General features: G+C 43.4%; 1 protein-coding gene and 3 pseudogenes across 1 annotated transcript; 3 read left to right on the top strand and 1 right to left on the bottom strand.

Annotated features, from left to right (window-relative positions):
• LOC127030849 (olfactory receptor 10A2-like) overlaps nt 1–1,586 on the top strand; it is a 2,794-nt pseudogene extending 1,208 nt beyond the window's left edge.
• Nucleotides 1,587–5,182: 3,596 nt separating this feature from the next.
• On the bottom strand, nt 5,183–7,199 carry LOC127030847 (olfactory receptor 1020-like; annotated as a pseudogene).
• Nucleotides 7,200–24,335: 17,136 nt separating this feature from the next.
• LOC127031334 (olfactory receptor 6N1-like) lies at nt 24,336–25,283 on the top strand. The gene has a single exon (XM_050918081.1). It carries the CDS (start codon nt 24,339–24,341, stop codon nt 25,281–25,283), a length of 945 nt encoding a protein of 314 aa, XP_050774038.1. The 5' UTR covers nt 24,336–24,338.
• Nucleotides 25,284–37,046: 11,763 nt separating this feature from the next.
• Nucleotides 37,047–38,034, top strand: LOC127030846 (olfactory receptor 11A1-like; annotated as a pseudogene).
• The last annotated feature ends 34,055 nt before the right edge of the window (nt 38,035–72,089 follow it).

Here is a 72,089-nt window from a genome sequence, read left to right as displayed (position 1 = left end):
ATTTCAAGTCTAAACTTCCTAATATCCAGTTTATACCCATTCGTCCTCGTGGTTACATTAGTACTAAACTTAAATAATTCCTCTCCCTCCCTAACGTTAACCCCCTTGATATATTTATATAGGGCGAGCATATCCCCCCTCAGCCTTCTTTTGGCCAGGCTAAACAAGCCAAGCTCTTTGAGTCTCCTTTCATAAGGCAGTTTTTCCATTCCTCGGATCATCCTCGTAGCCCGTCTCTGAACCTGTTCCAGTTTGAATTCATCCTTCTTGAACATGGGACACCAGAACTGCACACAGTATTCCAGATGGGGTCTCAAATAGTTTTCTGGTCATTGGCACACTAAATTATTCCTTGTTCAAATTAACATTCTGTGGTTCCAAAGAAATTGACCATTTCTTTTGTGATTTTTCACCCATGATAAAGCTGTCTTGTGTTGACACCCAGACTCTGCAACTGGCGACATTTACTGTCTCTACCATTGGGACACTTGTGCATTTGCTACTGACACTGACATCCTACATTTATATCATCACTGCCATTCTGAGAATCCCTTCCACCACAGGGAGGCAAAAGGCCTTTTCCACCTGCTCCTCTCACCTCATTGTGGTGACAATTTTATACATGAGCGTGATTACTGTCTATGTGTTTCCAGGGCCGGTGCAACAATTTAGGCGGACTAGGCGGTTGCCTAGGGCGCCAAGATTTGGGGGCGCCAAAAAGCAGCGCCCTTCATTTTTTTTTAAGTGGTTAAGCGGCCGCTGCTGCTGGGATGGATAGGAGTCTGAGCTGCCAGCAGCAGCTGCAGCGAGCAGCCCAGGGTGTCCCCTGGGTCAGCACTCCACTGCCGGCAGCCCAGGGTGTCCCCTGGGTCAGTGTGCCACTGCAGCAGCCAGCAGCCCAGGGGGTCCCCTGGGTCAGTGTGCCGCTGCTGGCAGCCCAGGGGGTCCCCTGAGTCAGTGTGCCGCTGCTGGCAGCCCAGGGAATCCCCTGGGTCAGTGCACCCCCATGGCAGCCGACAGCCCCGGGTGTCCCATGGGTCAGCACACCGCCGACAGCCCAAGGGTTCCACTGCGCAGTCGCTGCTTCACTTCTCTCGCCTCCCAGGCTTGCGGCGCCAATCAGCTATGAGGCGCCGCAAGCCTGGGAGGAGAATTACAGCAGGACAGAGTGCTCAGGGAGGATGCGGAGCAGAGGTGAGCTGGAGTGGGGAGGTACCGCAGGGCTCCTTGGGCCAGGTGGTGGGGAGCTGCTGCAGAGTGCGGGGAGCTGCCATGGGGGCGGGGGCACACTTCAGGGCAGTGAGGGCGGGGAGCTGCTGCAGGGCTAGGGGGGAGCAAGGTGAAAATTTCACCTAGGACGCGAAACTTCCTTTCACCGGCCCTGTGTGTTTCCACCAAGCAACAGTCCCAAGGTCCTAAACAAAATATTTTCTCTTTTCTACACAGTTCAGACTCCCATGATCAACCCTGTTATCTACAGCCTGAGAAACAAAGAGGTCAAACAGTCCCTGAGAAAAACTATTCTGAATCGAGTTGCTTTCAGAAACAGGCATAGAATCTTAAAGGGAAAATTTCAGCCTGTATAAAATACAGATGCACTGATATAGTTCCTTAGACATGGCCATTTCATTCCTTCAGAAAAGGGTTACCCATTATTGAGCTTACTCTTTCTTTCTTTCTTTCTTTCTTTCTGTTACTCTGTTACTTTTTGAGCATTCATCTTTCATCACACTGGTCAGGCATGACTTGCCCTTGGTGAATCCATGTTTACTGTTCCTGATCACCTTCCTCTCTTCCAAGTGCTTCAAAATGCATTCCTTGAGGACCTGCTTCACAATTTTTCCAGGGACTGAGGTGAGGCTGACCGGTCTGTAGTTCCCCGGATTCTCCTTCTTCCCTTTTTCAAAGATGTGAACTATATTTGCCTTTTTCCAGTCATCACCGTGAGCTTTCAAAGATAATGGTTAATGGATCAGCAATCACATCAGCCAATTCCTTCAGCACCCTCGGATGCATTAGATCCGGTCCCATGGACCTGTGCATGTCCAGCTGTTCTCAACAGCCCTTAACCTGTTCTTTCACCACTGAGGGCTGCTCACCTCATCCCCTTACTGTGCCACCCAGTGCAGCAATCTGGGAGCTGACCTTGTCTAGCTGTTGTGAGTCATTCTGCAGCCAGCCAGCCTAGACTTGTGCCTCTCTGTTTTAGGGAGCAGCCTGCTTTGTCTCTCAGTTTTTGTGTTCTTGCATCTTGTGGGTCTGAATTCAAAGAAATAAAGTAATGGTACATTGCAACATTTGCCTGCATTTTCACTCTGCCTCCTTTCCTCTTAATTTTAATATCCTATATCTGCATCATCTCTCTCCATCCTATGAATACCTTCCACCACTGGCAGGAAAAAGGCCTTTCCCCCCTGCTTCTCTCACCTCATCTTTGTTACACTATTCTATGAGACTTTGATTATCCAAAACACTGAGAGACTTGAACAAAGGGTTCTGTCCCTTCTACACAGTCCTGACTCCCCTAGTCAATCCCCTCATTTATAGCCTGCGAAATACCAATGTTAAGGAGGCCCTGAGAAATTCTGTGGCTAAACTGCACATGAATTCAGAGAATCCAAGTAATGTTTTTTTTTTCAATTTATAGGAATGTAGGATAAATTCTGCTGGTTTAATGAGTCAGAGGGGTATAGATTAGTGGCTTCTGACTTTTTGTTTTCCTCTTTTTAATCAGGCTGTGGTGATAGAAAATTAGTATGATAGGAGCGGTTTGCTTCATGAAGATCTGTCAATACATAATAAACTACAGCATGCATATCTCCACATCTGGAACTGTCTGAGTTAGCTGAGAAAATCACTGTGTAGCAATGAAAAACAGCCTCATTATTTTGGGTAGATTGTTTTTGAATATGGGTTTCTAAGCTAATTTCCACAGCCAAATAAAAATATAGGAACCTAAATATCATGAATCAAGGATTGAAAATTTTGGCCCAAGTTATTCTTTCATTCCTTCTTTCTTCTAGAACACTTGTATCTATCACTTCAGCATAGATTCAGTATACTCATATTTTCAATTAAGGATAGGCAAAAATTCCCCTTTTCCCTCCTCCAACAGAGGGGCAACTCGAACCAGGGATCTCTGACATCCCAGCTGTGTACCCTAAGCACTAGGCTAAAAGTGACAAGGGAGTCCTTACTTCTACATCAGCCTTTTTCTGTGAGCTCACCTACCAGATTGGACCCCTCAGGTGAGTTAGGTGGAGAGACTCTGGGATGTATGTGTCCAGCCGGCTGGTCTCAGGCTGCAGTGCACCTGCCCAGAGACAGAACTCTAAGCCCACTAAGGAATTTGACTGCAAAAAGTAGGCTACAAGTTGAGTTCAGATGCCTTTAGACTTCAGAAGCAGCTGCGTGGATGTTTAGAGAATCCCACTGAGGCAGGACTCTGGGACTTAGGCACCTATAGTGGTTAGGAGTCAAAGTCTTTTTTTTTGTATCTCACCCCCGGCTGCTTTTGAATATCTCACTAGGTTCCTGTCTGCATTTTTAGGCAAATAAATATCATTAAAACTCTGGCTCGGAGTGTTTGGAAATAAAGGATCAAGACTCTCCAGCTATGTTTGAGTCTTTTTACAGTCTCCGCCATATCTGTTATTAGAACCAAGCTCAGTATTTCAGTGATAAAAACTCACTGTTTCAGATGAACCCCTGGTGTAACCAGTGAAAACAGAGGAGTTACACCAGGGAACAATTTGGACTTTGCTGTTGAAAACTCATTGCAACTTACCGGCAATATTTCAGAGGACATGACACAATCAATGCTGCTGTTAATTAATATCTAAATGTCCTAACTGCAAACCCTCCATTACCAATGGGATATATTAGTGAAGACACAGTTTAAAGTCCATCAAGGTGTGTTGTGTTTATATGTCAGTTATTTAAATCCCCAATTCCCCAGTTGTTGCAAACAGGCTAGCTCATCGGGAGCAGTCAGCTGGGCTTTCCACTGATATGAATACAGGTGCTTCTGCTACTTTCTAAATGCTGGTAAAACATGATGACAATCTGATATCTTTGGCCCATTTCCTGGTGAACACACGTCAAAACCATGTCTCAGCTGATCAATTCCCTGCAATTGGGTCACCTTGGTCTGTCCTGTTCTCTGCCTTTGGCTCACCATAGTGCAGTCTCCTGAGGACTTAAATTTTTAGTTTAGCTAAAGTAGTTGGGCTCAGCATAGGGGTATCTGGGTGAACTTTCATTGCCTGAGAGATACAGGAGATCAGACGGTTGAGATCATGTCTCTTCTGGCCTTAAACGTGATGAAACTGTGTAAACCATGAAACTTTTCAATTGTCAGATGTTGGCTGCACGTGTGTTCTCTCTGCATGCTTCACTGACTGTACAGCAGGATCCAGTCGAACTGCCCAGTGACCAGAGACCTGTTAGTAGTGAAGGCACCTGGTCAGGCTTATTACTGACAAACAAACTCCTAAAGTTAGGCCAGCTGAAGGCTTAAAGTGATGTATCCCGACATTTATAGACTGAGACAAACAATTGGGAGTAACCAACTTATATATAACCTTATATATTTCATGATGTGTTTGTTACCGCCCTCTTTTTCCTCCATTCACCACCTATCTTTGTACATTTCTTCTGGTGTTTCACAAAAAAAAATGGCACTCTTCATTGCTATTGTCAAACTATGCCATTATGTGTTAGATTGGGGTGTTGCTGCGTTGGACTGCTGGAATGTGTTTACGCATTAAGTGTGTTTTAGGAATGCTAGCAATACTGGTGCCGCATTTCAGGCAAGCATCTGTTCTTGATAGGGCTTGATTGTTGCTCATAAATTTTTCTGCCTTTGGTTCAGGCCTCAGGCTCTACACCAGACCCATTCTTCAGGCTATCTTTCTACTACAATCATGTAATTAAATTGTATTAAAAAACCTGTCTTAAACAAACAGACAAAGGCAATATTTGACTTGCAAAGACAAGGACTTGAATGTTGGAAAATGCCTGATGTGTAGCTGCCTGCACCTCCTTAATTTCACCCCCTGTGCATCCATACTGTGCCCCGAGTAAGGCAGGGGTCCCAGTGAATCATCCTGCCAGGGAATCAGCACATTATGAACTACCTTCATTGCTCAAGTGCAATTGAACTTTAAATTCAAAACTGGCTTTAGATTGTGGTTGGCACAACTGTAGTTGACTCTTTACGGCTGTGCTGTTTCTGCAGAAGTAAGGGAAGAAAAGTTCAATAGATCTGAATGACACTGAGTATATATTTGGGCCAGATTTTATCACCTTTACTCATGTTTTTTTAGAGCCTTACGTTAAGGAGTTCCATGGGTTTCAAAGGGACTGCTCACAAGAGAAAGAAATACTCAACATGAATAAGGAAATCGAACTCTGTCACTGAGTATATCAGCCTAACGGGGAATGGAAAGTCCAGACATTCACTGAGCTGACTCCACTGTCATCGGCATATGTGTGCTAGTGTAACTACAGACATTGATCCAGGGAGCTAGAACCATGCTTCATCTGCAATAAACCTGGCCAAAGTTTATATAAGATCAGAACGGACCATGATGATCATCTAGTCTGACATCCTGCACAACGCAGGCCACAGAATATCACCCTGGTAGGCAGGATACTGAGCTGGATGGACCTTTGGTCTGACCCAGTACAGCAGAATTTCTCAAACATGGGTCGCCGCTTGTGTCGGGAAAGCCCTTAGCGGGCCAGGCCGGTGTGTTTACCTGCCCTGTCCACGGGTCTGGCCGATCGTGGCTCCCACTGGCCACTGATTGCTGCTTCGGGCCAATGGGGGCTATGGGAAGCGGTGCAGCCCAAGAGACTTACTGCTGCCACTTCCAGCAGCCCCCATTGGCCTGGAGCAGTGATTCACAGCCAGTGGAAGCCATGATCGGCCAGACCTGCAGACGGGGCAGGTAAACACACTGGCCTGGCCTGCCAGGGGCTTTTCCTACACAGGTGGCGACCTCTGTTTGAGAAACCCTGCAGTACAGCCATTCTTACGTTCTTAGCAACATTTTTCATACTTTGCTTATCTATACGTATGAGCTATTATGGAAATAATATTTTGGTCACTTTGTGCATGTACGGTGAAATCAGCATTTCCCAACACAAATCTAACCCTTCCCAACACAGTAGCTGAGTGTGGGACTCAATAAACTTATCCCCATTTCATTTGAACCTAAAAGTTAATCTAGTAATTTTTTTGCCGCCTCATAAAGGTAAAAAATTTCCTGACAGATTTCCTCTGGGAAATGTTTACCTCTTTGTTTCTGAAACTATATATGAGGGGATTGATCAATGGGGTTAGAACAGTGTAGAAGACAGAGAAAATTTTCTTTAAATCTATTAGAGTGTTGACAGGTGGCACCATGTAGACAATTATCAGGGTGCCAAAGAAAGTGGTAACCACAATGAGGTGGGAGGAGCAGGTGGAAAAGGCCTTTTGCTGCCTGGTGGTGGAAGGGATTCTCAGGATGGTGGTGATGATACAAACATAGGATGCCAGTGTTAATAGAAATGGGGGTAGGGCACATATGGTAGAGAATGAGAAATCAGCTAGGGTGAGTAAGTCGGTATCACTGCAGGACAGTTTGATCAGTGGGGTGAAATCACAAAAGAAATGGTCAATTTCCTTAGGACCACAGAACACTAACTGGAAAATGAAATAGACAATGATGCTGTTGAGGGCAAAGCTGCTTATCCAGCACCCTGCAGCCATCTGGATACAAGCCCTGGTATTCATTATAGTTGCATAGCGCAGTGGATTACATATGGCTAAATACCGATCATAAGACATTATGGATAAGAGGAAACACTCGGTACCAGCCAAGCAACCAAAGAAGTAAAACTGCATGATGCAGCTACTAACAGAAATGGTTCTGTCCTCAGCCCCAGAGACTGGCCAGCAGCCTGGGCAGGATGGTGGAGCTGTAGCAGGTCTCCAAGCAGGACAAGTTCCCCAGGAAGAAGTACATGGGGGTGTGAAGGTGCCAATCAGTCACAACTAGCACAACAATGGTGAGGTTCCCAACCATGGTCACAATGTAGATCACTAGAAACAGCAAGAAGAGAGGAAACTGCAGTTTCTGGAGATCCCCGAATTCCAGAAGGATGAATTCTGTGATGAGTGTTTGATTTCGCCATTCTGTATTTGTCATGGGATGTGTCTAATCAGAAATTTAAAGAAAGAAACAACAAAAAATCTAAGCATGCAGTCATATATATATACACACGGCACAAAACACCATTATTACAAGAATGTAACTGAGTTTGCCAAGTCAAGGTAGGAAATGTTCAAGGTCCAACTAAGGTTCGGCCCTCTGTATGTATCATGATACGGGGACTTTAATCCTGATCACTCACCGTTTTTCCAAAGAACTCTTTGTGAAATTTAGTTGTGGAGCTCTAGCAGGTTTCTAATAAGCATGTGAGAACTGCAATTTGTCAAAGGCTTATAGCTTTGCCAAATTTGGGCAGATTTTCATAAGGAAGACAAAAGTCACATTCCTCAATCAAAGCCACACCTTGCCAAATTTCAAATCCTTGAGCCACAGCCTGTGGGCACCAGAGCATCTCAACAAAAAGGTCATCAAAATATTTTAACATGGGCAAAGCAATATGCCTTTCTCTACCCTCGTTACTGAAAATGCATAAATCATTTTGGCTGAAAATTAAAAAACAAAAATTAAACACAGTTTGAGGTTAGACACTTGGCATTTAAAGTTTAGCAAAGTTATAAGCAAATGAAAATATGGTCTTAATGATGGGAAGTGTTAAGTCAGAGTTAATGCTAGCGTCCTCATCTATAGGGTCATGTACATTGATGTACATTAGAGGTAACTCAGCAATAGATAGCTCTGGATTCACACTGGTTTTAAAAAGCTCACAACATAAAATAATTTAATAATTATGAATATGCCCCTGTATGAGGGGATGACTATCTATCTATCTATCCTTTGAGAATCCCAGCCTTCCTGTGCTTAATATAGCCTTACATTAATTTACTTTGGTCCTGGTGCATCTCCATTGAAATCAACAGAGTTTAACTTCTGTAAATGAACACAGTAGTTGATCACACCCACACTTCCTTCATGTCCCGGTATCCTCACGGAGTTGATCACATCCCTGTGCTGAGCTGTGCAATAGAAATGAAGTCTGTATACTATGAGGTGAAGGGAAATCACTGATTTTCTTACAGGGCTGGAGCCCAAAGAATTCTCACCTGGTACAATCTGAGGTAGGGCACAAAGACTTCAGTGGAGCTATGGAGACTCATCAAAGCAGAAAAGGTAGCCCTTTCTCTAAACACAAAGCAACAGTCTGTTTGCTTTTCAGAAAACTTTCTTTCTTTCTTTCTTTCTTTCTTTCTTTCTTTCTTTCACTATTCCTATACAGAGAACTTCAAAACTAGATTCCCCCCAGGTTACAGTAAATATACAGCAAGGATACTGCACCTTGCTCTCTAGTCTTTCCCACAAACATTGATGCAAGTTATGTTCCTTGTGATTATCATCAGGATAGCCCCATTCTTCACAATTAATCCTCAGTGCTTTTCTACTTGTTCTGTAGCTACATCTGTGGTGCTTCCCATTCCTTCAAACTTCCTCAGTGCAATTTTCTTTGTTCCCCTTGCTTTTATCCATAATGGCTGTGCACTGAAACCACTCTTCCTTGGCTGTTGGAATTGATCTGCAAAGGGATTTATTAAATGCAGCTTTTGTCAGAACTGTTTTTTTTAAAGAAGATATTTAGTCCACTTGCTTTACTCAAAGGGAATATTTGTCTTTAACTTGTGCATCCAGTGTGTCCTCTGGTGGCTAGTAAGAGGTAACAAACGGCAATTATTCCTTTGAGGTCATGGATTAGTCCAGGAAAAGAGAGACAAATGAGGTGGCCCATGCTACGATATTCCTTATGCATCTACCAGAGGGAAAGAGAAATGATGGGGCAGGGAAGAAGTGGGTTCACCCTGCTCATGGAGCTACAGCAATAACTGCAGTTGTGTATCAATACCCCACACTCTATCACTGAATTGTCTTCTTCCTAACCAGGAGTCACATTCTATTCTATTCTATTCATGTTCTTAAAATGATGCCCATCCCTGATTTATGTGAGCATGGGGCCTTGACAATTTGTCCCTTATGGACTAAACTCATTCCTTGGCTTTAGCCAGAGGAGGCTGGTGGCACATGGCACTGAAGCTGCCACCACTGTCAGGTCAAGCTGTGGTCTGAGCCATTTTCCCAGTGTAAAATGGACAGACCCACAATGAATATTTCCTCCTATAAATCCTAAATGAGCTAAGAACAAAGTTCAGTGGCGACGCTTTATGAAAAAGAGTGAATAGAAGTTCATGGCTGATCTATTCGATACCATCCCTTATTTTACTTACCTTTTCTTGTCCCTTCTTTGTCATTTTGGAAGGGATTGTCAGAGGAGCCTAAGGCAGCTATACAACCAAATTCCACTGAATTTCAAAGGAATTGGTTTGTCTAACTCCCCTAGATTCCTTAGAACCATTCTTCTCAAAATAAGAGTAAAATTTCTGGAGAAAACTATTTGAGTTGGGACCCTGAATCCTATTTTCCAAAGTGCCTAAGACTCTTGTCAAACTGATTTCTATTGAATTTTAATAGCACTTAGTATTTAAGAGCCTAAGTCCCATTTTCAAATATATCTTAGGGCCAGATTTTCAAAGGCATCTGGGTGCCAAACACTCAATTAAATCAATGAGTTTTAGGTGCCTTGATGCCTTTGAAAATCTCACTAGACACCTAAATACCTTTAAAAAATTGTCCCTAAGGCACTTTTGAAAATGGGACTTTGACTCCTAAATCCTTTCAAAAATTTTATGAGGTTCCTAAGTCAATTAGGCACCTAAATCTTCCTAATCTTTTCAATCTTTTTTGTTCTAAAGCCAAGATGTATTCTCTCTTCTTAACCCATGTCTAATTGCTTTATTGACTCACTTAGTGAATTCCTATTGGTGATGTACCTTCTTCAAAACACACAAACTTTCCAAAAGCACAGATTTTCAACAGAGTTCAGTAGCAAAACAGGAAAAGGAAAAACAAGACTGAATTGGGGGAAAAGGAGGGAGAAAGAAAAACTGAAAAAACAAAGAAAAAATGAACATTGTCTTGAATAATAAGGACTTGCCTGCATGAGAAAGTTTTACCAATTACACTGGGATAATTATACTGATATAGTTAAACCAACAGACTTATACTGATAGCACTCCTTGTGTGGATACTCTTAAAGCAAAAAAAAAAAAATTATTATTCTGGAATAACTCAAACTAACCCCTTCCCAAGTGGCATCAACTAAACACTTATACTAGAATAAGCGCATCTCCACCGGGAAGTAAACTGGCATAACTATACTGCTTTAAATGCACACTTTAGCTTAGCGCAGTCTAATTTTCCTATGGAGACAACCCTTAAATATATGTGGATGCCAATATCAAATAAACCATTGATTTATCTCTGAAATAGGTGGAAATAAAATGATTGGACATTTCCAGATTTGTTCCCCCTCACAAAAACACACATTGTTTTTTGGCCAGCATGTGTTTTGCTCCCCCAGTCTGCACGGGTGCCACCCCTTGTTCTGCCCTCATGCTCTTCACAGGATACGTTCCCCTACATGTGTCCTGTGGTGAAGGGGTATAGGATGGGGAAGAAAGGGGGCAGGGGAAGCAGGAGTGGAGGGAAGTAGAGGCTGGAGGAAAGAGACAGTGGGGATAAGGCGGTGGGATGGGGAGGAGATGGAAGGGAACATGGAATGGGGAAGAGAAGTGGATGGGGGAAGCAGTGGCAGGGGGGAAGGAAAGGGGTGGGATGGAGAGGAGATAGAACAGTAGGGAAGGGACATGGGATGGGGAAAAGAAGGGGATGAAGGAAGCAGAGACAGGGGGGAAGCTGGAGCCCAGCATGTGGCATCCCCTTGGCAGAAGCTGGGGCTCCCTTGTTAAGCAGGACCATCCATCCCTCACCCTGACAAGTCTCACTTCCCTTGCATCTGTACCACCCTGTTGAGCCCCCCAGATACCCTCCCCACTGAGATCCAACCACCTGCACCTGGACCCCAACCCAAATGAACCTCACCTCCCCTGAACCTCGACCCTATCCCCCGCCCCCCCGCTGAGCCCCAAACACCTTCACCTGGGTCCCCTCCAGAATCCCATTGCCCCTGCACCTGGAACTCCACAACGAGCTACTGTGCATCCAGATATCCCACTGAGCCTCCCACACCCATATTGCCCCACAGAGAACTCTCTTACCCTCATCTGGATCCCCCACACTATGTCCGTCTGCTCTGAGATCCTGCTTCCGGGCTGAGCCTGCTAACCCACACCTGGTGCACCTGGCACAGGAGACAGGGCCCCAGGGTGTTTCTGGGACAAGCCTGGCCCTTGCACCATGTCAGAGTCAGGGGCAGCCTTACTGCCAAGTCCCTGTCCAGGGGTAGGGTGGAGGGAGGCTCCAGGGTCATCTCCCACCTCCATGCAGCCAGTGTCCTGTGCTCCCCATTGTCACATTGCAGCTTCCACATTTATTTATTGACAAATAAAAATTTGCAGAATTTTAAAATATTGTTCACAGAATTTTTATTATTTTGGTGCAGAATCCCCTCAGCAATATGGGGTGCTGTACAGCTGTGATGGTGGGACTGTGAGGAGAGTGGTGGGACGTGGGGAGGTCTATGGGGGGGAGGTGCTGGGCAAGCAGTGTGGTGTTCAGGGTGCTGTGCAGCTGTGATGGTGGGACTGTGAGGAGGGTGGTGGGATGTGATAAGGTCTATGGGTGGGGGGCGAGCGGTGTGGTGTGCAAGGTGCTCTGCAGTTGTAGTGGGAGGCCAGTGGGGGAGGTCTCTGGGAGGGGTGGGGGCTGAGCATAGAGATTTGTGGTGGAGGTCTCTGGGTGAGGGGGCGCTGGGTATAAGGGTGAGGCACTGGGCAGGGGGGCGGTGTGGTGTGGGCCCGCCCTCAAGGGAGACGACACACTGGCAGCACAGGACTCGGCAGGCCAGTATGCATCTGGCAGCTGCAGGTTCATAAACCCTCCTGCTGGGCCGCACAGAGCGGGGCTGCTCCTGTCACACTGTGCCTCATTGCCCCCAGTCCACCCTTCACTCTGGAGACTGACCAACCCGTCCTCGCACCTTCCCCAATGGGGGCCCACAAATATGTTTAGCACCAAGCCCACAAAAAGTTAATCCGGCCTTGGCCCCAACACGTAAAGGAATCAGCCCGATTGGACACAATCCCATTTCCCCAGGTTCTGCCCCCAGTTGCACCCTGTACACCATCCGATCTGGGTGAGTCTCAGGGCATGAGCCGGCTGATAGATTCTGTTGCGGTGGAGCAGCCGTAAATGAGTTCTCCCAGCCATGCTTTGCAATGTCTCAATTCAGCCATATTGGGAGCAGCACTGACACATCCAGGGGAGAGCAGAGAAGCAAGGGAGAGCCAGAAATGCACAAACAACCCCTGTGCCTGGTGAGACAGATGAGGCTGCTCTTTCTGAATCAGTGTGAATTTCCCATCAACTCAGGATGCCTCCCAAGCAGCACTGCGGTCCCTCAACCTCACTGATTGGGGGGATGGGTGAGTGGATGGGGACATGGATGGGTGAATGGACATCTTCTTTGGTAAACAAGATTTTCTGCAGGAAAAGACACGAATCCTGAAATCCAAATGCAGGGAAAATGCCCACTGGTCCCGCTTGGTGATGGGAGTTTTAGCAGCTGGAAATTGAGCAACAAGTGAGTCAGGGCCTCAGGGTTTGCCGCAAGGGTGGTAAGATTTACCTTCGATCCTGAGCGTGAAGCAGCGACCTCTCTGCTGAAGATGACTGGGTCTGGGGAGCGGGATCTAACTACTTCTCTTAGTCTCTGCACGCTCTCAGTCACTCTGCAGGATGTCTCCAGGCTCCCAGTGGAGCTTGACTCTGTGCATTAAGTGAAATGCCTCCGGCTCTGGGTTCTTGTAGGATTAATAAGAGAAAGCAACCTCCCTCCAAGTCTTTCTGCTTCAGGGCTCTCCCTGGAGACTTAATTGCAGGGATTTGGGGAGTTAATTATACACGTCCTGTTAAATCAATGTAAACAGCAGGGATGAAGTCACTGGCATGCTGATTTCCAGGGGAATTTCCTTTCGGCATCGGTGTGTATGGAGGAACGAGGAGTAAGTAGGAGGTCACCAGTGGAGTAGGAGGTCACCAGTGGAGTCCCTCAAGGATCGGTTTTGGGACCGATCTTATTTAACCTTTTTATTACTGACCTTGGCACAAAGAGCGGGAATGTGCTAATAAAGTTCGCGGATGACACAAAGCTGGGGGGTATTGCTAACACGGAGAAGGACAGGGATGCTATTCAAGAAGATCTGAACCACCTTGTAAACTGGAGTAATAGAAATAGGATGAAATACAATAGTGAGAAGTGCAAGGTCATGCATTTAGGAACTAATAATAAGAATTTTGGATATACGTTGGGGGCGCATCAGTTGGAAGCGACGGAAGAAGAGAAGGACCTTGGGGTACTGGTTGATAGCAGGATGACTATGAGTCGCCAATGTGATACGGCTGTTAAAAAAGCAAATGCGATTTTGGGATGCATCAGGCGGGGTATTTCCTGCAAGGATAAGGAGGTGTTAGTACCGTTGTATACGGCGTTGGTGAGACCCCATCTGGAATACTGTGTGCAGTTCTGGTGTCCCATGTTCAAGAAGGATGAATTCAAACTGGAACAGGTTCAGAGACGGGCTACGAGGATGATCCGAGGAATGGAAAAACTGCCTTATGAAAGGAGACTCAAAGAGCTTGGCTTGTTTAGCCTGGCCAAAAGAAGGCTGAGGGGGGATATGCTCGCCCTATATAAATATATCAAGGGGGTTAACGTTAGGGAGGGAGAGGAATTATTTAAGTTTAGTACTAATGTAACCACGAGGACGAATGGGTATAAACTGGATATTAGGAAGTTTAGGCTTGAAATTAGACGAAGGTTTCTGACCATTAGGGGAGTGAAGTTCTGGAATAGCCTTCCGAGGGAAGTAGTAGGGGCAAAAGACTTTCCTGGCTTTAAGACAAAGCTTGATAAATATATGGAGGGGATGTTATGATAGGATCGTTAATTTGGGCAATTGATCTTGAATTACCACCAGACAGGTCTGCTCAATGGTCTGCGGGGAGATGTTGCATGCGATGGGTACTGAGTTGCTGCGGAGAACTCCTTCTTGGGTGCTGGCTGGTGACTCTTGCCCACATGCTCAGGGTTTAGCTGATCGCCATATTTGGGGTCGGGAAGGAATTTTCCTCCAGGGCGGATTGGCAGGTGCCCTGGAGGTTTTTCGCCTTCCCCTGCAGCGTGGGGCACGGGTCGCTTGCTGGTGGTGTCTCTGCAGCTTGAGGTCTTCAAACCATTTTTGAGGATTTCAAAAACTCAATCCTGGGATAGGGGTTGTATAAAATTGGATGGGTGGGGTTCTGTGGCCTGCCTTGTGCAGGAGGTCAGACTAGATGATCAGATTGGTCCCTTCTGACCTATGAGTCTATGAGTCTATGAGTCTATGAGTCTAAGTAGCCAGCCCATCGGTAACCACACTTAGCCCTAGAAGTAGTGCAGCTATGCCCATGGGCTGCAAAGGACTCCACAGTGAAAAAGAATTATCTGCGTCCTCCTCTGACACTGGGGGAAACTGAGGCACAGAGAGTGACTGCCTTAAGTTGCAGAACAAGTCAGTGACAGTCAGGAATAAAAGCCAAGTAGCTTTCAGATTGCCTCACTCCTTATTCAGGACCCTAGCCACTGGGCTACGCTGCCCTTTGGATGCCGGCGGGCAGTTCATGAGATGAGAAATTTAGAGACTAATGGGTGTTTCTAGGAACATAGATAGATAGATAGATAGAGTTTGACCTATAATAAACAATAAGTATGATCTTGTGGTTAACAGACCAAAAGGAGACTAGAAAAAATGGCTTCCATTCCAGCTGTCCCAGACTCCCTGTATGACCATGGGCAGGTCCTTTGTGGTGAGATGGAGGGCAGCAAAACTCATTAACCATTTGGACTTCTAAGTGACCATATTTTTCAGAGTGCTCATCAGTAGCTCCCCATGGAAATTCAATGGGATGCGGGTGCCTAATTCCCTTAGACTTTGAAAATCACGGCCACAGGGCTGAATCCTGCTCCTCTTGCTCTGACAACTTTAAATCAGAAGCCACTCCGCTGAGGTCACTGTGCCTGATTCTGTTCTCACTTACATAACATAAGAACATAAGAACGGCCGTACCAGGTCAGACCAAAGGTCCATCTAGCCCAGTATCTGTCCACCGACAGTGGCCAATGCCAGGTGCCCCAGAGGGAGTGAAGCTAACAGACAATGATCAAGTGATCTTTCTCCTCTCTCACTTACACTGGTTCAGATTTGAAGTAATGCCACTCAACCCCGTGCTGCACCACCAGCTTCAAATTGGTTTAAGTGAGAATGAGGTTTAATAGCAAAACGTCCATTGATTAGATAATACTCAGTCCTGCTATGAGTCCAGGGGACCAAAGTAGATGATTTCTCAAGGTTCCTTCCAGTCCTATGATTCTATGGGAGCAGAAGAATAAGGGAGCTTTGTAGCCAATCAGAACTCAATGTCCTAGGTCTCTCCTTCTCAAGGTATTCTCCCTGATTCACCAGAGTCACCTGCCCCGGTGTTCAGCCCATGTACAAAAACCTGTGCTAGTGTTGCCAGACACACAGACAGATGTGACCCATTGACTCGAATAGAGCTACAGCTTTGTATGTTTTATTCCCAATAGACAGAGTATTTTTTCCCATAAAATTTCAATAAAACCAAAAACATTCATAGATTTAGATTCCCACGTGAGAAGGGACCATAGTGATCATCTTCTCTGACCTCTGACCTCCCATATAGCATAGGCAAGAGAACTTCCTCACAGTAATTCCTTGAAAAGTTTGCTTAGAAAAACACTCAATGTTGATTTAAAAATTGTCAGTAATGGAGAATCCAACTCAACCCTTGGTAAGTTGCTCCAATGGTTAATTAATGTTACCGTTAAAAGTGCACAGTTTGGAGGCAAGGGTCAACTCATTCTATTTCTGTACAGCAGCTGGCACAAAGAATGGAAGCTGGTGCTGGGTGATGATCGCTGGAGTGGGAATGGAAATGTTTGGGGTTACTGGGGGCTGGGTAGCGGTATCAGCAGTAATTGGGGATGTGTGCGGGCTACTAGGGGGCTAGGTGGGGCTATTGGGTTCGAAGATATTTGAGGGCTACTGAGAGATGGGTGGGATATTGTGTTTGATGGGGATATTTTGGGGTTACTGGGTGCTGGGTGGGTATCTGTGGTTAGCTAGTGTTAGGGAAACCCCCCCCTGACCCCACCTTACCCAAGGCCCCAGGCTTTTTGCTGAGAATAGAGTAAGAGTAGGCCCTTAGCTAGAAGCAAGAGTTTTAACTCCTGCTAAACTTGTTTTTCTGTACAAAGGGCACGCTGAGGCAAAAAGATGTGGTCAGGGCCCCAAAAAGAGGAACTAGAATTGGATAAAGGGGAACCAGGAGATCTGTTAAGTTATAACAGCTGACTAATAGAAAAAGTAATAGAACGGTCAAACCGCAGACTTGACTGGCAAAGACAATAACAGGAAAACCCATAGATGGAAGATTGGGGTTTTGCCATAGATGGAAAATTAATTGGTCAGCTTGCTTGTTATCATTATATTCCAAATAAGGCAAATAACATGTGTAACCAGTGTGCTATGTTTTGCGGTTCTAACCTTTATAAGCCTGGTAAAATTTGTAACATGTAGAGTAGCAGCCAGCCTCTTGCGTTTGGTCTATGCTGTCTCTCCCTGCATATATGCTTGTATGAAATAAAGGCGTCTCAGGCTGTCTGATCAAATCATTAAAGTGGTGGTCTTTTCCCCGACATTAGGGATATTTGAGTGTTACTGGGGATAGGGGGCTATTGGGTTCAATGGGGATGTTTGGGAGCTACTGGGAACTGGTTGGAGGTATTGGGTTTGAAGGGGCTATCTGAGGGTTACTGGGGACTGGATGCAGTATCCATGGTTAGCTGGAGACTTTTAGGGGTTACTGGGAGTGGGTGGGGGTATTGAGTTTGATAGGGATATTTGGGGAATATTGGGGGCTGGGTGGGAATACTGGGTTTGTTGGGAATATTTTGGGGTTACTGGGGACTGGGTGGGTGTATTGGGTTTGATGGGGATATATGAGGGTTCCTGTGTGCTGCATAGGGGCATTGGGTTAGCTGTGGATGTGGAAGATAAGTAGGGGCTGCACAGGATTGTCTGAGGTTAGCTGGAATTTGGGGGTAAGTGGGTGTTGGGTGGGGGTGTCTGGGGGAAGCTGGGGGATAGGGAGGTTGTGTAAAGTATTTGCTTTTAGCAGTTTCAATTCCTTTTCAATGTCATTGACTCTCCTATTGCTCTTGTGTTAGGAGACAGGGAGAAGACAGGCTTCCAAGCAACGTTTCCAACACCTTCCATTATTTTCCTAAGTTCATTACTGAATGGCATTTGGAATGAGATCAAATGTTGGTGCATGTTGAGTGTCTAACTTGAGTAGGCTTCTTATGAAATCCGGGAAAAGATAGTGATCTATCTGTATACACACCTCTCTATCTACCTCTCTGACCATCCATCTGGCCATGTCAGGTACTTACATGTTCCTCACCAATTTATTAGATGAGGATGAGATGCTAATAACCTACTCACATTGAGTAGCACCTACCTCCATCTGGGCTCACATTGATTTCAAAGGGATAATTCCGGGAGTGCAGTCCTACTCAGAGTTAATAGTTTACTAGGTGTCTAGGGAAACTATCTTCAGGCGGTTAAACCTTTGAAGGCTGTTATCTAATATTGTACTCTGAGTTAGCAGTGGAGTTAGTGATGTATTGAGGAAGAGGAATTATGTTTGATATTGAGATGGCAACCTGAAATACAAAATGGCCCCAAGGCGGGGAATTGGAGGTGACATCTGTGTCAGGACACACATTCAGCATGATAGACAAAATCTGTAAACATCTATCTCAGCTCAAATGAGATTGGTTTGTTGTGCACCCATGTGTGCCAATGTTGATATCCTCATCCTAGGATCTGGATGTCAATGTGCCTCAGTTTCCCTCCACTTATAGATAGTTGGGTGGAAGCAGTATCTGTAGTCTGAAGATTTTAGTCATTTTTTGTTGTTCTTCTCTGGACTTTCTCCAATTTCTCCAAATCTTTCCTGAAATGTGGTGCCCAGAACTGGACACAATACTCCAGTTGAGGCCGTATCATTGTGGAGAAGAGCAGAAGAATTACTTCTTGTGTCTTGCTTACAACACTCCAGCTAATACATCCCAGAATGATGTTTCATTTTTTGCAGTAGTGTTACACTGTTGACTCATATTTAGCTTGTCGTTTACTATGACCCCCAGATCCCTTTCCGCAGTACTCCTTCCTAGGAGGTCATTTTCCATTTTGTGTATGTGCAACTGATCGTTCCTTCCTAAGTGGAGTATTTTACATTTGTCCTTATTGAATTTAATCCTGTTTACTTCAGACCATTTCTCCATTTTGTCTAGATCATTTTGAATTTTAATTCTGTTCTCCAAAGCACTTGTAACCCCTCCCAGCTTGGTATTGTCCTCAAACTTTATAAGTGTACTCTCTAAGCCATTATCTAAATCATTGATGAAGCTATTTAACAAAATTGGACCCAGGACCAGTCCCTCTGGGACCGCACTTGATATGCTTTTCCATCTTGACTGTGAACTGCTGATGACTCTGGGAATGGTTTTTCAATCAGTTATGCACCCACCTTATAGTAGTTGTATCTAAGTCAGGGTTTCTCAAACAGGGGTCACCGCTTGTGTAGGGAAAGCCCCTGGCGGGCCCAGCCAGTGTGTTTACCTGCCCCATCCACAGGTCCAGTCGATCGTGGCTCCCACTGGCCACAGTTCACTGCTCTGGTCCAATGGGAGCTGCTGGAAGCGGAGGCCAGTAAGTGCCTCGGACTGCGATGCTTCCAGCAGTTCCCATTGGCCCAGAGCAGTGATCCGCAGCCAGTGGGAGCTGTAATCAGCCTGACCTGTGGACGGGGCAGGTTAACACACCGGTCTGGCCCACCAGGGGCTTTCCCTACACAAGCGGCGACCCCTGTTTGAGAATCCCTGATCTAAGTTGTATTTCCCTAGTTTGTTTATAAGAAGGTCAAGCAAGACTGTATCAAAAGCCTTACTAAAGTCAAGATGCACCACATCTACAACTTCCCACAATCCAGAAGGCTTGTTATGCTATTAAACAAAGCTATTAGATTGGAGCTGATAAAATATGTTCTTGACAAATCCATGTTGACTTTTACTCATCACCTTATTATAGTCTAAATGTTTTCTTGGTTATTTACTCCTTTATCTTTCTGAGTATTGAAGTTAAACAGACTTTTCTGTATTTCCCTGGGTTGTCCTTATTTCCTTTTTTATAGATGGGCACTATATCTGCCCTTTTCAACTCCTTTCGAATCTTTCCCGTGCTCAATAACTTTTCAAAGGTAATCGCTAATGGGTCAGATGCGTACTCAGTTGCCTTGAGTATTCTAGGATATATTTCATCACGCCCTGGCAACTTGAAGACATCTAACTTATCTAAGAAATTTTTATTATTTTTTCCCAATGGCCTTGATGTTTACACTGTTTTGACAAACAACGTGGTGTTAATTCTCCCATGAATTTAAAAGTGATAGTTATCAGCTGCCTTCAGGGAGATCTGAGCAGCAGCAAGAACCAGCCTGAGGCTGCTTTTCCCTATAAACCATGTAAAATCAGAGCAGGGGTATGAATCAGCCCAGAGCAGCCCATTATATCCCTGCAATGTATTTGTCTCTGCAGAGTGAATGAGATTGTCTGAGATAGCAGATTTCAGAGTAGCAGCTGTGTTAGTCTGTATCCGCAAAAAGAACAGGAGTACTTCTGGCACCTTAGAGACTAACACATTTATTTGAGCATAAGCTTTCATGGGCTAAAGCCCACGTGATGATGGAAATCAGATCCCATTCTTTACTCTCAGTCTCTATCAGTGGAGAGATCGCTGCTTCGTGCTGAGGATTAAAGGTAAGTTGGATCATTTCTGGGCAACGCCCTGGAAATTTTATGAAGGAAAACTTGAGCTATTGGGAAAAAGACCAACCTGATCTGCCCCACAAGAATACAGTTTGTGGGGAGGCAGTCACCTTTCTTTATCACAGCCCATTCTCCCCTGAGCTGAAACCTTGTAGAGACTGTCTGGGAATACTGAGTTACAGCAGCTCACTTCAGAGCAAGAACCCAGCACAGAAGTCACCTGCAGTTCCACAGTAACACACATCCATTGGGCTGTAGTTTTGGGTGGATTGTGTTCCCGTTTTATCTCTTTCCCCTTTCCTCACCTCAGCAAGGCCTTCTCTCTCTCTCTCTCTCTCTCTCTCTCTCTCTCTCTCTCTCTGACATCTCATAATTCTCCAGTTGTCTTCCCTCACTTTCTCAGCTCTTTCTCAGGCCTGTCTCCAGACCCTCCTGAATGGAGCAGCTAAGATTTTTCATGTTCTCCTGAGTCCAGCCACATAAGGTCTGGGTTGTCTCCTGTTCCCACCTCTGTGATTGCTGATGACTCTGAACACCATTCAGGTAGGCATCCATCTGCTCCTAGAACCAATGCACTGTAATGATGAGTTGAAAACTTTATAAATTAGGAAGCAGGGAAGCCACCCTTTGTCTTTTTGTCATAATTGAGCAGTTAGGGCACTCTCCTTAGAGATGGGAATCCCCCTGTTCAAACCCTTTATATGTACTAAATATAAAAGACCAACATAGCATGTCTATGCCTGCGAGTGTTATTTGCTTCACAATGGCCATGTGCCCCTGAGAGAGCTGAATGGTAAAACAGAAGGCTTATGCTCTGGTGTGGACTTATGGGAGAGGGTTATTCAAGCGCTGAGGGAATCTTGAAGGGTCAACAGGGAGCTCAGGAACTGGACAGGAGGTGCCAGCATTCAGAGAGGCGAGATAGATGGTCTGCACTCCGAGAGTGGGCCTAGGCACCCCAAAAGCTTGGGGTGGTGGCTGGACTCCAGACAGGTCCAGGGGCTTGCATTCCCCTCACAGCAGGCTAGTGAGCAGCTGGCAGATGGTGCCTGACCATATCTATGACAGGTGGTCAGAACTATAGTTGTGAGGGCCATATAGAATGAATATATACAGTTACACTAGCGAGGTTACCAATGTACAAGAGAGATCAGCTTTTCTGCTACATGAAACAGGCCAACAATTAACTACATGAGCGGAAAAGAATATCTCATACACATGATTTTCACAGACCTGGTCAGGCTCACTGTGCAGGCAGACCACCAGATTGCTGGGAAGCAACCCAGTCACTGGATCCCTGGGAATTTTAAGTCTCACGAGTCTGCACAAAGCCTTGGCACTGTCCTGTCCTGGGGGACCCTCCATCTAAGACTCCTGTGAAAAGATAAGGCTATTTCCAGACATGTCTTTGGGAGACCTTATTGAATTAAGTTTAAGTATCTTCGGAGTCCATTGTATGAGATGAATAAATTATGTATTGTTGTTGGCTGGGCTTGTTTGTAACCTCTCGGGGGGTGGAGGGGAGATGTGACAGATGTGAAACCTGGGGGTTCAAAGGTGCATTGAACAACAAGCTGGACAAGAATGGACTTTGGGGACTAAAATCATTAAGTGGTTTTCCTGGGGAATAGTGAAGGGGAAAAGAGTGCAAATTCTCCACTTTTGGTTATGCAAAATCCAACCATTTGAAGCTGTGTCCAAGCAGAGAGTGATCATCTGCTGATTACCTATTCTGTTGAAGATCAAAGGCCCGAGCTTTATAAAAACTGAGTTGCACAGTTGGGATTAAGGTTCTGAATCTCAAACAGTTTTATGAGTCATAACCACTAGGAACATCCAATTGTGGGTTCTGAAGGACTGACACATACCAGACCGCACGGTTAGGGTAGACTCTGATAAGCTTTTTAGCATGCATGCAGGGTTTATTATTATTATTAATGTTTTTTTTTCTGTAATGTGCTTGCTTATAAAGAGCTGTGGTAATTTGCAACTGCTGGCAATTATGGCTCTTCATAGCCTTTGGAGAGAAAACAAACACAGACACTGGCCTGTTTAGGCAGTCTGGCTTGCTGGGGATATCACAGAGTAGGCAGGAAACTTTGCAACCTGGAAATACCCCATTAAAGGCAGAGCGAGGTGAATGTCTCTGTCCAAAATAGGTGATGTCTGGGAGCTGGGAATCTTTAAGTGGATGCCCTTGGTGGACCACAGAGAGAGGAATATAGGTGCAATTACCCTGAACTATGACAATTCCCTCCTGAGAGCTGCAACCATATGGCCCAGCTGCCGAGTCCCTGCCTCCAGTGCTGTCAGGGTTCCTGCCGCACTCTGAACTCTAGGGTACAGTTGTGGGGACCCACATGAAAGACCCCCTAAGTTTATTACTACCAGCTTGGGTTAAAAACTTTCCCAAGGCACAAATTCTTCCTTGTCCTTGGACGGTATTGCTGTCACCACCAAGTGAGTTAGACAAAGATTCAGGAAAAGGACGACTTCGAGTTCCTGTTTCCCCCAAATATCCCCCCGAAGTCCCTTCACCCCCTTCCTGGGGAGGCTTGAGAATAATATTCCAACTAAATAAGTAAACAAGGTGAGCACAGATCCTACCCTTGGGTTTTTAGGACACTAAAAAACAATCCGGTTCTTAAAAGCAGAACTTTGTTATAAAGAAAAAAGGAAAAGAATCACTTTCTGTAAATCAGGATGGAAGGTAATTTTACAGGGTAATAAGGTTTAAAACACAGAGGATTCCCCTCTAGGCAAAACTTCAAAATTACAAAAAAACAGGAATCAACCTCTCTCTTAGCATAGGGAAAATTCACAAGCTAAAACAAAAGACAATCTAACACATTTCATTGCTTTACTTACAATTTTTGTAATCTTAGATGCTTATTTCAGGTAGGGTTTTAAGAGAGTGTTTAAGAGAGTGCCTGATCCCTCTCTCTGTCCCAAGAGAGCACAAACAAAACCTCCCCCCACAGATTTGAAAGGATCTTCTTCCTTTACTGGTCCTTTTTGTCAGGTGCCAACCAGTTTATTTGAGCTTCTTAACCCCTTACAGGTAAAGGAGGGATTTCATGCTACCCGTAGCTGTATGTTTATAACAAGTGCTGACCCCTCCAAAGCCGCCTCTTGCTTAAGAACACTATTTTCCAGAGCCAGTTTAACTTTCTTTGGTGCCATGTGACAGCTGAAGCATATATATGCAGAGACACTCTGCAGAGAATTTTACAACACTGTTGTCCTTTACTGTATTATACACGATATACACAGATCCAGACAAATATAATGAACCCTAGATGCATTTCTTCTCACTCCAGGTCATCCTTCCCAATGGGAAACATCTGTGTTCAGCTAGGTGGCATCCCTTTTCCCCCTTGCCTCATCCCATTCCTGCAACATCTTCCCTTCTCTTGAGATGGTGAAAAATGGCCATAGAGAGAGAGAGGAAGTAAGCAGCTTCTGCCCTTTATAACCTTCTAGTATCCTCTGTCAGGTGACTCCATAGTCATCCTCAACAGGTGACCCCATTGCCAGCAGACCACTCCCCTGTTAAACTAATTCCCTTGGGTAGTGGTCAATAATTTGTCTAGGGTGATTATATTTCAATGGCGGGGCACTTAAGTCAATGGCCCTTTTCTTACCTTTTTACCAGCCACCTTTGAAATTTCAGTCTAACATGGAGGCAAACCAACCAGCGAGAAGGTAAAGGGCTGCAAATTCAAAATGAATTTTGAAGCTTGATAAAGATACAAACTGAGAGTTCATCATCTCACACAGAATTCACACACTGTACAGAGAGTCTCCAAATCATCACAATGATATTGAAAAAAAAATGTCTATTAGAGGAGTTTAAATTCTCTGATATAGCAAGAATCCAAGATTGATGGATCATTATTTTGGAGAATTTCTATGGCCTGGGTTGCAGAGTGAGTCAGACAGATGATCGCAATGGTCCCTTCTGGCTTCGGAATCTATGAATCAATTGCTTTGGGGCCATTCCTGTATTCCTTAGAGTCTCAAATGTTTCAGTTACTGAATCACAGAAGATCATTTTCCCTTTTGAACAGTCAAGTAATTGAACAAATGAACTTTTATCTATCTTAAGAGGAGAGTGAATTCTTCAACTGTTTGTTGTTCTTCTCGCTTCCTAGGTATATGTGATGAAGAAAGAAGAAGGTGGAAATCAGACCTCCATCACAGAATTCATCCTCCTAGGATTTGGGAGTCTTCCTGAATTGCAAAATTTCCTCTTCCTGCTATTTCTAATGATCTATGTTGTGACCATGGCTGGGAACATCCTCATCATTGTGCTTGTTGTGGCTGATCAGCATCTTCACACCCCCATGTACTTCTTCCTAGGGAACTTGTCCTTCTTGGAGACCTGCTACACCTCCACCATCCTGCCTAGGCTGCTGGCCAGTCTGCTGACTGGGGACAGGACCATTTCGGTTACAGGCTGTATTGTGCAGTTTTATTGGTTTGGTTTCCTAGTGACCACTGAGTGTTATCTGCTAGCTGTGATGTCCTATGATCGGTACTTAGCGATATGCAAACCCCTGCATTATGCAGCCTTAATGAATGGCAGGTTCTGTACACAGGTAGCAGCCGGATCTTGGATAGGTTCATTTGTGGCCAGTACCACCATAGTATGTTTGATGTCACAGTTAATGTTTTGTGGCCCTAAGGAAATTGATCATTTCTTTTGTGATCTCATCCCAGTCGTAAAACATTCCTGTGATGACACCAACCTGATCATGCTGCTGAGTTTCATCCTTACCTCCATAGATGCACTGTCTGCATTTCTATTAACCGTGACATCCTATGTTTGTATCATCAACACCATTCTGAGAATCCCTTCCACTGCTGGGAGGCAAAAGGCATTTTCCACCTGTTCCTCCCACCTCATAGTGGTGACAATTTTCTATGGGACTATAATCATTGTCTATATGTTACCAGACACCGACACACTGAGAGACCTGAACAAAGTGTTCTCTGTCTTCTACACCATTCTAACTCCCTTGGCCAACCCCCTCATCTACAGCCTGAGAAACAGAGAGGTCAAGGAGGCCCTGAGAAAAGTTTGTTCTAGGTATCACATGTTTTAATCCATTGGAATAAATCGGTCGGGATTTATTAGCCATGGTACTGTTTAGGACACTTCTAACTCTGGCCTCTGACAGCAACTTTGGCTGTGGAGTTAGTATGGGGAAGCTTTTTACCACCACTCCTCCTGAGTGTTACCTTAATACCAGTCCCACTGGCTGCATCCCATGGGTTCAAAGTTCCACTATGTAGTGTGATAATCAGAGCCTTGTTTCTGAAGGGATACCATTCAGATCGATGAGCCTCTTGGCAAAGTAAGTTATTACACAGTATGGGCAATGGTAATAGAAACCAGCTCTATTATTTGCAAAACCAAATGCCATGTGTAGAAACGTGGTTATGCAGAATAAAACACTGGCTTGGTGGGGATATTGTTAAATGGCCTAAAAAAATCAAGCGCCCAATTCTAATCAGTCTCACTTAATCCCCTTATTTGAAAATCACAACCTAGGAGTCTTCCACTGATTTCAGTAGACTTTGGCACAGATCTTGTGTAAAGAAAATGGGGCACATATGATCAAATGTATCTTAAAAAATAAAACAGTTGTAACTTTTACAATAGCTATGCTCACTGTAACACTTAACAGGGGATGCTTCATTTCTGCTCTGTCCCCTGCCAGGGGGTGGTTAGAAAATGGTAAATATTTTCAATAAAAAATGCCAAAAACCAAAATCCGTTTTTTCCTCTCAAAAATGTCCATTTTCATTTCTGTCTCTTTATTTATCTTTTTTTTTTCCATTTTGCCATTGGAAAAGTGGGGAAGGAAGAAGGAAATCATTAGCCAGAAAGGAGGAAACCCTCAAACTAATCAATATTTCATTTGCAAGAAACAAAAATTTTCAGAGTTTTTAGTTGTTTTTCTTTGTTTTTGTCAAGGAAAGAAAACATGAAAAAATTCACAGACGGTTTTGTTTTTTAGAAAGGCAATTTTTCACTGAAAATAAAGTTTCAAATGAAATATTGTGACCATATCTAAATCTTGTATTATTTATCTGTCTCCTTTTAATATTCTTGTAATTAAATAATTTTAATATCAACATACAGAAATTTTAAGTTAATGGATTTATAATACATTCATATTAATGAGTAATACTACATTTAACTAAATAAACCAGTGATGGTGTCAAGGGTAAAGATGGATAAACTTTGTTCACTCACTTCTTATTTAGGGTATATGGAGTTTAGTTTAAATTAGTTTACTCACTTCTTTTTTTTTACCACTACACCGTTTAGGAACCTTGTCCAGCAATGAATATTGACACCAAGGGGGTTGTAATACAAAAGAAGAGAATAAAGAATCTATATAAGCAGATTCCATGGTTTTCACTCTGAAAGCTACATTGTCTGTGGGGTCAGTGTGAAGCAAAGGAAACTGCTGTAAGAGTGGATAAGCACTTTTTTTGTCCAAATATCAGCAAGTTCAACCGTCAATTTGTGGTCTGTTACCCTCCATTGTTTAAGTTCTCAGTCATTTTCAAAGGACACCTGTGTGATAGAGGACAGGTGAAATTCCTGTGTATATTATATGGGAGTGTAACTAGACCAACAACAGTGTTTTGAAGCTACAGTGGTCAGGAAGACCTAAACCAGCCAGAAGGGCATGACTTTATTTTCTAGTTGCATATCCTACTACCAGGACCTTCATGGGGTGAAGTACAAGATACCAAAGGGCTCTTTAATCTAGCAGAGAAAGGCAAAACAAGAACCAATGGCTGGATAGGAACGCAAAAACATTCAAATTAGGCATAGTTTTTTAACAGTGAGGTTGATTAACCATGGGACAAACTCCCAAGGGAAGTGGTCGATTCCCCCATCTCTTGGTATCTTCACATCCAGACTGGATGTGGTTGTGGCACAAACACAAATTATGGGGCTCATCACAAGGATTACAGGGTGAAGTTCTCTGGCTTGGTGTTATACAAGAGGGTAGATGAAATGATCACATGACACTTTCTGGTCTTAACATCTAGGAATCCATCCCTTAGTCATTTGGAGGCTAGGAATGGGATTTCCAAAGGAGCCTATGGAAGACTGGAGCCTCTTTTCACATCCTTCCTCTGCCACAGATTTCTTGTATGACCTTTGGTACTGGGATTTTCCACGGGGCCCAAGGGAGCAACGCTTCCTGGAAACTGGGACCTGATCCAAAAATCACTGAAGTAGGGCTGGTTGAAAATGTTCCTACTTTACTGTTTGTTGAATGAAAATTACTTTTACCTGAATACATTTTTGTTCATGAAAAGCGTCTGGTTTCCAAGAATTTAAAACCTGGTCCTATCTCCCTTCCTCCCACTACCTCCTGGTTATTTGCACTTACAATAAACCTTTTTCCCTGTACCATCCTTTGCTGCTCCCTACCAGATTCTTTTTAAGGCATTCAAATTCAGTGGGATTTGGGCCTTCAGATCTCTCTGAAAATCCCAGATGACTCTTCACAAAGGGGCCTCATCTTAGAGCCTGTTGGGAGTTGGAGCTGGTGTACAAGATGGATATCTACTCCATGCTTTGTGTATGCTTTAGACAGACCCTGGAACCTGGTTGCATTATAAGGTACTGCTTTTGACCTCTTCAGCACTATGTGGCCTGGGATCAGCCTATCTGAGAGTCCACCTCTCCCCCCGTGAACCACTGCAATAACTGTGAACAACAGGAATTCTTATTCAAGATATGCCTGAGTGCAGCAGGGAGGAAGTGGCTAGAGGGGATTCTCCACAAAAGCATGGGAGCTATGGATTGCCCTCCACTCCTGGTCTGAAATAACCCCATGATATATCAACTCCTAGGGTGCTCTCAAAGGCCAATTTGTTTAGCCAGCTGTTTGGGGAACATTGAGATGAGAGGGTGGAGACATTGCTTGTTCTATTGGGGTATCATTAGTATCTTATACTGAGAGGTGATGTCTGGGAGGAGCATTTGAGGGAGGCTGAGATATGAAAATTGTATTACCATCATTTGAATTGGGAAAGATGACTCTATCAGACATCCATCCCCGTCTCCCACCCTTTGGCATGCAAGTAGAGTCCATGATATGACTGCATTGCGTTTCAGACATTGAAATGACTTTGGCACTGTAGTGGTGGGTGCTATGGAGTGTGCTACCAGACAGAAAGTGGAAGTTTGCTGATAACGTTGCAGAACAGGCAAGTTTGTTTGAGCTCCAGGAAGTTGTCAGAGGAAAGCAGGAGAAATAGAACTGTGAATTTAGTTCTAGCTCCTCCAAGGAGCCCTGCCAAGCCCACTTGGCACATGATTTCCTTAATCATAAATCTGTAAATTCCAAGTCCGAAAGGGACAATTGTTATAATCTGGTCTGAACTCCTATATAATACAGAACATAGGCCTTGCCCAAAATAATTCCTCTGTGAACTACAGCATATCTTTAAAGAAAACATCCGTTCTTGATTTAAATATGGCCAGGAATGGGGACCCTGCCACGACTCCATGTAAATTGTACCAGTGGTTAATTACCCTCACTAGCAAAAAGGTAAACCATTTTCACTCCCTCCAACTGTACTCCCTGGAAATTTCAACCCATGTCCTCTAGCACCACAAGTGCAAGGACAGACTGCTACCCTAGAGACCCAGTAAAAACAAATGATTTAACAGGGCAGAGTGAAATTTCACCCTGGGTTTACAAGCCAGTTCTCTAATGCCTGAGCTATGGAGACTTTGCATAGCACCTTATGTCTTACATGGTGCTCCAGTGGGTGAGGAGACCTGGGTTCTGTTGCTTGTCTTTTACCACCCACAGTTCCTCATTTCAGTTGTAAGTTTTGGGGGTCAGGGACAACCTCTCACTCTGTGTGTGTGTGCAGTGCCCAGCACAGTGTCCATCCCCAGTCTCTATTTCACAGATTCATAGAAGCCAAGGCCAGAAGGGAGCATTCTGATGATCTAGTCTGACCTCCTGTAGAACACAGGCCCGGGATCTGCCCCAAAATATTTCCTAGATCATTTGTGGCCTTAAGGCATCACTACAGTCAACTATTAACATCCCTTCTGTTTTTTGTCCTTTCTTCTTGTGCTGACTTGGATATTACGTAACAGTGTCAGATGATTCTCCCTTCTCTCCTGACTCCCCCAACCAAATATACACCCCAGAAAAGAAAATGAATTTAATCTAAAAAATTCAAAACCAATATCCCTCACCCAAAACACAGAGTTGGTTTTGATTTTAAACCTCAAAAGGGAGAAGAGCCAGAGACTCCATTAAATCTGAGGGAGGTAACTATTCCTGTACATTTTATGTTGAAGTTGCCCAGATGCTATGGTGAGGGCCCTGTGGTTCACACTGAAATCTTTGCAAATTGAGAGACAAGGTTCTCAGTCTGTGTGATGGTTCCACAGCCATGTCCTACATTTTGATGGAGGAAGCCTGAGGGCTATTCCCAGCTATGCCAATGCCCTGTTTCATGACACAATGGGAAACACATCCCTTCTCTGTGCCTCTATATAATGGGAATAATGATATGGCCATGCTGTGTAATATGCTTTGAGATCTATGGATGGCAAACGGTCTGTTAGACATAAATGTTATCATTAAAGGCATGGCAACTTATTTCCCATTTTGTTGGGCTCTTGACACATGCATAGCACATGTGGGAAAAGAGAGATTTCCTTTGAGATTTGAATGCTGTTGGCCTTGGCTTTGGTGTTACACTCTTCTAACAAACACCACAGTGTTAATTCTCTTGTGAAGGTAACTCTAAGTGCTCACCAGTAGCAGGGCTCAAGGGAGATCCCAGCAGCAGGAAGGGCCAGAGGAGGCTGCTGTACCTTTTCAATCCTCTAAGAATCTAGAGCAGGAATCATATAACAGTTTGTGCGATGCAAACAATCATGCTGGTCACAGGAGAGAACCAACCCGACAGCAACATGTACTAGTCTCCGGAGGAACTGAGGGGGCAAGTCTGACAGGAAGACCAGACCCAGTCACGGTTGATGGAGAGGTCGTTGCTTCCTGCTGAGGGTTAAAGGTGAGTGTTACCAGTCTCAGGGCAATCCTCCAGTATCTTCCTTGGACACAACCATTAATCTGAAAGACACTCCTCTTGGGCAGTGTCCTCGCTCCCTGGGAGCTTTGCCTGAGTGAGGACTTTAGCATCTTACCCTGATGTACTTCTTCGGAAACTGATGAAACTTGAAAGAGATCTGGCTATTGACACACACACCTACCTATCTATCTCTTTATTAAGTCCTTTACACAGCCATCTATTTCTCTAGCTATACCCTTACACATCTATTTATCCCTCTATTGAACCTCTTAAACAATCCCCCCGATCCTTTATAATCCTTCTATCTACCCCTTACACCTCTCTCTGTCTCTATCCTCTTAAACATCTGTATACCCTGTAAACACACCTTTGCCTGTCCATCTGTCATCTTACACATCCCTGGCTATCTGTCCTTCACTCTCCTGCTTTCTGCCCTTCTCTTTCTTCCTAACATCTCATCTCATTCTCAGGGAACTTTCCACCTCATTTTCTCAGCTGCCTCTCCAGACTTGTTTGTGTGGTTGATTCCTATGCACCTCCTTAGCCCAGTCTTGGGAGATGACACAAGTCTGCCCCTGAGTATCTTCTCCCTGGCTTGCAGAGGTAGTTGAGGGCATGCATCATTTCCTTGGAGGTACTGAGCACCATGTAGGAATCGGATGTTGTAACCTTAGATTTATCTATTCCCAGTTAGTAGTTCAATGATAAGCAATAAAACCAACCTGAATTCTTTAAGGTTTGAGCCTCCAGAGTGGTGATAGATAAGTGAGTTTACTGGAGCACTGGGAATGGCACAACAAATGAAACAATTATAAGCTTTGTTTAGAATAAACTGGTTAGCTAGAGTGAGCAGGCACTGCAATATAGTGTCATGTTGGATTTTATACACATGATCTAAGATGAAATGACGCCATTCTGGGGTGATGCTTTCTCTCACCGTATCTTGATGGACAATGGGCATGTGTCATGGTATAATTCCCCACTCTGAACTTTAGCATCCAAAAGATGGGGTACCAGCATGAATTCCTCTAAGCTCAATTACCAGTTTAGTACTTGTAGCGCTGCCACTGACCAGGAATTCCAGTGCCTGGTACACTCTGGTCCCCCCAAAACCTGGCCTGGGGACCCCCAAGACCCAGTCCTTCTGGATCTTACCACAAGGAAAGTAAACCCTTTCCCTCACCATTGCCTCTCCCAGGCTTTCCCTCCCTGGGTTACCCTGGAAGATCACTGTGATTCAAACTCCTTGAATCTTAAAACAGAGAGGAAAATGCACCTTCCCCCCTCCTTCTCTCTTCCCCTCCCAGACTCTCTCTGAGAGAGACAGTAATCCTAACACAGAGAGAAATAAGCCTCTCTCTCTCCCTTCCCTCCTTTCTCCCCACCAATTCCCTGGTGAATCCAGACCCCGTCCCCTGGGGTCTCACCAGAATAAAAAAACAATCAGGTTTTTAAACAAGAAACTTTTAATTAAAGAGAGAAAAACAGTAAAAATTATCTTTGTAAATTTAAAATGGAATAGGTACAGGGTCTTTCAGCTATAGATGCTGGGAATACCCTCCCAGCCTAAGTATACAAGTAAATATTAAAATCCTTTCAGCAAAATACAAATTTGAACTCCTCCAAGCCAAATACACATTTGCAAACAAAGAAAACAAACATAAGCTTAACTCGCCTTATCTACCTAGTACTCACTATTCAGAAACTCATAAGAGCCTGTATCGAAGAGATTGGAGAGAAACACGGTTGCAGGTCTGGTCCCTCTCAGAACCCAGAGAGAACAACAACCAAAACTAACAGCACACACAAAAACTTCCCTCTCTCAAGATTTGAAAGTATCCTGTCCCCTGATTGGTCCTCTGGTCAGGTGACAGCCAGGCTCACTGATTTTGTTAACCCTTTACAGGCAAAAGAGATATGAAGTACTTCTGTTCTATTAACTCTTACTTATCTGTTTATGACAGCATGTCTAATGTAAAGTTAGACTACTATCTTTCATATAATCAGTTATAATCATGCCCCTTGTTTAACTAACCTTCAGTCTGCCTTTTGCCGTATCTGTATTTCTGCTACCATAATTAATTATTTCCTAGTTTCTCCTTGGCTTTTTAATAGTAAACTTTGTCTTAATTAACATTCGTGTAATTCCCATATGAAGAGCTACCAATATAGATAGCATTTTGAAAACCACCAGCATTTATTTAAAAGATTTGTCAAAGCCAATTAGGACCAAAACCTACTTACATCAGGACCAGGGGCTCCACCCTGAGATATTTCTAACTTGCCTCTGAGTTGTCCCCGTTCACTTTATTCATATTTTAGAAAACCTCCTGTAAAGGTTTTTTCCCCACTTTGAATATTAGCATCCAAAAAGTGGGGACCTGCATGATCAGTTTTAAGCTTAATTACTAGCTTAAATTTAGTACGCTGCCACCAGCCAGAAGTCTGTGTCTGGCACACTTCTGTTCCCCCAAAAACCTTCCCTGGGGAACCCAAGTTCCAAACCCCTTGGGTCTTAAAACAAGGAGAAATAAGTCATCCCCCGCTTCTTTCCTCCCCAGACTTTCCCCTCCCTGGGTTGCCTTGGGAAGCTACACAGATCCAAACTCCTTGGATCTTAAAACAAAGAGGAATTAACCATTCCCTTCCTTTTCCCCCCATCAATCCCTGGTGAGTTTAGACTCAATCCCTTGGATTCCAAAGCAAGGAAAAATCAATCAAGTTCTTAAAAAGAAAGTTTTAATTAAAGAAAGAAAAAGTAAAAATTATCTCTGTAAAATCAGGATGGAAAATGCTTACAGGCTTTTCAGAGTTATACAGACTAGAGGGACTTCCCCCCCCCCCCAGCCTTAGATTCAAAGTTACAGCAAACAGATGTAAAAATCCTTCCAGCAAAAGGAAAAGCATTCACAGATTGAAGGAAAACAAACATAAGACTAATCTGCCTTGCCTGGTTATACTTATGATTTTGAAACATGAAAGACTGATTCAGAAAGATTGGGAACACCTGGGTGTACATCTGGTCCCTCTTAGCCCCAGGAGCGAACAACGAACAACACAAACAACACAAAGACTTCCCTCCACCAAGATTTGAAAGTATCTTCTCCCCCTATTGGTCCTCTGGTCAGGTGTCAGCCAGGTTCACTGAGCTTCTTAACCCTTTACAGGTAAAAAAGACATTAACCCGTAACTGTCTGTTTATGACACCGCCCTTGGCTATTGTCACGCCTGTTTTTTTTAGGAAAGTGAATTTGGGATTTCCTTACATTTCAATGCCTTTCTGTAGAACATAAACATGCATCATTTCTGAAGGACACCTAGCCAATTGGCACTGCCTTGAATAGCACTTGGAAATCCTTACAGATTAGGAAGCAGGGGCACTTGTGTAACAAACATTGCCTGGCCATTTATTGCTCCATCTCAGTTTTTAAGAGGAAGGATACTTCAGTGATTACGGCCCTCGTCTGTCATTGGGTGACTTGGGGCTTGCATGCGCTAGTGCTTACTTCGGTATAATTTATGTCATTCAGGATGTGATTAAGTCACCCCCCGAGCATCGTAAGTTACACCAACCTATGTGCATGGGTGGCACGTAAGAGGTGCTGAGGGAGGATAAGATTCTCTAAACCTCTGCTAATGCTCCCTGCCAGGCATGAGTCACAGCGGGGTTCAGAGCCTCCAGGTGGCTGGGGCTCAGGGCAGCTTGGGTGGGAAGGCACTGGAGGCGGCTCAGTTGGGCAGGTTGGCTGGGGCTTCGGGAGGCTTGGGTGGGCGGGCTGGATCTCTCCAGCTATGGTGGGTGGCTTGAGGCTCCTCTGGCCCCTGGGAGTGAGATTGGGGGGCGTGGAGTAGTGGGGGGGGCCTAGGTGGAAGGGGCAGGGCAGGGTCTAGCCTCCCCAAATGGGGAGGTTCATGCACCGCCCATGCCTAAGCACCAGTGTGGACAGCGCTATGTCACCAGGAGAAGCTCTTCTGACGACACAGCTACCATGGTTTGGGGAGGTGTCATAGAGCATCTATGTTCTAGCAACGTGACAGCGGTGCAACTACATCGGTACAGCAGCATCACTGTAATGATTCTAATGTAGACTAGACCTTAGTTTCTCTTCTCTGATCTACCACAGCCTTCCTATACAGCCTTGAGCAAGTTAGTCTGGGCCAGATTTTCAAAGGTATTAGTCATCTAATGGGATGGTCTTCTGAGGTCCCTTCCAACCCTAATAATCTATGATTCTATGATTCTATGAGTTTAAGAGCATTTAGCTGTCTAAAACCCATTTAACTCAATTTAATTTAATTAATAATAAATAACAAAATAAATATGAATAAATTAATGCATTTAAATCAATTTTCCCACAAGTAACATAAACATTTTTGAAATTTGGCCCTGGAAGCTTTCTGGGAAATATGTTTTAACCCCACACAATTAGTTGAGCTTAGTGCAGGGCTAACTGGGGACATTCTTTTCCATGTGTCCTAGTGGACATCAGATGAGATGATATAATTATGATTTTTGGTCTTTATATCTATACATCGATGCATGAAAGAAGTTGGGAACAAGTGTAGAAAATACAGCTGTCAAGCAATTAAACAAATTAATTGTGGTTAATTGTGCCATTAATCACACTGATGACCAATAATAGAATACCATTTATTTAAATATTATGGATGTTTTCTACATTTTAAAATATACTGATTTCAATTATAACACAGAATACAAAGTGTACAGTGCTTACTTTATATTTATTTTTATTATAGATATTTACATTTTTAAAAATAAAATAAATAGTATTTTTCAGTTCACCTATTACAAGTACTGTAGTGCAATCTCTTTATCATGAAAGTACAACTTACAAAGGTAGAATTACATACAAAAATAACTGCATTCAGAAATAAAACAATATAAAACTTTAGAACCTACAAGTCCAATCAGTCCTACTTCTTGTTCAGCCAGTCACTCAGACAAACAAGTTTGTTTACATTTGCAGATGATAATGCTGCCCATTTCTTGTCCACAATGTCACCTGAAACTGAGAACAGGTATTATCATGGCACTTTTGTAGCCTCCATAGCAAGATATTTACATGCCAGATGTGCTAAAGATTCATATGTCCCTTCATGCTTCAACCACCATTCGAGAGGATCCATGCTGATGATGGGTTCTGTTCAATAACAATCCAAAGCAGTGCGGACCGATGCATGTTCATTTTCATCATCTGAGTCAGATGTCACCAGCAGAAGGTTGATTTTCTTTTTGGTGGTTTTGATTCGGTAGTTTCTGCATTGGAGTGTTGCTCTTTTAAGACTTCTGAAAGTATGCTCCGCAGCTCATACCTCTCAGATTTTGGAAGGCATTTCACACTTTTAAACCTTGGGTCAAGTGCTGTATCTATCTTTAGAAATGTCATATTGGTGCCTTCTTTGTGGTTTGTGAAATCTGCAGAGAAAGTGTTCTTAAAATGAACATGTGCTGAATCATCATCCAAGACTGCTCTAACATGAAATATACGGCAGAATGCGGGTAAAATAGAGCTGGAAACATACAATTCTCCCCCAAGGAGTTCAGTCACAAATTTAATTAACATTTTTTTTTAACCAGTGTCATCAGCTTGGAAGCATGTCCTCTGGAATGGTGGCTGAAGCATGAATGGGCATATCAATGTTCAGCATAACTGGCACGTAAATACTTTGCAACGCCGGCTACAAAAGTCCCATATGTACACCTGTTCTCAGTTTCTGGTGACATTGTAAATAAGAAATGGGCAGTATTGTCTCCCATAAATGTAAACAAACTTGTTTGTCTTAGCAATTGGATGAACAATAAGTAGGACTGAGTGGACTTGTAGGCTCTAAAGTTTTGCATTGTTTTTTTTTTTGAGTGCAGTTATGCAACAAAAAAATCTACATTTGTAAGCAATTTCATGATAAACAGTACTTGTAATAGGTGAACTGAAAAATACTATTTATTTTATTTTTTTAAATGTAAATATTTTTAATAAAATAATAATATAAAGTGAACAGTGTACACTTGTATTCTGTGTTGTAATTGAAATCAATATATCTGAAAATGTAGAAAAACATCCAAAATATTTAATAAATTTTAATTGATATGCTATTGTTTAACATTGCAATTAAAATGGCAATTAATTGTGACTTATTTTTTGAGTTAACTGCAAATAATCTACAGTCCTAGTAGAAAAGTAATAAATTAACAGTTTTTCTGCTATTTGGGTGAGCTGAAGGGGAATCTGTATCCCAATACCCTATGCCAGTGTTTCTCCAACTTTCCAGATTACTGTACCCATTTCAGGGGGTCTGATTTGTCATATGTACCCCAAGTTTCACCTCACTTAAAAACTATTTGCTTGCAAAATCAGACATAAAAATATGAAAGTGTCACAGCACAGTATTTCTGGAAAATTGCTGACTTTCTTATTTTGTGTGGTTGAAATTGTAGTTTGTACTGACTTCACTAGCTTTTTGTTTAGCCTATTGTAAAACTAGGCAAATATCTAGATTAGTTGTTTTACCCCATGGAAGATCTCTGCATATCCCCAAGGGATTAGTACCCCTGGTTGAGAGCATCTGCCCTATTCAATACCTGGGTGTGAAGCAGTCCTTTGACTGACACAGAATATAAACTCCAATGAAATTTGCTATCTCAATTTTTATGGAAAAAAATGGAAGGAAATTGACTGAGTTTTAACCGTACAGCAAACCCCCTAAATGATTATTGCTTTTTCTCAATCATCAATTACATCACACAGAGAATGGTGAAAGTGGAAACCTACACACACCTCATGGAGAAAGAAGAAGGGGAAAATCAAACATCTGTCACAGAATTCATCCTGGAGGGATTTGGGAATCTTCCTGAACTGCAAATTCTTTTCTTCCTGCTGTTTCTAGTGATCTACATCGTCACCATGGCTGCAAACACTCTCATCGTAGCACTAGTTGTGACTGATTGGCACCTTCATGCCCCCATGTACTTCTTCTGCCGAAGTTTGTCCTGCTTGGAGATTTGTTGCAACTCAACCATCCTTCCCAGGATGCTGGCCAGTTTCCTGACTGGGGACAGGGCCATTTCAGTTACAGGCTGCATTGTGCAGTTTTATTTGTTTGGATTCCTGGTGACCACTGAGTGTTATCTGCTAGCTGTGATGTCTTATGATCTATACTTAGCTATATGTAAACCCCTTCACTATGTCACCCATATGAATGGTAGGTTCTGTATCCAACTAGCAGGTGGATCATGGCTAAGTTCATTCATAGTTCTTACTATATTAATGTTTTTGGTGTCACAATTAGCCTTCTGTGGCCCTAATGAAATTGATCATTTTTTTTGTGACCTCACCCCAGTGATCAATCTCTCCTGCAGCGACACCAGTCTGGTGACTCTGGCGACCCTCATATTCTCCTCCATAGACACTGTTCCCCCATTTCTGTTGACCCTGACATCTTATGTTTATATCATCTCCTCCCATTCTGAGGATCCCTTCCACGTCTGGGAGGCAAAAGGCCTTTTCCACCTGCTCCTCCCACCTTATTGTGGTTACAATCTTCTATGGGACCTTAATGATTGTCTACATGTTACCAAACTCTGGTGCACTCAGAGCCCTGAACAAAGTGTTTTCTGTTTTCTACACAGTCTTGACACCCCTGATCAATCCCCTCATCTACAGCCGGAGAAACGAAGAGGTCAAGGAGGCACTGAGGAATTTCTGCAGAAGTATAGAGTGTTTCATAGAAATTGATTGAAATGGGAATAAATCAAATCGTTAGCCAAAAAGGAACCATCTACATGGTCCAAATATTTTTATTTTTAGAGTTGAATTTATTTAGGTCAACAATGGCAGATCCTCAGCCAGTGTCAATTTCTGGAGGGCCATTCATTTCTACAGTGCGATGCAATTTGAACCAGATCATTATCTTCTTATAAATATACATATATATTTTAAATCCCATTCTGAGCTCCAGCTGTCTTTGCCTAAATAAGAAATACAGTCAAGTGCATGATGGGAGATTAAAACATTCTTTTTTTATTCCCAGTATTATTTAAGTCTCTCTACCTCTGGCTGCCAAGGGTTCTTGTTTTGCAAGGAAATACAGGAAGAGTGAGGAAAGTGTATAACCCTATTGTGAATGAGAGGGATGTTCAAAGGTGGGGTTGGCAGCTCGACATCCAATCATTGTTGAAGGATGGTGGGAGTTGAGCATCTAAATTGGATAAGATGCCTTGAAAACCCCAGCCTATATCTTTACTGATTTGTAGACATTAATAATCAGTTAAGTTTGAGGGCTTTCAAAGATAATTTAAGAAACAAAGCCGACGCCCACTCAAGTAAACAGAATGCTTCCCATTGGCCTCTGTGGGTTTAAATCAGGCTATTCATCCTCAGTTCATCATCACCTTTCCAACTGCAAAATAAATATACCAGGGACTTACCAGTTGGCTTGACCATTTTCTGTTGAGTATTAAGTGATAATAAATTTTATTTTCTGTTTTCCTCTTGCATTTTTAAGTACTTGTTCACACATTTTCTGAACACTTATTAGGTTGTTTGAGCTACAACTATGAGAGCTTCCTAATCTATATTTTTTACATTCCTCTTTTATTATTTCATTCAGACAAATGCTTTGAATGTTTCCAGGGAAACAAAGGCAGGATCTGTTTAGTAGAGATGGCAGATAACTTTTGTCCCCTGGAAAGTTTCTTTTTTTTCTGGATTTGTTCAAAAGACTGAAAACCCCCAGTCTGAAAACTATTGATTTTAAATGGGCTTTTGTCCTGATTATTCATCCGCTATGTGTAATATCTTCAGAAATCCACTTTTCCTATGAAAAGCAAACCAGTTAACAAGTGATCAGCTGGTCCAGTCAAAATATGGTTATGTATTGTCATAAAATAATGAGTTTTGTCTCACATGTTTTCTGGATTGCATTTTTTTTTGAAATAATAATCTAAGCCTTTTGACATTGCCACCAGCCTGTTCCATTTGTGGTATCATGTGTTCTGCCTTTCTTGGATTGTCCGTTAGCAGTTTTAGTCTTTGGAAATGATCCCAGATTGCAGAGATGACACAAAGTTTACAAACTGTTTGGAATTCTTGTGACAGAAGCCAATATCTCTACTTCACCAACATAAGCCAGCTAATATCTGCAACTCTTCCTTATATTGAAAGAAGGAGCTGTGCCAGGGATACAAGAAGACCAGGGAGGTCAAGAGCCAATCCAACACTAAGCCACTGACCTGCTGCTTATACAAATTGCTACATGAGATACTTGGAGTAAACCTCATCACTACCCCATACACCACTGTGGATACCTCAGAGGAGCCAGACTCATAGACTCATAGACTCTAGGACTGGAAGAGACCTCTAGAGGTCATCGAGTACAGTCCCCTGCCCTCATGGCAGGACCAAATACTGTCTAGACCATCCCTAATAGACATTTATCTAACCTACTCTTAAATATCTCCAGAGATGGAGATTCCACAACTTCCCTAGGCAATCTATTCCAGGGTTTAACTACCCTGACAGTTAGGAACTTTTTCCTAATGTCCAACCTAAATCTCCCTTGCTGCAGTTTAAGCCCATTGCTTTTTGTTCTATCATTGGAGGCTAAGGTGAACAAGTTTTCTACCTCCTCCTGATGACACCCTTTTAGATACCTGAAAACTGCTATCATGCCCCCTCTCAGTCTTCTCTTTTCCAAACTAAACAAACCCAATTGTTTCAGCCTTCCTTCATAAGTCATGTTCTCAAGACCTTTAACCATTCTTGTTGCTCTTCTCTGGACCCTCTCCAATTTCTCCACATCTTTCTTGAAATGTGCTGCCCAGAACTGAACACAATACTCTAGTTGAGGCCTAACCAGTGCAGAGTAAAGCAGAAGAATGACTTCTCGTGTCTTGTTTACAACATACCTGTTAATGCATCCCAGAATCATGTTTGCTTTTTTTGCAACAGTATCACACTGTTGACTCATATTAAGCTTGTGGTCCACTATGACCCCTAGATCTCTTTCTGCCATACTCCTTCCTAGACAGTCTCTTCCCATTCTGTATGTGTGAAACTGATTGTTCCTCCCTAAGTGGAGCACTTTGCATTTATCTTTATTGAACTTCATCCTGTTTACCTCAGACCATTTCTCCAATTTGTCCAGATCATTTTGAATTTTGACCCTGTCCTCCAAAGCAGTTGCAATCCCTCCCAGTTTGGTATCGTCCGCAAACTTAATAAGCGTACTTTCTATGCCAACATCTAAATCATTGATAAAGATATTGAACAGAGCCGGTCCCAAAACAGACCCCTGTGGAACCCCAATTGTTATACCTTTCCAGCAGGATTGGGAGCCATTAATAACTACTCTCTGAGTATGGTTATCCAGCCAGTTATGCATCCACCTTATAGTAGCCACATCTAAATTGTACTTTCCTAGTTTATCTATAAGAATATCATGCGAGACCGTATCAAATGCCTTACTAAAGTCTAGGTATATCACATCCACCGCTTCTCCCTTATCCACAAAGCTTGTTATCCTATCAAAGAATGCTATCAGATTAGTTTGACATGATTTGTTCTTTACAAATCCATACTGGCTATTCCCTATCACCTTACCACCTTCCAAGTGTTTGCAGATGATTTCTTTAATTACTTGCACCATTATCTTCCCTGGCACAGAAGTTAAACTAACTGGTCTGTAGTTTCCTGGGTTGTTTTTATTTTCCTTTTTATAAATGGGCACTATATTTGCCCTTTTCCAGTCTTCTGGAATCTCCCCCGTCACCCATGATTTCCCAAAGATAATAGCTAGAGGCTCAGATACCTCCTCTATTAACTCCTTGAGTATTCTAGGATGCATTTCATCAGGCCCTGGTGACTTGCAGGCATCTAACTTTTCTAAGTGATTTTTTATTTGTTCTTTTTTTATTTTATCTTCTAAACCTACCCTCTTCCCGTAAGCATTCACTATTAAACATTCCTTCAGACTTCTCAGTGAAGACAGAAACAAAGAAGTCATTAAGCATCTCTGCCATTTCCAAGTCTCCTGTTACTGTTTCCCCCTCCTCATTGAGCAGTGGGCCTACCCTGTCCTTGGTCTTCCTCTTGCTTCTAATGTATTGATAAAAAGTCTTCTTGTTTCCCTTTATTCCCATAGCTAGTTTAAGCTCATTTTGTGCCTTTGCCTTTCTAATCTTGCCTCTGCATTCCTGTGTTATTTGCCTATATTCATCCTTTGTAAGCTGACCTGGTTTCCATTTTTTATATGACGCCTTTTTATTTTGTAGGTCACGCAAGAGCTCATGGTTAAGCCAAGGTGGTCTTTTGCCACATTTTCTATCTTTCCTAACCATCGGAATAGCTAGCTTTTGGGCCCTTAATAGCATCCCTTTGAAAAACTGCCAACTCTCCTCAGTTGTTTTTCCCCTCAGTCTTGATTCCCATGGGACCTTATCTATCAGCTCTCTGAGCTTACCAAAATCCGCCTTCCTGAAATCCATTGTCTCTATTTTGCTGTACTCCCTTCTACCCTTCCTTAGAATTGCAAACTCTATGATTTCATGATCACTTTCACCCAAGCTTCCTTCTACTTTCAAATTCTCAACGAGTTCCTCCCTATTTGTTAAAATCAAGTCTAGAACAGCTTCCCCACTAGTAGCTTTCTCAACTTTCTGAAATAAAAAGTTGTCTGCATTGCAGTCCAGGAACTTATTGGATAGTCTGTGCCCCACGGTGTTATTTTCCCAACACATATCTGGATAGTTGAAGTCCCTCACCACCACCAAATCTTGGGCTTTGGATGATTTTGTTAGTTGTTTGAAAAAAGCCTCATCCACCTCTTCCATCTGATTAGGTGGCCTGTAGTAGACTCCCAGCACGACATCACCCGTGTTTTTTACCCCTTTTAGCCTAACCCAGAGACTCTCAACACTTCTGTCTCCTATGTCCATCTCCACCTCAGTCCAAGTGTGTACATTTTTAGTATATAAGGCAACACCTCCTCCCTTTTTCCCCTATCTATCCTTCCTGAGCAAACTATACCCATCCACACCAACATTCCAGTCGTGTGTATTATCCCACCAAGTTTCAGTAATGCCAACAATGTCATAGTTGTATTTATTTATTAGCACTTCCAGTTCTTCTTGCTTATTACCCATACTTCTTGCATTTGTATATAGGCATCTACGATACTGGTTTGATCTTGCCTCCCAGCTTTGCCCTGACCCTCCTTTCTCTCTGCCATTATAGCCCATGCTCCCTCCTGTTTCTGACCCATCTCCCAGGTCTTGTTCTCCACTTACCTGTGGGGTTTGCTCACTTGTCCCCGGCGAACCTAGTTTAAAGCGCTCCTTACTAGGTTAGCCAGTCTGTGCGCAAATAAGGCCTTTCCCCTTCTCGAAAGGTGAAGGCCATCTCTGCCTTGCAGTCCTTCCTCGAATAGCATCCCGTGGTCGAGGAAGCCAAAGCCCTCCTGGCGACACCATCTTCGCAGCCAGGCATTCACCTCCACGATGCATCTGTCTCTGCCCGGGCCCCTACCTTCGACAGGAAGAATCAAAGAGAATACCACCTGCGCTCCAAACTCCTTAACCCGTACTCCCAGAGCCCTGTAGTCACTCTTGATCTGCTCAGTGTCACACCTCACAGTATCATTTGTGCCCATATGGATGAGTAGCATGGGGTAGTAGTCAGAAGGCTGGATAATCCTCGACAATGCCTCTGTAACATCTCGGATAGGGGCCACTGGCAGGCAACATACCTCCCAGGATGAACGGTCAGGGCGACAGATGGGTGTCTCCATCCCCCTCAGCAGAGAGTCTCCAACCACCACTACCCTACGTTTTCTATTCGCTGTGGTGGTAGCAGACCTCCCAGCCTTACGGGTACGAGGCTTCCCCTCCTTAACTGTTGGGGTGATTCCTTCTCTCCTGTATCAAGAAGAGCATAATGGTTATCTATTACCACAGCAGGAGGGTTCGCAGCAGGAGTGGAGCCCTGCCTGCTGCCAGAAGTAACCAGCTGCCAGTGTCCACCCTGAACCATCTCCTCCTCCACTGGTGTGTCAGTAGTCCTGTGAACTGGGACAGCTACATCAGCTGTCTCCACATGGATACTGTCCAGGAATTGCTCATGTATACAGATGCTCCTCAGCCTAGCCACCTCCTCCTGTAGCTCTCCCACCTGCTGCCTGAGAGATTCCACCAGTAGGCACCTTTCACATTGGATGCCACCCCCAGTCTGGATATCAGTAAGCGGAAATTGCAAGTTACAGACCTTGCAAACCCACACCAGAATCTGGGTAAAAGCATCCATGCTTTGGTGCTCTGTCTGGCTACAGGCGCAGGTGGAGGAGACAGAAGCAGTGCTGCCACAGGTGTTGCGCGTCCTCCTAACCATTGTAAGCCTCCCTCTGTCAAACTCTCTCAAATTCCCGTCTGCAGCTCCCTTTCCACTCTGCTCTGCTCTAAACAGAAAGGTTTTGGATGTGGCTTGGTTTATAGGTTCAGGGGACCAATGGGTCACAGATGGGACTGACAAGGGACCCCCCCTCCCTTCCTACTCCCCTTCCAAACTCCCTTGTGAAACTCCCTGTTAGCAGCTCCTGTTCACTAAGCTCCCTGGTCGCTTGTGTGCAGCTTTATAAAGCCCTGGCCTGAGTGAATGCCCCGCCCACTGGTTAAGGCTCAGCCAATTACCAGAGACTTCTAGCTTTCAAACTTTCCTTGGTAGCTCTGCCTCCAACTGCCAGCTACAGCACACGGTCCTTCAAACAAACAAACCACCACAACAACCAAACAGAGTCGCAGGGCCCTGCCATAAACAGCAAGGAGGAAGAGAAGGTGGATGATGTGGCAACTTATGAACAGGGGGTCCAGCTATGCTGTGAGCCAGAACATGTTTGAAACACCACCACAGTCCAGTCTGTCCTGGCAGTGCAAATGAAGGCATCTCAAGGAAGTGTGCATGGAAAATGATTCTGTGTGTCTTCCAGGGCTGGAGCACCCACAAAAAAAATAGTGGGTGATTAGCGCCCACCATCAGCCCCCTGGATCACCTCCGCCCCTCCCATGCCCTCCCACCCGCTGGTGGGCCCTGCCGATCAGCTCCTCACCCTCTCTCCCAGTGCCTCTTGCCCATTGTTCAGCAACAGTCAGGTGGCACTGGGGCAGGGAGGAAAAGGGGCGAGCAGGGGCAGGAAGAGAGAAGGGAGGGGGTGGAATGGGATGTGAGTGGGAAGAGGTAGGGCTGGGATGGGGGAAGGAGTGGAGTGGGGTCAAGACCTGGGACAGAGCGGGGGTCGAGCACACCCCTGTGAACTGGTGAAGTTGGCACATCTCCAGGTGTGTGAATTGATTTCCTATACCAATCATGTATTGATGATTCCCCTCTCCCTCACTTAGTGGGACACAGCTTTCAACTTTGTATGAATTTCCTTGGACTAGAAGAAGTAGTGGTACAACCAAGGAAGGCAGAGTTGTTATCTGCTTCCTATTTACCTATAGAGTTAGATCAAGGCAAACCATGTGGATCTGTTTGTTTATGTACACAGGGATGTCCCTTGAACCCTCTTGAGAGATCTCAAGGCAATGCTCATGGAGGTACTCTGCAGCCCTCTCCTGAAGCTTTCTAGGGATGGTGGCCTCATTTCTTCCTCAGCACTAGGACGCTTTCCCACCCCATCTGGCGATAACTTCAGCAGGTGCCATTGCGTTAATAGGCTAGCAGCATACAGCCCTCGGTAGCTTCAGCATGCCAGCAGCAACTGTGCTCTCTGAGCCTTTTTACCATAGGCTAAAATCAGTGTCAGCTGTTAAAAAGGGTGCCAGTATTCAGTGCCCTTGCCCTGTACACATAGTTTCATGCAACCAAACAATTCCCACTATATTTCCCCCCTCCCACTTTCTCACCCCCGGTGGGCCATACTCACTCATGGCTGGGACTGGGGAGTGGGGCTGTGCACGGTCACTGTGAAGCAGAAGTGTCACTAGGGATTCTCAGAACACCTGGGCCAGGTAAGGAGGAGAGAGAAGAGGACTCAGGATGACACATCCAGTGAGATCCTGCAAGCCAGGGCTGCATCGGCCTGTATACAGAGGGCCTGGAGGATGAACATTTCAGACAGCCTGGAGAAGGGAAAAAAACAGACAGGAGAAAGGATGTAGCCTGATTCTTTAACCGTCAGGACCAGATTAATTCTCCTGTGGGCCTGGGGCTATTAGATTTTGTGGGGCCCCTGTCCAAGGGGTTGCAGGGTCTGGGCTTCCAGAGCCAAATTTCAAACATACTATGTGAGTTTGCATGTGGGAGGGTGTGTGAGATTTAGGTGGAGGTAGGGGGTGGAGATGCAGAAGGGGGTCAGAGGATTGACCCTTAACTCCGGTGGCTTCCAAAAGCGACCGGCACAACCCTCTGGAAGGGGTTTGGGAGGGTGTGTGTGTGGGAGACTGGAGGGCCTCCACAGCATGCTGCTGCCAGCAGCACGCGGAGACACACCCCACCCAGGGGCCACAGGGATGCCCTGGCTGATTCCGGGAGAGGTGTGGAGCAAGAGAAGCAGGAAGTCTCCTTAGTCCCACTGCACTGCCGACAGTGGCTGGGGCCCTGGGCCCTTTTAAATCACCTAGACCCTTGGGCAATTGTCCCCTTTGCTCCCTCCCTCTCCACAGGCCTGTTGCAGGGCCCCTATTAACCTGAGGCCCTGGGCTGCAGCCCCCAGAGCCCATGCGTTAATCTGGCCCTGTTAATGATTTATAATTGTATTTTTTGCTAATTGCTAAGAAGTTCATTATTGTATGGGGAACTCTGGGTTGCACATCAAAGACATTGACACTGAGAGCAAAGCAATGCCTTAGCCACTTCTATTAACAGCCTTTGTACAGACAAGGAAGCTCCAAACCACATAAACAAAAAGCAGCAATATAGAATGAGGAATGTCTTTGGTGTCATCCCTTGCTCAATATATACTCACACCCTTCCTCTGGGACCTGGTGGTAGGAGACACAGGGTCAGCCCTGTCCCTGGCAAGACAAATGAGTCCGATGGGCCGGACACCCAGTGCCAAAGGTGGGTGGTAGATACTAAGCAAGAAGAGTCAGTGATGGAAAATCTAGCCCCTGCCTGGCCTGTTAGAGGGCCTGGATACTATCATGACTATTCATTCAGATGTCGAAACTCCCAGTCCATATCTAACTTCCCCACCCTTGTCGTTTTGGGGTACCTGTATCCTATAAGTTAACATATTCCTTTAGTTCATTATCATATATGTCACCTATTGCGAAAGCAAGTTTGTGGGTAAACATCAGCCAATGATTCTATCCTAAAATATCCAAGCCCAGTATCAGTTCAGTGTTCTTGTGGTTGCCTGGTACCGTTATGTACCAGTTCCCTCTCTTGAGCAAGCTATTCCCAGTACCCCAAAATCTAGGGTAACAGTCAGGCCATTTGATACATGCTAAGGGTGGTAGGCCTACTTTACTTGTGCTAAACTGCCTCAGCCAATGTCTTACAGGAGAGAGGCCTGTCGGTTCCTTGCATTACTGCTACATAAATTAAAAAGGCTACAAGGCACAGGAGTCCCAGCAGGAAAAGCAGAGGGAGATGCCCCAAGACATAATGGGGCTTATCCAGCAGCAAATACAGATGCTGCAGATTCTTGTGGACCTACAGGTTCAACAGTCATGGTCCAACCTCCCTTTTCAGTCAACGGAGAATTCCATTGCAAACCTCCCTACACCCCAGTTCAATTTTTACATATGGCATCAGAGTCGTATTAATACCCCTACCGCTCTACCTGGGAGAACAGTAAGGACACTCACAGCTTCACATACACTGATCTGTGAGAGCCACAGCTGCTGTATATGAAGCCAAAATGGACAAGGATGTTCTTTCCCCATGTAAAGTTCTGTTTCTTTAATTTATTTCAGATGTTTTCAATGTATTTTTTCTTTTTTAGTTGCGCAAAGATTCTATGCATTGGTTTTGGCTTGTGAGAAATATAGCTTATCTTTATTAGTTCACCACATGTGATCCAGAACACTTAGCTCTACTGAGAACACCCGCTGTTTGTTATTGTACAGGGCAACAGATCTCCTGGGGCCAGGGACAAACATAGAGTAATCATTATAAAAGTACAGGAAGCACTGCTAAATGAATAGTTGCATTAATAAACAGTCTTATAATCATAAATGCGCACCAGGTGCCACACAATTCCTAATAGTCATCGGAACTTAAGAATCACCACAATATGTCATTGTGGCTCCTTGTTAAAATACTCTTTCAAGGCCTTCCTCCGCCTCATAGCTCTGCACTGTGCTCTTCTAATTGCCCATGTGTCTGACTGTTCAAACTAAGCAGACCACCGCTCCACACCTGCCTGCCACCCCTGTGGCATTCCCCTCACCCCACTTTGCCTCACAGATCTTATGCAGGACACAGCGGGCAGCTATAACCATTGGGATATTTTTCTCATCGTGGTTCAATCTTGTGAGCAAACAGTGGCATCGCCCCTTCAATCTACCAAAAGCCCTTCAATGGTCATTCTGCACCTGCTGAGCTGGTAGTTGAATTTTTCCTTGGTGCTGTCCAAGTGGCCACTGGACAGCTTCATGAGCCAGAGGAGCAAGAGGCAGACTCAATTCCTGGATCACTATTGTCATTTCAACCTTGCCAGTGGTAATCTAATGGTTGGGAAAGAAAGTCCCTGCTGGCAGCTTTCTGAACAGTCCTGTGTTCTTAAAGATTCAAGCATCATGCACCTTCCCTGACTAGCTAACACCGATGTCAGTGGAGCATCCCTGGTGATCCACCAATGCTTGCATGACCACAGACAAGTAGCCCTTTCTGTTGTTATATTATGTAGCAAGGTAGGCTGGTTCCAAAACAGGGATACGTACGCCATCTATTGCCCCACTGCAGTTCGGGAACCCCATTGCTGCAAATCCATTTCCAATGTCTTGCACATTACTGAGAGTCACACTCGTGTGTAGCAGGAGATGATTTGTGGCCCTGCACACTTGCATAACAATGGTCCCCACTGTGTATTTTCCAACTCCAGAATAATTGCCCACTGACCAGAAACAAACCAGAGCGCGGTCCCCTCTCAATTGCCAATGCAGCATTCGTTCTGGTGCTGAGGCAAGCTCGGCACAGATCCAGAATGTGGCCTTCTGCTTCTGTAAGTTCTACAGCTACTGCTTGTCGCCTCAAACCTGCATTATGAAGCAATCTGTAGTCAATTGCTTCATTTGATCATTCATTTATTGTGTGATGTGATGATTAACTAAATTATCATGTCAAATGTAATCATTGTACATTGAATAGATTTAAGTTGTAGGATTATAGTAGGATAAGATTGATCGGTAGTCAGAAGGGAGAAGTATGCATTAGGTATCTAAGTGAATATGGCTGAAATGCAAGGCCTACAGGCTGAGGCCTGCAAGATTTTAGCTTAGCCAAACAAGGCTTTAGGTTTAAGAAATGCTTGACTTAAGTAAGTGACCAAAGTATATCCTGAGGCCCTAAGGTTATGGGAAAAGATGGGTCAATGGGTGGTATTGCGAAAAATTAACTGCAAGATTCATTTTTTATTATAAGGCACCCGGTAGTCACATTTTTCTAACACATGCCCTAACCACAGGGTACATGCTGTGCATAAATGCTAATGAGAATAAAAGGGACTTTAAACCTCTTGTGAAAAACAAGATACCCCAATATTCTTGGGGGACACAATACAGATAAGGAAAAAGAGGGCTGACCTTTGCATGCACATGTGCAGTATATTATCTATAGTCAGAATCACGTTATAAAAGACAGTGCCCTGCATGGTAAAAATGAGTTAACTTCAGGAAAACTCCAGCAGGAATAATTTCTCTGTTGATGATCAATTATTGAGGAAATCTTCAGACCCTAGTATTTTCTAGGAGGATGTGAGCATGACGTATGCATGAGTATTTTTAGGAATTTTATATGCTTAGATAATCATAACCGTGCTGGTAACTTTAATAAAATGGATAAGGCAGACTAGACATTGTTCTTGTGAATGGCTTGTGTTTCTTTCCTTGCTCTTTGTGTTCTTGGAGACTAGATCTGAGACAAATGACAGAGTCACCTTTCAATCTGAGCTTGAAACTGTAGCCAACAGAGACAGAACCATGGTAATATAATACAAAATTACATAATAGTAAATTAATATAATTAACTAAATTCACTTGAGATAAAATAAAAGGCTACAGATCCCACCAGTCAGTGCTTGTTTCTTGAGTCCAGAAGCTGTGCTCCACCATGTGGCAGGGATGATTTAAATGGGGATTGGTCCTGCTTTGAGTAGGGGGTTGAACTAGATGACCTCCTGAGGTCCCTTCCAACCCTGATATTCTATGATTCTATGATCTGCTACTGCTCTGTGAATGCTACCAACAATGTTGAACTGATTTGCACTATGTCCCACAGCAATCTGTCCTCCATGAAAATATTACATTTCCCTGTTGCTGCATTTATTTGTGTGGCTCTCCAAATATCAGAGGATCATGCTGTGATGTTGCCGCCCATAATGCTTTTTAGAAATATGCTTATGAATGTATATATGACATAACTGGAATATGTTTTATGCTACATATGCCATGTAACATGTAACCATGCAAAAGTTATGATCTATCTGAATATATTCATCCCATTTGTTTGCATGTATAATTTTTGTATTCAAAGTTATGAACATTGGCTGATTTTAAGTAGCCTCAGTGAAGCATTTGGTCAGCTTCTTGAGAAAAGCCTATTTTTAGTAAGTGCTCAGTCAAGAAAGACTTAAGCTGACAATAGACTTTGATAGATGCCAATCCACATCTGAGCTTTCCTGGGAACATTCCTGTAGAGAACTAAGCCATACATGGACATGTGACTTGCCCAGGTGACTCCAAAACTCCATTTTGTAGAGGGGATTCTACACAGGGGGAGAGAGGGATTTCCACCCACAATAGAGAAACTATGTAAAGCCCTGGGAGAACCCTTCATTTTGTCTTCAGCTATCTCAAGAGATAGCCTCTCCACTCCCAAAGGATACCTGAAAGAAACTGGAACAAAGGACAGTAACCACAGGGATGTGAGCAATTTCTGGACCCAGACTAGAAGGAGGATAGTCTGTAAAAAAAGTTTCTTGGAACATCTCTGAGGGTGAGGGGACCCTCAGTGCTGGTGCACTCAAAACCACTAGCCCAAACTAGGTCTAATGCTTAGACCCAGGTATCAGTGATTTCAGCTCTGCAGCATGTAACAAGACTCCTAATGGAGTCAAAATTAGTCATCTGTAACACTTTCTTACCCTTGTGTGTTTTGTTTTATTTTGCTTGGTAATTCACTTTGTTCTGTCTATTATTACTTGTGTAACCCTTCTGCCGGTCAGAGTTGGCAGCAACAAGGGTCGGTTTCAGTATCTAGGGGTTCCTTTCCAATAACACAATGCAAAACCGGCTTGAGTGTACACCCAGTGATCTGGGACAATTACATACCACCCCCCGGGCACCTCTAAGAGGCAATACTTCCCCTCTTGCAAGCAAGAAGTCTGAGTGTAGCAAAAACCTTTTATTAAAGGAGGGAAACAATGCAGCATTATGTGAGGAAATACCACAAATAGGGTTCATAACACAAACCATGAGCAAAAGACCAACCCACAAATAAGTTTGTCAGTGTCCTTTTCTTCTTAGGTTCTTAAGTCCAGCAACCCAACAGCCACACTACCCACAGTTTCTGTTCTTGGTCAGCGCAGCCCCCAGAGTTCAGAAGTTCATCTGCAAAGTTTACCTCCCAGCCTGAGTAGAAGGAGGAGAGGTATGGGAGTACCTTACATGCTCCTCTGCTTGGGTCAATGGCCGATTGTAAGGCCTCTCCGTGGGGTTCTGCTGTAGTCTTCACCATCAGCCGCACCTCTCCACTAGCCACCATGCTAGCCACACCTCTCTGCTAGCCACTCACCAATAAGTCTTCAGGGCCTCTGCACCCCTAACACATCTCTCAGTGATTTCAGCGCTTAGTGATTTCACTCTTAGCAGAGGAGCCTCAGTGCTGGTGCACTCAGAACTACTAGCTCAGAGTAGAGCTAATGCTTAGAGCTAGGTGTCAGTGATTTCAGCTCTGCAGCATGTGAAAAGGCTGCTAATGGACTCAAAACTAGCCCTGTTATTATACAGTGGGAGGGGGGAGAGGAGAAAGAGAGGGATAAAGTGGTGCTTAGGACGCTCAGAGGGAGCATACGCTACCAGGTACACATACCTCCCCCCAACCCCTCTCTCTCTCTCCCTCTCAATTCCCTGTCCTTTGGAACCCATGTCCCTTACCCAGTGACTGCTACTTAGTTGAAGGAGAGTCCCTCCATCATACAATGCCAAGTACAGTTCTTCTGTCCTTGATTCACATAACCAGGATAAAAACACTTTATTACTTCTGCCCCAGTAACAAAGAGACTGGGGATCCCACAGCAGCCAAAGTGACCATTTGGGCAAGCAGTCCCATCATTCTAGGTAGAGTGGGTGGGCCCATGCAAACGAGTTCAGCCCCCAAAGTCCTTTTCCACAGCTCATCACCAGATGTCAGGACTCTGCTTACACTTGGAACCACTTAAATCCTACTTTTTGTATTTAATAAAATCACTTTTTACTTATTAAAATTAACCCAGAGTATGTATTAATACAGGGTTGGGGGAGAGAAACCACTGTGCATATCTCTCTATCAGTGTTATAGAGGGCGAACAATTTATGAGTTTACCCTGTATAAACTTCATACAGGGTAAAATAGATTTATTTGGGGTTTGGTTCCCATTGGGAGTTGGGTATCCGAATGTTGGAGACAGAAGCACTTCTTAAGCTGTTTTCAGTTAAGCCTGCAGCTTTTGGGAGACGTAGTTCAGAGGTGGGTCTGTGTTTGTAGCAGGCTAGTGTGTCTGGCTCAAACCAGGCAGGACACTGAAGTCGCAAGCTGGCAGGAAAACAGGCTCAGAGGTAATCTAAGCTGTCATAAACAGATAGCTTAGGGTTAATGTCTCTTTCACCTATAAAAGGGTTAACAAACAGTAACCTGAAACACCTGACCAGAGGACCAATCAGGAAACAAGACTTTTTCAAATCTGGGTGGAGGGAAGTTTTGGGTGTGAGTCCTTTGTTCTTGGTCTGTTCTTTTTCTCGTCTCTGAGAGTGATCTTTCTAACTCCTGGCTTTCTAATCTTCTGTTTCCAAGTTGTAAGTACAAGGATAGTAAGACAATAGGTTTCTATTGTTTTCTTTTGGATTTACATGTGTGCAGTTGCTGGAATGTGTTAAATTGTATTCTTTTTGGATAAGGCTGTTTATTCCTTTTTTCCTTTAAGCAATTGACCCTGTATATTGTCACCTTAATACAGAGACCATTTTATGTTCTTTTTCATTCTTTTTATATTAAGCTTTCTTTTTAAGACCTGTTGGAGTTTTTCTTTAGTGGGGACTCCAGGGAATTGAGTCTGCAGCTCACCAGGGAATTGGTGGGAGGAAGAAGTCAGGGGAAAAAATCTCCTTGTGTTAGATTTACTAAGCCTGACTTTGCATACCTTCTGGGTGAGGGGGGAGAGAGGTTAGATCTCTCGGTACTTGTGTTTCAAGGACTTGAAGCAGGGAGGGTGGAATCCCTTTGTTTAGATTCACGGAGCTTGCTTCTGTATATCTCTCTAGGAACCCAGGGAGGGAACACGTGAAGGGGAGGAGGGGGAAGGGAAATGGTTTATTCCCCTTTGTTGTGAGACTCAAGGCATCTGAGTCTTGGGGTCCCCCAGGGAAGGTTTTGGGGAGACCACAGTGAGCTAGGCACTGTATAATTCCTGCCTGATGGCAGCAATTACCAGGTCCAAGCTGGTAACTCAGTTTGGAGGTTTTTCATGCTAACATCCATAGTTTGGATGCTAAGGTCCGGATCTGAGAAGAAATGTTATGACATAAGCACATCACGGGGCAGTCTCAAAGGGGTTTCTATGATCCAACCCATCACACATGCATCCTCTGTTTGCAACAGTCGTGACAACAATGCAGAGCTTTGCAGTTTCCATGCTTCAGTCAGAGATGTCAGAGAGAGAGAGAAGGGTCATGCGGGATTGTTTTATTTTTAAGAAAGGTGTGAAAATGATGGGAAATGGAGGGCATTATGGAATGGAGAAATTGACTCTTTCTCCCAGTAACTCCTGCCTGACTCATTTCTTACCCATATTGCATTTCCAAAACTTCCCAAAAGAGACCGAGTTGGATGATAGTGAGTTGAACACCAGGATATCTACTCATGGTACACAAGGAATGGATTGATTGTAGATTGACACAAGCAATCCTGGTGTATATGCAAGGAGTCAAGCATGAATGCACACAAGTGACATAGCATCTGTAAAGGATTATGCCGAAGTAACTTGCATCGACCAAAGTTTATAGTGTGGGCACAGTCCCTCAAAGAATTCCTACATCAGGTCTTTTAGAAAAACATCAAACCCTGATTTACAAATTTCTAGTGATAGAGAATCCAGCATGACCCTCGGTAAATGTTTCCAGTGTTTAATTACCTTCACTTCTTTCACTGCCCCAACCGCAGTACTTGGTATTTCAACCCCCAGTGCGGGCATAAGGCCTTCTAAAAAAAAAGGCAAGAAACTTCAGTGAGATTAGCACACATAACCTGGGGTTCACGAGTGCTGGACTCCAATGGCTGAGTTTTGAAGACTTTTTAAATGTCTTTTATCTTACACAGTGCTCCATTGGGTAAGGCACTGGATAGTGAATCAAGATATCTGTATTCTGTCTGCTGCTCTGCCCTGAAGTGGAGTCTTGGAAAAACCATTGTATCTGTCCCTTCCCACTCCCCTTTGTCTATGTCAAGTGCAAGCTTTTTGGACAGGGTCAGACAGTCTCTCTGTGTGTGTGTAGCACTCAGAACAATGGGGCCTCCCGTCTCTATTTGAGTCCTTAAGAAGCCACTATCATCAAATAATCACAGCCCTTGTGCTTTTGGTGATTTCTGCTGGGGCAATATAAAATCACTCCCACTTCTATCCTCAAACCCACAACCAAATCCCAACTCAGGGGAAAAGGAATGAATACAATCTAAAAAATCAAAAATGAAAAATTTCAACCCAAACCAGAGGGTTTTGTTTTCACACCAGAAAATAATATGAGACAGAGATTCCATTAAATCTACAAGGGACTTTACTAGGCTTATTGATTTAATGTTGAAATAATCCAGAGACCACAGTGATGGGCAGCGATACAAATCCCTCAGATACACACTGAAATTTTTGAATGGCAATAGACAAAAGCTTTCAATCTGTGCGGCCCAGCAGCCGGGGATGACTTATTGATGGAGGAAGCCTGGGGGCTATTTCCAGCTATGCCAGTGGCTGTTTCATAACTCTTTGGAAATCATGTCCATTCTCTGTGCCTCAGTTTCCTCATCAGTCAATTGGGGATAAATATACTGGACATACTGTGTACTGTGCTTTGAGATCCATGGATTGAAAACAGCCTGTTAAAGCTAGATGTTACTATTAAAGGCATGGAACTTATTCCCCATTCTCTTGAGTTCTTGACACACACAGAGCACATGAGGGAAAAGAAAAACTTCCTTTGGGATGAGAATGCCAGAGGCATCAGCTTTGGTGTTACACTGTTCTAACAAAACAGCACAGTGTTAATACTTTCCCTATGAAGGTAATTCTAAGTGATCCCCAGCAGGAGGCCCAAAGGAGCTGCCAGAAGCAGAGGTGGCCCGAGAGAGGCTGCTTTCACTAATAAAGGATGTGAGAATCCAGAGCAGGAGACATTAAGGATTTGTGTCATGCAGACTGGCATGCTGAGTAGCAGGAGAGAAACCCATCCCAACAGCAACATGCAGCTCTCTCTCCTAGAACCGAGGGGACAAGACTGACTGTGAGAGCAGACCTGTCACCGTCGATGGAGAGGTTGCTGCTTCATGCTGAAAATTAAAGGTGAGTGAGACCAGTCACAGGGAAAACCTTCAATCATTCCTCTTGGTCAGTGTCTTCACCCACTGGAGCTTTGCCTGAGTAAGGACTTAGAATGTGATAATGATTTATCGCTAGAGAAACTGCTGAAAGACAAAGGAGATCTGTCTACCACCCCTCACTTCTCTCTCTTTAATAAGCCATTTATGTACCCTTCTAAGCTCTTAAACCTATCCCTATATCAAGCCTCTTCTACAGTCTCTTTCTGTCTTTTTATCTCTCCCTCTACCAAATCGCTTTCACATCCCTCCGTCTTTTTAATTAGACATCTATAAATCTCTGTTGAGTCCCTTACACATCTATCCACCTATCTCCTTAAACTTCTGAGAGTTCCCATAAAAAAAATGTCTATCCATCAATCACCTTACAAAACCCTCTATCTGTCTGTCTCCCTATTCTGGACATCACTTCACTTTCTCAGAAACCTTTCCCCACCTTTCTCCTCAATTTCTCAACTGTTTCTCAGCTGTTTACCCAGCCCTTCCTGTAGTGCAGATTCCTATGCGCCTGTTCACCCCAGACCTGTGAGTTGCTATGTATCTTCTGTTATGTGTCTTCTGCATGGATTTCAAAGGGACCGGAGAACACTCAGCATGTCCTGGGAGGGTCTGAGCACCACACAGGAAAGGGCTCTACATTTGAAATGCATGGAAACTGGAAATCCTTACAGATTAAGTAGTGGCACCAATGGGACAAATTTTCTCTGGTCATTTAATGCTCCATCTTAACTCTCAAGAGGAAGGGTAACCCAATGGTTAAGACACTAGCTCAGGGTCTCTCAAACTGGGGTCACCACTTGTGGAGGGAAAGCCCCTGGTGGGCCAGGCCGGTGTGTTTACCTGCCCTGTCCACAGGTCTGGCCGTTCTCGGCTCCCACTGGCCGCGGTTCACTGCTGCAGGCCAATGGGGGCTGCTAAAAGCGGCAGCCAATACATCCCTCGGCCTGCACCGCTTCCAGCAGCTCCTATTGGCCTGGAGCAGCGATCTGCGGTCAGTGGGAGCCGTGTTCGGCCGGACCTGCAGACAGGGTAGGTAAACACACCTGCCTAGCCCAACAGGGGCTTTCCCTATGCAAGCAGCGACCCCTGTCTGAGAAACCATGCACTAGCTAGTCATTTGGTTTCTATCTAGACTTGGGTTCTGTTCTCTGATCTACCACCACCTCTCTGTATAGCATTGAGCAAATCACCCTGGGCCAGAATTTTAAAGGTATTTTGATGCCTACTTGGATTTTCAAAGTAGCTACCTGTCTAGCACCCATTCAGATCAATGAGTTTTAGTTGCCTGGATGCCTTTGATAATCCCACTAAATCTCTAAATATCTTTAAATATCTGGCTCTGGCTGCTTTTTTGAAAATATGTTTTAGTCAAACACAAATAATTGAGTTCAGTGCAGGACTAGCTGGGGACATTCTTTGGTGTGGGTTATAGTGGATGTCAGATGAGAGCAACTAATGGTCCCTTTTAACCTGTAACTCCATGAACTGATGAATGATAGAAGTTGAGAACAGGTGCAGAAAAGTGAGAAATTCACTGTGTTGCCGCTCTATGGCTGGGATGGTGGGGAAAATCTGTCCATACCTCTGTGCAACTCCTGGGTGAGAAGTCGTTCCTCAGTTGGGAGGGAATATAAACCCTGATCTTCATTGGCACACTCAATTTATAATGAATCAGATAAAGGGAAACTTCAGCATTGTACAGCAAACTCCTTCACAAATCAGTACTTTTTCTTAATCACTAGTTGCAGCACATGGAGAATGGAGAAAGCAGAAGGGGAAAATCATACGTCTATCACAGAATTCATCCTGCTGGGATTCGGGAATCTCGCTGAACTGCAAATTCTGTTCTTCTTGCTGTTTCTAGGGATCTACATAGTCACCATGGCTGCGAACATGCTCATTGTAGCACTAGTTGTGGCTGATCAGCACCTTCACACGCCCATGTACTTCTTCCTGGGGAACTTGTCCTGCTTGGAAATCTGCTACACCTCCACCATACTGCCCAGGCTGCTGGCCAGTCTCCTGACAGGGGACAGAACCATCTCTGTTACAGGCTGCATGGTTCAGTTTTATTGGTTTGGTTTCCTAGCAACTGGTGAATGTTATATGTTAGCTGTGATGTCTTATGATCGGTACTTAGCGATATGTAAACCTCTGCGCTATGCAACACTTATGAATGGCAGGTTCTGTATGCAGCTAGCAGCTGGATCTTGGCTAATTTCACTCATTTTTCTATCCATATTAATATCTTTTATGTCACAATTAGCCTTCTGTGGCCCCAATGAAATTGATCATTTCTTCTGTGATCTCACCCCACTCACTAAACTCTCCTGCAGTGACACTTCTCTGGTTACCCTAGCGACCCTCATTTTCTCTTCCATAGACATCATTCTTCCATTTCCTTTGACTCTAACATCTTATGTTTATATCATCTCCACCATCCTGAGAATCCCTTCCAACAGTGGGAAGCAAAAGGCCTTTTCCACCTGCTCCTCCCATCTTATTGTGGTGACAGTTTTCTATGGGACCCTGATAACTGTCTACATGTTACCAAACACCGGGGCCCTGAGAGCCCCAAATAAAGTGTTTTCATTCTTTTATACTGTCTTAACACCCCTGATCAATCCCCTCATCTACAGCCTGAAAAACAAAGAGGTCAACAAAGCCCTGAGGAGAGATCTGCCAAAATGTAGGTTATTCATATGAATTCAGAGAAATTAGTTGAAATGGGAATAAATCACTAGTCAGAAGGGAACTATCTGAGTCAGTCTTTCTCAAGCTGTGATCCACAGACCCTTGGGGTCTGTGAGGGTATCCCAGGGGGTCTGTGGGCCCCACTTATCAACTCCTTCCCCTCTGCCCAGCACCTCCTGCATACCAGGAAAGAGCTGTTTAGTTGCATTGGGATTTGGTTCCTACTTTTCCTATGCTGCTTTGAAAATCCCTGCCTCTATCATTATGGCTTTGTTTACATTAACCATCAGTTGAGTTTCAGAGTTTTCAAAGAAGAATTGAGGAACAAGTCTAACTTCCACTGAGTTCAAGGGAAAGGTTCCCATTGACCTTAAAGGGATCTGCATTAGGCTACTCTTCCTGTGTGTATCACAGCCTTTCCCAGAACAAAACAAATGATCTAAAAAATTACCAGCTGTCATGACCGGGAACTTTTCAGTATTTAGTGGCAATAAAATGGGTTTTCTTTTTTTCCGTTTTCCTCTTGAATGTTTTTAAATAATTCTTCAGACATGTTCAGAATACTTGTAAGGTAGTTTGAGATATAATCATAAGAATGTTCTATTTTGGATTTATTAGATTTCCCCATTAATTCTTCCAGTCTTATAAAAATGTTCTGAAAGTCTCACATTAAACAAAGGCAGGGGACTGTTTAGGATAACTCATGCATGATATATATCTCCATCATCTTTAATCCCCTCAAGTATATATATAATATATATTGCTGTAAAAGTTACTGGTAGCCCCCCTTAATAGCTTACAAGTAGCTAGTAGGGGGAAGCAGAAGCCTCACGTATACAGTAACCTGAACTTTTGAACTCTCTCCTTTCTTCAGCCTCAAAGCAGAGAAAACTTACTTCAAACCAGTTTTTACTGAACAGATAACAGAACCGTGAGGTTTGACACCTACCAATCAAGTGTTAACACGCAAAGGACTTTGTCTAAAAGTATATAAAAGACTTGTGAAATTTGTATGGAATAGGGTTTTTGTACTAAAGTAAAAGGCTCTCCTTTTTTCTGCAGAATAAAGCATCTTTTCCTTATTCCTGTCAGGCTCTCAGCTAGGCAAACCCGATATTTCGTTAACAGTTTCTGGCAACCTAGATGGGACTCTCCTAGCTCGGGCATCGGACTCCAGATGGCTGCGGCGAATTTGGAGCGGCTCCACCAGGGTGTTTAGCCTCTCTTCCTCGCTTCACCATGGCCCCTGGGGTTCATGCTCCGATAAAGTGAGCCCAAATAGGATAAGGAAATGCTATCTGGTTCTGGTTCGCTATCTGGTTCCGGTTCTGTCTGTTTAACTGGTTACTGTTGTTTTTCTGCTCTGTATACATTTGGGCATTAGGTGTGTGGGCGGAACCGAACCTCTCGTTCGTAATTCCTCAGGGTGGAAGTCATTGTGTGCGATGAAGCTCTGAGGTCGAATTGAGATCCTTCTGTCTAGTCCCCTGTAGCAGTCAGTGTAATAGAAGTGGAAAATCCTGGTTTAGACCATAATTCCCTCTGCTCTCTGTGTAATTCTCTGTTTGAGTGTCAGAAGACAGATTGGTGGGTCTCTGCGTGAACCCTCTAAAGATAGCCCTTTGGATTATATGTTAAGTAAATGGCCTTTACCTAATGTTCAGAAAGGAATGTCAAAGAGGAATCATTTATTCTTGTCTTCTGGACTCTGGAGCTGCCCTCTCCACTGTTACTGTCAAGCTGAAGAAGGGCAGACCTCTGTTTTTTGTCTTTCAGATAACACTGGTCTACAATTTTTGAGAAGTCGTCTGCTTCAGAGATAAAATGTGATATTTATTATGTATTTTGATGTGCTGAATTCGACTATGACAATTAAAACAACTGATTGGCTACTGTGTCTAAGATATTTAAGTTTTTACATTTTATGTCTATGTATATTGTGTAGATAGTAGAGTTTTAATCATAAATTGTAAACCTAGGTCTTTTCATGTGTTTATGGTTGCTTTACATGATAATATTTCACCTGACCTGTTTATGTAACACTTTAAAAATCAGCAAAGGGTTATATAAATAAAATTTATTATGAAACAAAAGGCAAAAAACTATTATGTACATAGTTTAGTCCTATTCAGTGTCTACTCAGCGCTTCCTGGCTTGTGTGTTGTATTCATTAAATGGAGCATCACTTGTCACTGTCCAGCAACAGTCTGCAAGCACTGATGGGCTCCATTTGCCCTGATAGCCTGCCAGGAGATTCCACTGCTGTAATCTGGAGCCCAACAGCTCTGCCTTACTCTTAGGTAGTTCCAAATCCCTGACAAAGTCATTCAGTTCACCTTGTGTTATGAGGTGTGGTTCAGAGGAGGAGGATGGGAGAAAATGTGGGTCCTGTGACACTGATGGCTCAGGACCAGAAGTTTCATCCTCTTCCTCTTCCTCGTCTGACTCAAGTGAGAATGATTCTAGTGCATCAGAAACCGGCAGTCCTTCTCTGTGGGGTACTGGGAGTATAGCTGATGAAATGTTTGGATAATGCACAGCCCAATTTTTCTTCTTTGACACACCTTTCCCAACTGGAGGCACCATGCAGAAGTAACAATTGCTGGTATGATCTGTTGGCTCTCTCCAAATCATTGGCACTGCAAAAGGCATAGATTTCCTTTTCCTCTTCAACCACTGGCGAAGATTTGTTGCACAAGTCTTGCAGCATATGTGTGTGGCCCACCTCTTGTCCTGATCTCCAATTTTGCAGCCAAAAGAAAGGTGATAGGCTTTCTTAACCATAGTGGTTAGACTGCACTTTTGTGATGCAAAAGTCACTTCACCACAAACATAGCAGAAGTTATCTGCACTGTTCACACAAGTACGAGGCATCTCTGCTCACTTTGGCTAAACAGAAATGTGTCCCTTTGCAAAATCAAACACTGACAAATAAGAGAGCACGACACTGTATGATTTCTAGTGCTGATATAAGGCAATTTGTTCAGCAGAGTGATGTAAGCTTTGTTATGTTTGCATCATCCATGACTTCTAGGAATAACGTGATGCAATTCATATCATGTATGATGCAATACCAGCTTCAGATTGCATCATTCATTGTTCTGCCTAAAAAGCAAGTACTGTCCAAACCCAGTCATAGATTTATTCATAGATCCAGTCAAAGATGTATTTTAGTCATTTCTGGTTTAAATTGAGATCCTTTCCCTTTATAACACACTTATGCTCTGCCATTCCCAAGTCAAGGGTCGTATATATTGACTCAATAGCATATCTTGAAAACTAGAGACAATCAACAATTTTAAGCGTCATGTTTGTTCTCAGTGACCCAGAATTAGTAAAGTTGGACTATATTTATTTCAGAAGCATTTTGGCTGTAGAGCAGTGTAATCAGAGAAAACTGATGCCAGCTGAACAGCATTCAATGTACCATGCATTTACTGGCACAATAGGAATTGTTTTGTGTTCTATGTTCTGTCTTGTGGTGTTTGTCTCGTGGCCAGAATTGTTTTTAGTGTTTTCATGGGATGGTCTGGTTTGGAATCAGGCAGAGAGGTTGGATTGGAATGCAGATGCTTGTTTTGTTCAACTTGGAGTACAAAGTGTTTGGATAAATCAGGAAAATGTGATATACTAAAGTCTAACACATTTGCTTAAGTAAGAAAAAGAAACTTCATTGGCCAAATCTTTTAACACTCCCCATACATTGTACATGGGATCCTTCTGGTTACCTCAGATTTCTAGCCAGAGGGCTGGGGATGGTGGGAAGCTATTGGACTAGAGGTTATATTAAGTGAACTCCTCAAAGTGGGTGTGCTTGTCCTGGCTTGTTGCTCCAAAGCTCTGTAATAACGTTATTTTAGTGGAAGGGTATATGTGGCATACATTAAATAAGACTAATGTACTGTATAATGGAAATGTTTATGTGTTCATTGTTGGGGAAAAAAGTGTATCAGTAAAGAGTGGAAGTATCCTTTGTAGGTTAAAAGAAGCCAAGAAGAGAAGAAGGAAAAAGAACAGAATGAATTAACTGGAAAAAAATAGCTAGTATGCTCAGGCTAAAGATAAGACACTGACTCCATTCAAGGACATTGCTCACAGCTAAGACTTGGCTGACAGTCAAGAAAAGGAGGGGGCTTGAATGTGCCCAAAAAGCTATGAGATCTGCAAAACACTGCCAGGCACTAATGAAATGTGTTAGGTTTCTTTTCTCACAGGTAAAGAAGCACTACCCAAAGACCCTAGCAGCCCTGCCACTATTTGGAATCAGGAGGCAAGTTCTATGTAAAGGTCCACCAACGAGAGACTGCTTTGGCTCCATGCTGAAAAGGCCCTTATTAATTCCTGCTGACTACCAGCACCGCTGTGAAGTGCCAAAGACTGACTGCCTGGACCCATGATTCTCACTGAAAAAAAGACCCCTTCACCTCAGGAGGATTCTCCTACTGATGATTAGCCTATTTCTCCTTCTGTGCCTTCTGGACAGCAGGGAAAAAGGATAAAGCGAAGTGCTAGTAACCTCTCCCTTGTCCCTTAATAGACATACTATGCCTTTTCTAGAAGAATCAAAGCCATTACAGGGTGATGTACCAGTAACCTCTCCCCATAGGATGCTGAACCACGACTGTTTAGGAAAAGAAGAAGGAACACTCACTCCACTGAAATTGCCAAAGTCTAGGAATTCCTGACTAAAAAGGACATTAAGAACTGACTCTGGTGAAGAAACAAAGAATTATACACTGGCAGGAAAAATTGTGGGACCCTGCTTGAGAATGTGGTATTGATTGGATTTTGGGGTTTATTCTACAGGCTGTGCCCTGTGTTCTTGATAAATCCTTCAGCAGGAATTGCTCTTCCTAATTGGATTTCTGCCACTGGAAATTTTACTTGTATTGAAACCATTCCAGCGATTAATAATATAACCTGTATCTTATTGCAATTCAAAGGCAAATTCACATGCTTCAAAATATATATCAGGTTGAAAAGTATGCCTTTCATACAGCTTTTAGAGTGTCTATTTTATGTACTAAGTATGATGTATTGTGCTTTATAACTAAAACTGTACAACAACTCCATCATATTATTGCTATGGAAATGTTATTGCTTGTATTGTTGTTAGTTAGCTTAGGATCATGTCCTTGTTGTAAAAGACATAATAATAGTAATACCTTTCTTGTCCATGCTAATCATGCATTGTTACTGCATCCAATCAAAACCCCTAAGGTTGAAATATCTAATGTAGAATCTGAAATCCATGGCTTAATGCAAATAGAAGTTTGAAAATATCTGTTGTACGAGAAGTACAAAAGGGGGGAGTGTGGAAGTAGAGAATGAACTGATAGGGATTTGTAGGAGATCTTAATGCATGACAGTCTTTGTTAGCCAAAGTTAGGCTAGCTGTAACCCTAATAACGTGAGATTTGTAGAAGCAAGCATTGTGCAAGGCGAGTGAAAAAGAACTGTGTGAGAAGTTGTTTTGACCTTGTGTAGATAGACTGGCATCTCTTCAGTGAGAAAAACAAGATATCAGGATGACCTATGTATAAACAAAATGCTGCTGTTGGTTTCCATGCTGTGTCTCTTGATCACAACTTTAGTTTTGAGGACTTTCTCCCAGACCTTGGGTCATGGTTTACTGGCCTCTTCCGTACAATTGTTAAATGGATTATTTTCTTTCTGTTTTTCCTATGTATTGTTTGGGTAGTAATGCAATGTGCAAAATGTCTGTGTAATACTGTAACCAAAGGCTCTGCTGTCCGTATGAAAACCCAGTACCTGTCTCTTCAGCTTGATTGTAAATTACATAATGGGCCTGACAATCTGGGCCAGATTGTCAGGCCCAAAGAGGGGACTGTAAAAGTTACTGGTAGCCCCCCTTAATAGCTTACAAGCAGCCAGTAGGGGGAAGCAGAAGCCTCACGTATACAGTAATCTGAACTTTAGAACTCTCTCTTTTCTTCTGCCTCAAAGCAGAGAAAACTTGCTTCAAACCAGTTTTTACTGAACAGATAACAGAACCATGAGGTTTGACACTTAACAATCAAGTGTTAACACACAAGGGTCTTTGTCTAAAAGTGTATAAAAGGCTTGTGAAATTTGTATGGAATAGGGTCTTCGTACTAAAGTAAAATGCTCTCCTTTTTTCTGTAGAATAAAGCATCTTTTCCTTATCCCTGTCAGTCTGTTATTGGCTCTCAGCTAGGCAAACTCGATATTTTGGTAACATTGCTAATAGAAAAATTTTAAAAAAATCAGGATTTTTTCCAAAAAACTGAAAATCCTGTCTGAAAAATGCTGGATTTAAGTGGGCTCTGGTACAAACTACTGATTCACTATGTGTAATCTCTTCAGAATCTACTTTTCCTGCAGAAAATCAAACCAGCGAACAAATGACCAACCAACCCAGTAAAAATAAGTTATGTATTCAGTTATTATATAATAGATTTTTCCCCCTTCTCACTTTCCCCCAGTCCATTTTAAATAATCGTTTGACCTTGTCAGAAGCCTATTGCTTTGGTGACAGCCTGTTGTCTGTGTTCCTTGGATTCTCCATTAGTCTTTGCAAAATATCCCAAATTGTCAAGATACCCTTGGCTTACAAGCCCAGTGCTCTAATGCTTAAGCTATGGAGAGTTTATGTGACCCAACATGTCTTACACTGTGCTCCAGAGAGTAAGGCACAGGGCTAGAAATCAGAACACTTGTTTTCTCTTGTTTATTCTGATCTCAAGTGGGGTTTCAGCCAAGCCATTGGCCTCTCTTTTCTCAACTCCTCCTTTTTCTATTTCAGTTGGAAATGTTGTGGGACAGGGAGTTTATCTCCTTTTGTATTCAGCACCCAGTACAATGGGGATCCCATGTCTATTTGAGTCCTTAAGGAGTCACCATAGTCAATTATAACACCCCTTGTGCTTTTGGTTATTGCTGCAGAGGCTGACTAGGACATAACCTTGGGAGGTGGTGGAATCTCCATTGTTAGAGATTGTTAAGGTCAGGCTTGGCAAAGCCCTGGCTGGGATGATTTAGTTGGGGTAGTTCCTGCTTTGAGCAGGGAGTTGGACTAGATGACCTGCTGAGGTCTTTTCCAACTCTAATCTTCTATGATTCTATGATTCTATAGTATTTAACAATATAAAATGACTTTGCCTTGTATTCCCAAAACCCCAATCAAATCTCCACACAGAAAAAGAGAATTAACATAATTGAAAAAATCAATAGCAAAATCTCCACCTCAAAGCAGATGGCTTCATCCGCACTGCACCCCAAAAAAGAGGGAAGATACAGAGTCTGCATTAAATATAAAGGTATTTTGCTGTTAATGTCAATTTTATGTTGAATATTCTCAGATGATACAGTGATGGGCAGCAATACAAATCCATGCGACACATATGGAAATCTGTGAACGTTAATAGACAAAGGCTCTCAGTCTGTCTGGTCCAGCAGCCACAGCGATACACTTTGACTGAGGAAGCCTGGAAGCTGTACCCAGCTATGCCAATGTCCTGTTTCACAATCCTTTGGGAATCACTTCCTTTCCCTGTGCCTCAGTTTCCAGATCTGTAAAATGGGGATAAAGATACTGGCCATGTGGTATAAAGTGCTTTGAGATCTATGGATGGCAAATGGTCTGTTAGAGCCTGATGTTATTACTAAAGGGATAGAAATGTATTTCCCATTCTCTGGGGCTCTTGGCACAGACACAGCACATATGGGGAGAGGGGAGATTTCCTCTGGGATTCGAATATTCATGGCATCAGCTTTGGTGTTTCACTGTTTTAACCAACAGCACAGTGTTAATTCCATTATGACAGTAATTGTGAAAGATAACCAGCAGCAGGGCCCCAGGGAGATCCCAGCAGCAGGAAGGGCCAGGGGGAGGCTGCTGTACCTGATAAACCCTGCAGGGATCCAGAGCCAGAGTCATACAAGGACTTGAGTGAGGCCAACAATCATGCTGGGCTACAGGAGAGAGAGACATCCCTCCACAACATATAAATATCTCCTGAGCAGAGGACAAGTCTGACTGTGAGACCAAGCCCAGTCACCGTCGATGGAGACGTCGCTGCTTCATGCTCAGGATTAAAAGTGAATGTTACCAGACTCAGGCCAAACCCTCAAGCTCTTCCTCAGACTTTACCTCACTAAGAAGAACACTCTTAGTAGACAGGGTCCTCACCTCCTGGCAACTTTGCCTAAATGATGACTTAAGCGTCTCATCATGATAGTGCTAGAGAAATGAATGAAACACAAAGATCTATGTGTTAAGCTCCTTCTCTCTCTTTCTCTCTCTCTCTCTCTCTCCAATCTACTGAGACAATTACTCATCCCTCTATCTGTCTACTTATTTATCAGTTCATCTCTCTTTTGAGTTCTTTACAGATCTATCTAACCTTTGAACAAGTACCTGTCTCTGTGACCAAAACCTCGCTCTAGCCGCCCTTCTCCTTACACATCCCTCTATCAATATATTCTTCTTTTATCTGCTCTCTTTCTGTCTGTCTTGCTTTCTATCTGGTGGCCCATTATTTTCTAAGGATTCACCTGTCCCGCCCAGTCCTGGGAGATGCTACATGTCTCTTGTTGAGAATCTTCTCCATGGATTACAATGGGAGTTGAAGCTGCTCAGCATTTCCTGTGAGGTGCTGAGCACTACAGATGAAAGGGGTTCATATTAGAAATGCACTGAATGGAGCTTGGCATTCCTTACAGATTAGGAAGCAGTGACACCTGGATAAAAAACTTTTAGTACTGACCACTCTGTGCCCAATTGTTAAAGGTATTTAGGTGCTAAATGAGTTGGAAGCTAGGCCCTGGCTGCTTTTGAAAATTGCACTAGGCACAAAATCTGGCTCTTTCACTCTCTGCCTCAGCTCTCCATCCATAAAATGTGGATAACAGCATTGCTGTACCTCACAGAGATATTATGAGGTGTGCTGCTGTAATGGGATTATCTAAGAACCTTATAAGAGTACACGTTCGTTTCTTCCCTCCACTATATCCCTTTAGAGCTCCTGATGTTACTGAACAGACAGAGTGGCCCAGTGTACTAAGTTACTGCTGCACTTTTTTCTACACAGAGCTGGTCTGCAGCTCCACCCCAACAGACTCAGGACAGTCAAGCAACTGCTGAGAGCTAATAATTAGTTGCCAGTTTTTACAGCTCCTTGAAGGACCTAATCCCATGGGATCACCATGAACACATATAGCCAGGAATTACTCAGTAACCTTTAATAGTTGATCAGTAACGAATAGTTCACAATTCATGACCGATAATAAGAGGACTTAGTGTTCCTTGATCGGTCACTGAAGCAATAAGAGTGAGAAGAGTCTGCATGTGTGCCTGGTTGGGGGGTTTCCTTTGTGCTTTGGGCAGGAACCTCTACACAGTCTCTTGTTTTCTGTGCTGCTGATCAGCATCCTGCCCTCATTCCAGGCACTAGCTGGATACAATCACATTCATGTCCTAGAGTGTCTGTCTGTAGGACCGTATCCCCCAGCAAATAAGTTTAGGAGTCACAGGTGAAAGAGCAACTCAGAATAAGCTCCCCCTATGATGCCATGGCTAAAAGAGTGGATGTGATTGTTGGATGGATAAATAGAGGAATAGGAGCAGGAAAGTGTAATCACCTCTCTCTACAGCACTGGTGAAACAGGCAATGCAATACTGCATTCAGTTCTGGGGTCCACATTTTAAGAAGAATGTTGCAAGATCACAGATGATTGTAACTCAAAGAGAAACAAAAATGATGCCGGGCTGGAGAAAATGCATCAAAGTGAGAAACAGTTCAAAGAGCCCAACTCTTTTTCTTATCAAAAACAAGGCTGAGAGCTGACTTGATTACAGGGAATAGGGAGAAAGGAGCAGGTACTAAATGGCCCTTGAAACTGATGGACAAAGGAAGGACAAAACCCAACAGCTGGAAGTTAAAGTCAGACGAACCTAAATGAGAAATAAACACACATCCTTAAAAGTGCAGGTGACTATCCTGTGGGACAAAGTACCAAGGTCAGTGGTGGATTCCCTGTCTCTTGATGCTGTCCAATCAAGACGGAGGGTCAGATTTTTAAAGGTATCGAGATGGCAAACACCCATTGAAGCTGTTACTCCTTGGGAGCCTAGATTCTTTTAAATTACTACTAAGTGGCTAAATAGCCTTAAAGATCTGGCCCTGGATGCTTTTCTAGAAGATCTTCTTTAGCCAAACACAAGTTATTGTGTTTAATGTGGGGGAAACTGGGGGAAACCATGATGTGTGTTATACAGAATCTAATAGCCCTTTGAGATCTTAAAATCTATTAATGCATACATGAAAAAAGCCAAAAACCTATGGACAAGGGCTGAAAGTGATCAGTTAACTGTGTTATTGCTTTATTGGGCAGGTGTGTGTGTGTTTAGGAGGGGGAATTCTCTTTCTAAAACTCTGTGCAAAGTTGGAATGTGACACAGGTTTTTGTTTGTTTGTTTGTTTGACTATGAGAGAATAAAACCCAATTGATGGTGTGAATTATTATGGAATCAAAGGGACGGAAATCCACCCAGCTTCATTGTACAGCATCCGTCCTAACTAATTATTACTTTTTCTCCATCACTAGATATGTCACATGGAGACAGGAGAAAGAGAAAATCAAACATCTGTCACAGAATTCATCCTGCTGGGTTTCAGGAACCTCCTTGAACTGCGCATTCTTTTCTTCCTGCTGTTTCTAGTGATCTACATAGTCACCATGACTGCGAACATCCTCATTGTGGTAGTAGTTGTGGCTGATCAGCACCTGCACACACCCATGTACTTCTTTCTGGGAAATTTGTCCTGCTTGGAGACCTGCTACACCTCCACCATACTGCCCAGGCTGCTGGCCAGTCTTCGGACTGGAAACAGGACCATTTCTGTCACGCACTGCATCAAACAATTATACTGCTTTGCTCTGCTACTGAACATGGAATGTTATCTGCTAGCTGTGATGTCTTTTGATCGCTACTTAGCAATATGTAAACAGCTGTACTATGTCACCCGTATGAATGGCAGGTTCTGTATCCAGCTAGCAGCTGGATCTTGGATAAGTTCATTCATACTTATTACCATATTAATTTCTTTGGTATCGCAATTAGCATTCTGTGGCCCTAATGAAATTGATCTTTTTTTTTGTGACCTCACCCCAGTCATTAAACTCTCCTGCAGCAACACCAGTCTGGTTACCCTTGTGACCCTCATATTCTCCTCCATAGACACTCTCCCTCCATTTCTTTTGACCCTGACATCTTATGTTTATATCATCTCCACCATCCTGAGATTCCCTTCTACTACTGGGAGGCAAAAGGCCTTTTCCACCAGCTCTTCCCATCTTACTGTGGTTACAATCTTCTATGGGACCTTGAATTTATTTAGGTAAGTTGGGCAGATCTTTCGCAGGTGTAAATTGAAACAGCTGTATTGGTTGTTATTCCCTATGTTATCTCAGTCTCTCTAACTCTAATAGCCAGTGGTTCTCCCTTTGCAATGAGCAATAGAAAGAATGGGGATAGTGGTTAGCCATGGTGTGAATGAGTGAGCCTTCTTTAACCCTTAATTTTATTGTTTTTACATTACATATAAACAGATAAAACAAAACATCTGCCCAAGATGGAAATAGCATATAAATAATTAAATTCAATGTTCATTATTTGGTAAACCTGGAACCAAACAAGTAAACAAAGAAAAACCCTGAACCTGCAGAGGTCATCCAGGGCATCAACTATTAAAGTGACTAAATAGGTAAATATGTGAGAACATATCCTCTGAGTATTGAAGTCTAATAAATACTAAACTGCAAAAGTATGCAATAGTTTCATGTGTGACCAGATACCTTCATATGTTTTCCAAGTGTTTCTATGTTTCTATGGCCTAGTCTACGCAAGCACAAGGGGGTGGGGGCGAGTTAAGTCGGTCTATGAAAACAGCGTAGCTGATGTCAACATATTTAGTGGTACTTAACACGGTGTCTTCATTGCGGTAGGTCAACTGCTAACGCTTCCCTAGGATCAATCACTCCGGAGGTAAGTGTAGACATGGCCTATGAGACAGTCATTTTTCCATTAATGCCATCATAGAGAGCTCACTAAGCCTATCTGTGTAGGAGGGAGAAATTGCAGATTTGCATTTTCTCAAAATAACTCTTTGGTCACTATAATAACTACTGCCCGGTAGTATCAACTCCTCAAGCACCCTCAAAATAAACAAACTTGCAGAAGGAAAAATCTTTAAGTTTTTGCAAGAGCACTATATCTTAGAAATATAGGACTGGAAGAGACCTCGAGATCTCCATTCATGACAGTACTATAGACCACCCCTGACAGGTGTTTGTCTAACTTGCTCTTGAAAAACTCCAATAATGGAGATTCCCCAACCTCCTTAAGCAATTTATTCCAGTGCTTAACCACCCTGACAGTTAGGATGTTCCAGAACACATGCATTTTCAGAGGTATATGTAGGAGCAGGATTTAATAATTGTACTAAGAGAATTAATGTGTGATTTGATTTGATCCTGCCAGACACCCTTTTTGATTTCAAGGAAGGAATAGACCAGAATAGTCCTTATGGCTGATTATGGTCACCTTTTGTTTTAGGATAAGATTTCATTACAGTAATTACTATAAGGTCTTGCTTCTTGCATGCATTGCAAACTGAGTTGTGTAAGGTTACCCATATAATCCTTTCCAAAATGTTAGCCTATCTGAAGGCCTCTGTAAAAGACTGTTTATGTGAATGAGGAATGTATGCATCAGGAAAAAAATAAGGTGTGAAGGCCATTGTTATACCCAGATGCTCAAAGAAGAAGGAGTGAAGAGACTTAAGGACACCAGAGAACTATCATTGTGCATCCATAATGAAGGAAGGGCAGATTGAAGACCCTGAGGTGAAGGCTAGCACCCCTATGGACAGGATGACCCTCTGAGGGGTGTATTGGAATGTTTACATAAAAAGATACCACCAATAAAAGAGTAACAGGTCATAAACTGACACAAGAAAATCCATAAACTTCAACAGATAAAAAGCACTGTAAGAACAGGGTGCTTTGCCATGAGACTTTGGGTTCATCTTGCTACACTCCAGGAGCATCGGATCATGACTGACAGATCCCTGCTCCCCTCTGCGACCTATTTGGCTGTCCACTAGATTGATCCAGACACTGGACTGGTAACTATAAACAACAGCTGGCAACACTCTGTGTGTGTGTGTGTACGACTAAAAAGCATATGCTAACTGCTGTATTCTCAATAAATGCAGTGTTTTTGCCTTCTCTCTTATAAAGATCCCATGTGCTTCTTAAGTATAACATTTAGAGGACATGCGGTAGGTTGCCATGGGGCTTGGCACCTCCAACATTTATGTTTGTTGCCAATCTAGGTTTAAACGAATGTTCTGGAACCCAGGAGCACCTGTTTAATATATTTTTCTGGAAGAATTGCAAGGACAAAGAACTTGAAGTATCAGTTTTCTCTAGTGATAGTACAGCTATGTTCCTTTCCCCATTTTTTTTCTTTGAGCCTGAGATTGAGAGGGTAATGCAAAGCATTAAGCCACCTACAAGTCATTCCTACAAAGGAACTTCTGTTTCCATATTTCTTAACATGCTCTTAAAGGTGATAGAATAGGAACAGACCAATTGCCCACTCTCCTTCCAGGAAATCTTGAGTTTAGCCACTGAAAGAAGGAACTGTGAGACAGTGGTAGCTGATAGTTGTTACATATGTAATCAAAGGAGGCCTGTCCATCATTTTGTATTTTATCTTTAACTTTTGTTATTACTTTTTTCTATCCAAATTGTTTTAAGTGTGGTTTGATCCTGATGCACGGGCTAGCTCGCAGTGTTATGAGAAGAGAATGAGTAAGAACAGATTCCATGATCATCTTCATACACTGCAGGATGCCCCATGTAGATACAAAGACTGGATTTTTCCTTAAGGGAGTCGGTATCTCTTAAGGTTTATAATAGAAGAGAGGGAGCCAAATGGTATAGCAAAGATTTTTCAATCTCAGACCAGGCCGGTGTGTATACAAAGCTACTGGAGTGGAATGACCTTACAGTAGGACACATTTGGAATGCTATATTATATAGATACACAAATGA

The sequence above is a fragment of the Gopherus flavomarginatus genome, chromosome 11, assembly GCF_025201925.1.
Source record: "Gopherus flavomarginatus isolate rGopFla2 chromosome 11, rGopFla2.mat.asm, whole genome shotgun sequence".
Taxonomy (NCBI): Eukaryota; Metazoa; Chordata; order Testudines; family Testudinidae; genus Gopherus; species Gopherus flavomarginatus.
The sequence above is the reverse complement of the archived record's forward strand: the minus strand, read 5'-3'. Positions and strand labels throughout refer to the sequence as shown.

Excerpts from the sequence above, each read along its gene's own strand:
- LOC127031334 (XM_050918081.1), top strand. The coding sequence starts at position 24,339 with ATGAAGAAAGAAGAAGGTGGAAATCAGACCTCCATCACAGAATTCATC.